Source organism: Haliotis rufescens, unplaced genomic scaffold, assembly GCF_023055435.1.
Source record: "Haliotis rufescens isolate VD_foot unplaced genomic scaffold, xgHalRufe1.0.p SCAF_100, whole genome shotgun sequence".
Classification (NCBI taxonomy): domain Eukaryota; kingdom Metazoa; phylum Mollusca; class Gastropoda; order Lepetellida; family Haliotidae; genus Haliotis; species Haliotis rufescens.
Window position 1 is genome coordinate 2,926 of NW_025963781.1, and position 72,089 is coordinate 75,014.

At 45.6% G+C, this 72,089-nt stretch overlaps 2 protein-coding genes across 4 annotated transcripts; both read right to left on the reverse strand.

Annotated features, from left to right (window-relative positions):
* Window positions 1-26,497: 26,497 nt before the first annotated feature.
* Window positions 26,498-39,207, reverse strand: LOC124126662. The gene is made up of 5 exons (XM_046490160.2): window positions 38,870-39,207; window positions 31,260-31,322; window positions 29,578-29,640; window positions 28,891-29,097; window positions 26,498-26,781 (listed from the first exon to the last, which is right to left on the reverse strand). Exons 1-5 carry the CDS (start codon window positions 39,036-39,038, stop codon window positions 26,498-26,500), a joined length of 786 nt encoding a protein of 261 aa, XP_046346116.2. The 5' UTR covers window positions 39,039-39,207.
* Window positions 39,208-65,491: 26,284 nt separating this feature from the next.
* On the reverse strand, window positions 65,492-70,646 carry LOC124126663 (hepatocyte growth factor-like protein). Of its 3 annotated transcripts, none has more exons than XR_007219838.1 (5): window positions 70,387-70,645; window positions 68,830-68,892; window positions 67,436-67,642; window positions 66,297-66,802; window positions 65,492-66,178 (listed from the first exon to the last, which is right to left on the reverse strand). XR_007219838.1 is itself a non-coding variant. In XM_048391865.1 (5 exons), the coding sequence occupies exons 1-4, from the start codon at window positions 70,550-70,552 to the stop codon at window positions 66,498-66,500; spliced, it is 741 nt and encodes a 246-aa protein (XP_048247822.1). In that variant the 5' UTR covers window positions 70,553-70,646; the 3' UTR covers window positions 65,492-66,178; window positions 66,474-66,497. The 3 variants fall into 3 exon arrangements, 1 of the variants encoding a protein (XP_048247822.1); XR_007219837.1 differs by having other exon boundaries at window positions 66,238-66,802; XM_048391865.1 differs by having other exon boundaries at window positions 66,474-66,802; window positions 70,387-70,646.
* Between the last annotated feature and the right edge of the window lie 1,443 nt (window positions 70,647-72,089).

The following is a 72,089-nucleotide window of genomic DNA, read 5'->3' on the forward strand; positions in this document are numbered from 1 at the left end:
GCGAGTGGTGACGTGCAGGTTACAGAGAGGGGCGATCGGTGATGTACAGGTTACAGAGAGGGGTGGGGGTTGGGGTGGGGGTTGGGGGTGGGGGTGGGGTGCAGGTTACAGAGAGGGGCCAGTGGTGACGTTCAGGTTACAGAGGGGGGTGTTGGGGTGCAGGTTACAGAGAGGGGCTAGTGGTGATGTGCAGGTTACAGAGAGGGGGGTGCAGGTTACGGAGAGGGGCTAGTGGTGATGTGCAGGTTACAGAGAGGGGGGTGGGTGGTGGGATGCAGGTTACAGAGAGGGGTTAGTGGTGACGTGCAGGTTACAGAGAGGGGCGAATGGTGAGGTGCAGGTTACAGAGAGGGGGGTGGGTGGTGGGATGCAGGTTACAGAGAGGGGTTAGTGGTGACGTGCAGGTTACAGAGAGGGGCGAATGGTGAGGTGCAGGTTACAGAGAACTCGTTAGTCGCCTCTTACGACAAGAATAGGTTGCTGCAGACCTATTCTGCCTCGGATCTTCGCAGGTCGTTTCTAGACGTAAATGTTGTTTCATTTCGAAGGTTTCAGTCAAAATGTAAGTCGAAGGATACAACCACACATACTTTTTATATTGGAAATTAATCGTACAGAGACGGGCGAGTGGTGATGTGCAGGTTACAGAGAGGGGCGAGTGGTGATGTGCAGGTTACAGAGACGGGCGAGTGGTGATGTGCAGGTTACAGAGAGGGGAGAGTGGTGACGTGCAGGTTATAGAGTGGGGCGAGTGATGACGTGCAGGTTACAGAGTGGGGCGAGTGATGACGTGCTTGTTATAGAGAGAGCGAGTGGTGAGGTGCAGGTTACAGAGAGGGGCGAGTGGTGAGGTGCAGGTTACAGAGAGGGGCGAGTGGTGAGGTGCACGTTACAGGTAAGGGCGAGTGGTGAGGTGCAGGTTACAGAGAGGGGTGAGTGGTGAGGTGCAGGTTATAGAGATTGCGAGTGGTGACGTGCAGGTTACAGAGAGGGGCGATCGGTGATGTACAGGTTACAGAGAGGGGTGGGGGTTGGGGTGGGGGTTGGGGGTGGGGGTGGGGTGCAGGTTACAGAGAGGGGCCAGTGGTGACGTTCAGGTTACAGAGGGGGGTGTTGGGGTGCAGGTTACAGAGAGGGGGTTGCAGGTTACGGAGAGGGGCTAGTGGTGATGTGCAGGTTACAGAGAGGGGGGTGGGTGGTGGGATGCAGGTTACAGAGAGGGGTTAGTGGTGACGTGCAGGTTACAGAGAGGGTGCGAATGGTGAGGTGCAGGTTACAGAGAGGGGGGTGGGTGGTGGGATGCAGGTTACAGAGAGGGGTTAGTGGTGACGTGCAGGTTACAGAGAGGGGCGAATGGTGAGGTGCAGGTTACAGAGAACTCGTTAGTCGCCTCTTACGACAAGAATAGGTTGCTGCAGACCTATTCTGCCTCGGATCTTCGCAGGTCGTTTCTAGACGTAAATGTTGTTTCATTTCGAAGGTTTCAGTCAAAATGTAAGTCGAAGGATACAACCACACATACTTTTTATATTGGAAATTAATCGTGGCAAGGGGACGTTTCACGAAAGCATCTTAACGTCGTAAAGTCAATGTTACACTACGATGTCGTAAGACCTTACGACAAAAAATAGAACAAAAGTTTGTCAATTATGCTTTAAGTGGCATTTTGCCACGATCATATTATGTTGCTAATTACCTATTCTAACCAGAAATGCTACCTATTCTAACCAGGAATCTTACCTATTCTAAGCAGGAATGTTACCTATTCTAACTAGGAATGTTACTTATTCTAACCAGGAATGTTACCCATTCTAACCAGGAATCTTACCTATTCTAAGCAGGAATCTTACCTATTCTAACCAGGAATCTTACCTATTCTAACCAGGAATCTTACCTATTCTAAGCAGGAATGTTACCTATTCTAACCAGGCATGTTACCTATTCTAACCAGGAATCTTACCTATTCTAACCAGGAATCTTACCTATTCTAACCAGGAATCTTACCTATTCTAAGCAGGAATCTTACCTATTCTAACCAGGAATCTTACCTATTCTAACCAGGAATCTTACCTATTCTAAGCAGGAATCTTACCTATTCTAACCAGGAATCTTACCATTTCTAACCAGGAATCTTACCTATTCTAGCCAGGAATCTTACCTATTCTAACTGGGAATCTTACCTATTCTAACCAGGCATGTTACCTATTCTAACCAGGAATCTTACCTATTCTAACCAGGAATCTTACTTATTCTAACCAGGCATGTTACCTATTCTAACCAGGAATCTTACCTATTCTAACCAGGAATCTTACCTATTCTAACCAGGAATCTTACCTATTCTAACCAGGAATCTTACCTATTCTAACCAGGAATCTTACCTATTCTAACCAGGAATCTTACCTATTCTAACCAGGAATCTTACCTATTCTAACCAGGAATCTTACCTATTCTAAGCAGGAATCTTACCTATTCTAACCAGGAATCTTACCTATTCTAAGCAGGAATCTTACCTATTCTAACCAGGAATCTTACCTATTCTAAGCAGGAATCTTACCTATTCTAACCAGGAATCTTACCTATTCTAAGCAGGAATCTTACCTATTCTAACCAGGAATCTTACCTATTCTAAGCAGGAATCTTACCTATTCTAACCAGGCATGTTACCTATTCTAACCAGGAATCTTACCTATTCTAACCAGGAATCTTACCTATTCTAACCAGGAATCTTACCTATTCTAACCAGGAATCTCACCTATTCTAACCAGGAATCTTACCTATTCTAACCAGGAATCTTACTTATTCTAACCAGGAATCTTACCTATTCTAACCAGGAATCTTACCTATTCTAACCAGGAATCTTACCTATTCTAACCAGGAATCTTACCTATTCTAACCAGGAATCTTACCTATTCTAACCAGGAATCTTACCTATTCTAACTGGGAATTAACGCCGCTGAAAACAATATTCCAGCTATATGACGGCGACCTGGACAACATTCATATTCAACCGATTACTGAGTGTGAGCCATTCCATTCAGAGGACTCTGTTACCCCAAAAAATCCCAAGAGTTACATAGCAATAAATCAATTTCAAGTGACTCTGTGACATTTGATTGGCTAACGAAACACTCTTTTACGTTTATGTTTCCCGCTCACTAAAAGACTCCTGTTTCCTGATTGGTTGATAATAAAATGAATGGGGCCTTTTGTTGAATTGTTATTATGTCCCTGATTGTTTATTATATTACGCTGAATTAATATTTCGAAGAAATTTATCAAGCAATAACCAGTGGCTGATAACACGAACACCGATCCACGCCTTCCGCTTACAGTGACATTCAATCAACAAGTCGACCACTCGAGTATGACCACTCGATTCCCAGTGTCGTCAATAATTATTTTAACCTGCTGTCATCACTGAATTTCAGTGGGCCCTTCACAAAATGTCCCCCGCTTTTTTACATTTTTCACTCAATGGATGGAATCTGTTCCGTCGGGGGGGGGGGGGGGTCGGAAGTGATGCAGGTCTCAGATGTTCACTCAGGAGACAAAAAACAAACACTGTTCTAAAGCTGTCAGTTTATGTAACACTATCGTAATTGGGTGAATGTTGGTAGACGTATGCAATCGGAATATTGGTATTACGAAACCATTCTCAACTGATGCAAACAAGATCCAGGCTGCACTGCCCGTTGATAAAGTTTTGACCTTTCAGAGATTCCTGTTTTATAAACTACAGCGATCTATTGAAATATAATCCCTCAGCGCTCATGCCACCGTGTGCACAGAGTTCTACTTCCTTCGTCGTTTTAACTCACTGGAACAACAACTGTGAAACTAGAAACCAGAGACTGAAAGAGATCAATTCTATAGCAACATCTCACATGGTTAACATCTAGAATTGTAATGATCTGAACTGAATCATCCGAAGTTCAAACAAGCCGGTCATATCGGTGTTCATATCCAACAGTAAAATTTCACTGAATCAATTAATTAAATCAATATAATTCGGGATTCTCTAAGCCAAATATATACAGGGGAAATCGAAACGGTCAGAATTGTTTTACAATTCAGAAAAGAGAAGAAAACAATTTGTGTTTTACTGCTAGTGTTATCTTGTGGGAGGGAAACCGGAAGTGATGCAGGTCTCAGATGTTCACTCAGGAGAAAAAAAAACCTTACAAGATAATTGGATAATTTCTGGTGTTTAATATTTCCTGCTTCGACATCCAAAATGGGGACAATTAACGAACACTATTGTTAGATGTAAATGTGCACCATATATTACACAAAATAACTGCATTTTAAACAAATTACGACTCATTATGTAAACAGAGAAGTGTAACTATATACCACAGACCTTAGAGGAATATGTCACAGGAGAGACTGAAATAAGTGAGTCAGGTTTAACGCTACGTTGACCAGTGAGTGAGTGAGTATGGTATTACGCCGCCTTCAGCAATATTTCAGCAATATCACGGCGGGGGACACCAGAAATGGGCTTCACACATTGTACCCATGTCGGGAATCGAACACGGACCTTCGGCTTTGAATTGTATTTCAGTCACGCCGTGTCTGAAGCCGGAAGTGATGCAGGTCTTAGATGTTCACACTCTGGTGAAGACCCCGAACACTGGTTTTCATTAAGTATCATAATTCGGGTAGACCTAAGCAAGCAGAAAATTGCCTTTATGAGATCATTCTCAATTAAAACGAACAGGATATATCATTCTGGCTGCACTGCCAGTTGATGTAGTTTGGACCCTCATGAATTCTTGTTTTATAAACAACAGCGATATATTAAAATATAATCTCTCAGCGCTAATGCCACCACGTGCACAATGTGTCCTACTTCCTTCGTTGTTTTGACTGACACTCACTGGAACAATGACTGTGAAACTAGAAACAAAAGAAACTGAAACAGATCAATTCTTTAGCAACATCCTACTTGGCTTGTGTGAAAAGGGATTGTTTTCTTGATGGATAGTATCTAATGTTATAATTATCGGAGCTGACTAATCAAAAGTTCTAACAAGCCGGGGGGCGGTCGGGTAGCCTAGTGGTTAAAGCGTTCTCTCGTCACGCCGAAGACCCGGGTTCGATTCCCGACATGGGTACAATGTGTGAGGCCCATTGCTGGTGTCCCCCGCCGTGATATTGCTGGAATATCACTAAAGGCGGCGTAAAACCTCATTCCCTCACTCACTCACCCAAACAAGCCGGTCATTTCGATGTTCATATCCCACAGAAAACTTTTCATTTAATAAATGAATTTGAACACGTTATCTTGGGATTCTCTAAGCCAAATATATACAGGGGACATACAAACGGTCAGAATTATTTTACAATCCAGAATAGAGTAGAAAATATTTTGCATTGAACTACATGTCTTACAATGAACATCCGTTAATCCGGATTACAATATATGTGTTCAAAATTTCCTGTGCCCCTTTGTATGTAAACCAAACCTTAAAATGGTTTTCCGAAAGAGAGGTTTGCGGATAAATGGGGCACCACAAATGACGGTGTTGGTGTAGGAGGATTACTTGTTGGAGCTTCTTGAAATCTGAAAAATTGTGGGACATTAAGAAACATTATTATTTTCTGAGAATGTAACTTAAATGTAACGCATCGGTTTCCTTCTTTGTCAAATTCAGGGAGATTCGATCTTTTACTAATTTAGTGGAGTCTGGTTCGGCCAAACGTTCTTTTCGTGTGTCTGTGTGTACTGCTTGTATGTCCGTGTGTCTGTGTGTAGTGCTTGTATATACATGTCTCTGTGTGTACTGCGTGTATGTACGTGTTTCTGTGTGTACTGCTTGTATGTAAGTGTTTCTGTGTGTACTGCTTGTATGTACGTGTTTCTGTGTGTACTGCTTGTATGTACATGTTTCTGTGTGTACTGCTTGTATGTAAGTGTTTCTGTGTGTACGGCTTGTATGTACGTGTTTCTGTGTGTACTGCTTGTATGTACGTGTTTCTGTGTGTACTGCTTGTATGTACGTGTTTCTGTGTGTACTGCTTGTATGTACGTGTTTCTGTGTGTACTGCGTGTATGTACGTGTTTCTGTGTGTACTGCTTGTATGTACGTGTCTCTGTGTGTACTGCTTGTATGTACATGTTTCTGTGTGTACTGCTTGTATGTATGTGTTTATGTGTGTACTGCTTGTGTGTACGTGTTTATGTGTGTACTGCTTGTGTGTACATGTCTCTGTGTGTACTGCTTGTATGCACGTGTTTCTGTGTGTACTTCTTGTATGTATGTGTTTCTGCGTGTACTTCTTGTATGTACATGTTTCTGTGTGTACTGCTTGTATGTACGTGTTTCTGTGTGTACTGCTTGTATGAACATGTTTATGTGTGTACTGCTTGTATGTACATGTTTCTGTGTGTACTGCTTCTATGTATGTGTCTTTGCGTGTACTGCTTGTGTGTACGTGTTTCCGTGTGTACTGTTTGTGTGTACGTGTTTGTATGTGTACTGCTTGTATGTACGTGTTTCTGTGTGTACTGCTTGCATGTACGTGTTTCTGTGTGTACTTCTTGTATGTACGTGTTTCTGTGTGTACTGCTTGTATGTAAGTGTTTCTGTGTGTACTGCTTGTATGTACGTGTTTCTGTGTGTACTGCTTGTATGTACATGTTTCTGTGTGTACTGCTTGTATGTAAGTGTTTCTGTGTGTACGGCTTGTATGTACGTGTTTCTGTGTGTACTGCTTGTATGTACGTGTTTCTGTGTGTACTGCTTGTATGTACGTGTTTCTGTGTGTACTGCTTGTATGTACGTGTTTCTGTGTGTACTGCGTGTATGTACGTGTTTCTGTGTGTACTGCTTGTATGTACGTGTCTCTGTGTGTACTGCTTGTATGTACATGTTTCTGTGTGTACTGCTTGTATGTATGTGTTTATGTGTGTACTGCTTGTGTGTACGTGTTTATGTGTGTACTGCTTGTGTGTACATGTCTCTGTGTGTACTGCTTGTATGCACGTGTTTCTGTGTGTACTTCTTGTATGTATGTGTTTCTGCGTGTACTTCTTGTATGTACATGTTTCTGTGTGTACTGCTTGTATGTACGTGTTTCTGTGTGTACTGCTTGTATGAACATGTTTATGTGTGTACTGCTTGTATGTACATGTTTCTGTGTGTACTGCTTCTATGTATGTGTCTTTGCGTGTACTGCTTGTGTGTACGTGTTTCCGTGTGTACTGTTTGTGTGTACGTGTTTGTATGTGTACTGCTTGTATGTACGTGTTTCTGTGTGTACTGCTTGTATGTACGTGTTTCTGTGTGTACTGCTTGTATGTACGTGTTTCTGTGTGTAATGCTTGGATATACGTGTTTCTCTGTGTACTGCTTGAATGTACTTGTTTCTGTGTGTACTGCTTCTATGTACGTGTTTCTGTGTGTACTGCTTGTATGTACGTGTTTCTGTGTGTACTGCTTGTATGTACATGTTTCTGTGTGTACTGCTTGTATGTATGTGTTTCTGTGTGTACTGCTTGTAAGTACATGTTTCTGTGTGTACTGATTGTATGTACGTGTTTCCGTGTGTACTGTTTGTGTGTACGTGTTTGTATGTGTACTGCTTGTATGTACGTGTCTCTGTGTGTACTGCTTGTATGTACGTGTCTCTGTGTGTACTGCTTGTATGTACGTGTTTCTGTGTGTACTGCTTGAATGTACGTGTTTCTGTGTGTACTGCTTGTGTGTACGTGTTTCTGTGTGTACTGCTTGTATGTACGTGTTTCTGTGTGTACTGCTTGTATGTACGTATTCTGTGTGTACTGCTTGTATGTACGTGTTTCTCTTAACACGGCTTGTATGTACGTGTGTGTTTGTACTACATTTATGTACGTTTTTCTGTGTGTACTGCTTGTAAGTGTTTCTGTGTGACTGCTTGTAAGTATTTCGGTGTGTACTGCTTGTGTGTACGTGTTTCTGTGTGTACTGCTTATGTGTACTTGTTTCTGTGTGTACTACTTGTATGTACGTGTTTCTGTGTGTACTGCTTGTATGTACGTGTCTCTGTGTGTACTGTTTGTATGTACGTGTTTCTCTTAACACGGCTTGTATGTACGTGTGTCTTTGTGTACTACATGTATGTACGTTTTTCTGTGTGTACTGCTTGTAAGTGTTTCTGTGTGACTGCTTGTAAGTATTTCGGTGTGTACTGCTTGTATGTACGTGTTTATGTGTGTACTATTTGTATGTATGTGTTTCTGTGTGTACTACTTATATGTACATGTTTCTGTGTGCACTGCTTGTATGTACGTGTTTCTGTGTTCCCTGCTTGTATGTACGTGTTTCTGTGTGTACTGATTGTAAGTATTTCTGTGTGTACTGCTTGTATGTACGTGTTTCTGTGTTCCCTGCTTGTATGTAAGTGTTTCTGTGTGTACTTCTTGTAAGTATTTATGTGTGTACTGCTTGTATGTACGTGTTTCTGTGTTCACTGCTTATATGTACATGTTTCTGTGTGTACTGCTTGTATGTAAGTGTTTCTGTGTGTACGGCTTGTATGTACGTGTCTCTGTGTGTACTGCTTGTATGTACATGTTTCTGTGTGTACTGCTTGTATGTGCGTGTTTCTGTGTGTACTGCTTGTATGTACGTGTTTCTGTGTGTACTGCTTGTATGTACGTGTCTCTGTGTGTACTGCTTGTATGTACATGTTTCTGTGTGTACTGCTTGTAAGTGTTTCTGTGTGACTGCTTGTAAGTATTTCGGTGTGTACTGCTTGTGTGTACGTGTTTCTGTGTGTACTGCTTATGTGTACTTGTTTCTGTGTGTACTACTTGTATGTACGTGTTTCTGTGTGTACTGCTTGTATGTACGTGTCTCTGTGTGTACTGTTTGTATGTACGTGTTTCTCTTAACACGGCTTGTATGTACGTGTGTCTTTGTGTACTACATGTATGTACGTTTTTCTGTGTGTACTGCTTGTAAGTATTTCTGTGTGAATGCTTGTAAGTATTTCGGTGTGTACTGCTTGTATGTACGTGTTTATGTGTGTAATATTTGTATGTATGTGTTTCTGTGTGTACTACTTATATGTACATGTTTCTGTGTGCACTGCTTGTATGTACGTGTTTCTGTGTTCCCTGCTTGTATGTACGTGTTTCTGTGTGTACTGATTGTAAGTATTTCTGTGTGTACTGCTTGTATGTACGTGTTTCTGTGTTCCCTGCTTGTATGTAAGTGTTTCTGTGTGTACTTCTTGTAAGTATTTATGTGTGTACTGCTTGTATGTACGTGTTTCTGTGTTCACTGCTTATATGTACATGTTTCTGTGTGTACTGCTTGTATGTAAGTGTTTCTGTGTGTACGGCTTGTATGTACGTGTTTCTGTGTGTACTGCTTGTATGTACATGTTTCTGTTTGTACTGCTTGTATGTACGTGTTTCTGTGTGTACTGCTTGTATGTACGTGTTTCTGTGTGTACTGCTTGTATGTACGTGTTTCTGTGTGTACTGCTTGTATGTACGTGTCTCTGTGTGTACTGCTTGTATGTACATGTTTCTGTGTGTACTGCTTGTATGTATGTGTTTATGTGTGTACTGCTTGTGTGTACGTGTTTATGTGTGTACTGCTTGTGTGTACATGTCTCTGTGTGTACTGCTTGTATGCACGTGTTTCTGTGTGTACTTCTTGTATGTATGTGTTTCTGCGTGTACTTCTTGTATGTACATGTTTCTGTGTGTACTGCTTGTATGTACGTGTTTCTGTGTGTACTGCTTGTATGTACGTGTTTCTGTGTTCCCTGCTTGTATGTAAGTGTTTCTGTGTGTACTTCTTGTAAGTATTTATGTGTGTACTGCTTGTATGTACGTGTTTCTGTGTTCACTGCTTATATGTACATGTTTCTGTGTGTACTGCTTGTATGTAAGTGTTTCTGTGTGTACGGCTTGTATGTACGTGTTTCTGTGTGTACTGCTTGTATGTACATGTTTCTGTTTGTACTGCTTGTGTGTACGTGTTTCTGTGTGTACTGCTTGTATGTACGTGTTTCTGTGTGTACTGCCTGCAAGTGTTTCTGTGTATATTGCCTGTACGTGTTTCTGTGTGTACTCCTTCTACACTTTGTTCGTGGGGGACTACTAAGGGACGGCTGGAGGGCATTTCGGGTACATAGTAACGTTTTTCTCACTAAATATATAATCGTTCAGTATGGATGTTTCAAATGGTCGGGGTCCATCTTCCTACTGATGGTGCTACGATCGAGCCGAGAGATTCTAACCTTGTTCGGCAAGGGTTGAAACTGGACTTTCAGAGTTATTTAACTCCCTTGCCTCGGGAAGATGGTTGGAGTTTCATTCCGTAATAGTTATGAATAAAAGAAAATAAATTTTGTAAGTTGTCTGTTATCTTGTTGGACAGCTGATGAGCAGATCTGTAGTGGAAATAGAAGTAGTCGTACTGTATGTACCCGGAAGGAGTGAAGGAGTATGGTTTTACGCCGCTTTAACCAATTAGCTACCCGACCGCCCCATACTCATTGGAAATGTCACTGCTGATGAAACTGTAAACATTGTGAAACTGTTTGTTACACGGATACAGAGATTATTGACCGAGTGACTTTCTGGATCGTAAATGTTATAATACATTAGGAATATGAAATCATATCATGCCATATGGAAAGAGACGAGGTGTGTTGAGTGAGTGAGAAAGTGAGTGAGTTTAACGCCGCTTTTAACAGTAGTCCAGTTATACCGCTGAAAAACCTAGAAACATAATCGAGGCGAACCGAGATTTGAACCCACAATCATAGGTTTCTGGCATGCCAAAGGGATGCAACTCGGCACAGCGAATCGCGGCGCCTTAGACGACTGGGCCACCCGTGCCTCCCAACAGTGAACTGAGAAAGAAGCCTTTGCATATATGTAATTCCTGCTGTGTGATATCATTTGCATATTTATTCGATTGGTTTATCGCATCAGTAATACTAGCAGTTATACGATAAAGGAAATGTATGTATGTTTTTGGTATATTTGTTACTGTTTATGAAACTGTCAACATTGTGAAGCTGTTCGACATTTGATGGGAACCCTCATGCATTCAAACACACATTTGACTGTTGAGCGTGAAACTATCCACAGTCCATCAGTAAGGTTCCAAACATGGCCCAAACATGGTCCAACAGATTACAATGAACTTTGCCATATCCAGCATGGCATTGATATATGCTGTATTCTATGGTCCACAATTGTTATTGAATCTACTGTAGGTCGTGATTTTAGCATGTCTTTCACAAACTCGAAAATTAGACAATTTTAAATACTGATTTTGCTAAACATACAAGCGTTCCAAAGTATCATTTTGCGACCCTAGGTTACTAAACGCATGTGAGGCAACATAGCTAAGCTCTATTGCGTAAATGACGCCATGTCTTTCACGTCATAATACTTTGGACCGCCTCCGTGGTCTCGTTGATACAGCGTCAACACGGGAGCGGAAAGTCGGTGGTTCGATTCCCCGCCGAGTCATACCAAAAATACGTTATAAATGGTACTTGGTGTTGCCCTGCCTAAAGGAATAAAACAAGGTTTGGTTGGCTCGCAGTCACCATACAGTGTCTGAGTGGGATATTCTTGTTAAACTGCGGCATGGTATCTCAGTGGGCCTGCACTATACGCGGATGAAGCTAGGACTGGTGGGCTCGGAGTCAGTATACTGTGTCTGAGTTGGGTATTCATGTTAAATTGCGGCATGGTGTCTCAGTGGGCCTGCACTATACGCGGATAAAACAAGAACTGGTCGGCTCGGAGTCACTGTACAGTGTTTGAGTGGGATACTAGTATTCATGTTACACTGCGGCACCATATCTCAGTGGGCTGGTCAAAGCCTAACCTTTAGCGCTACTCTGTCACGCACTGTGGCGTCATAATGCTTTGACCTCCTGTGTGTATCATCATAATCCATAGATGATGTAAGGATAGCTTCACTATCGGCGGTGAGGAAGCCTAGTGGTTAAAGCGTTCGCTCGTCACGCCGAAAACCGGGTTCAATTCCCGACATGGGTACAATGTGTGAAGCCCATTTCTGGTGTCCCCCGCCGTGATATTGCTGGAATATTGCTAAAAGTGGCGTAAAGCCAAACTCACTCACTCACTCACTGATACCAGCTGAAAAAAAACAACAAAGGCAAATGAAGAAGCTGTGATCTACGCGTTAGTAAGGTCGGTTGCTGCAGCCACTTCAAACAGTATTTCAGTTATACAATGGCAACTAATTTAATACAGGAGTGATTAAGTGAGTGAGTGAGTTGGGTTAAACGCCCGATGAGATGCAGGTCTAAAACATTTATCACTTCGTTGAAACCCACGAGCACGGGTATGGTGCTGACAAACCTACAAACATAATCGGGATGAACCGGGATTCGAACCAACAATGATAGGTTTCTGGAGTGCCGAAGGGACGCAACTCGGGAAAAGGAAATTGCGGTGCCTTAGACAACTGGGCCACCCGGCCCCCCTTTAATACAAGAGGAAAGACCGAATTACACAGGTTGAAGGCTTTTAACACACTCATACTTGTTTACAATGAAGGGTAGCCAGTACAGTTAACCAAATGTAATTTTTTAACAAGGTTGTACGGGTGTTGGTCTTTGAAACGGAGATAACGTCTCTTGTGTATGTTCCTCATACCATTATGCCCAATTGCGTGGATCGATGCTCATGATATCAATCACTGGATTGTTTGGTCCAGGCTCGATTATTTACAGACCGCTGTTATATAGCGGGAATATTGCTGAATGCGGCGTAAACCAACCAACCAATCAACCAACCAATCATAGGATTATGGTATTGTGATGACGAGGCTCGCCAGGGAGCGGTTGTTGAAACGGCATGATCATTTGTTCTCCCAAAAATCTCTACTGTTAATTCATGAGTGTCACACAAGTATTACTGGCAATATCCCATATAACTAAAAACTAGACCGCCTCCGTGGTCTAGTGGTAGAGCGTCCGCCCGGAGAGCGGAAGGTCCAGGGTTCGATCCCGGGCCGCGTCATACAAAAAGACGTTAAAAGATTGTACTTGTTGTTACCCTGTCTGGCGCTCGGCATTAAAGGGCTAAAACAAGGACTGGTCGGCTCGGAGTCAGTATAGTGTGTCTGAGTGGGGTATTCATGTTAAACTGCGGCATGGTATCTCAGTGAGCTAGCACTATAAATCGGCATCAGTCCGGACTAGTACAAGCAGCCACACACACACATACACGTGCATGCACGTCGCTATATAAGTGCAATAATCTTGGACGCGACGTTAAACCCAATTTCACCTCACCTCACTAAAAACTACATGAATATATCTTCTTATTTCAAGCATTTGATGTGTTCCTGTCTGTAATTAGTCACATCTTCAGAGCTCCAGATAAGCTGCGTATCTGCGTAAAATACGCATCAGAAATGCAGAAAAACGCAGTGAAATAAAATTCAAGCGTATCTAATACGCAACGAACATTACAGATACGCTACAAAAATAAAACTTGTGCGTATCATCAAAATATTGTGAAATAACCTTGCATATATTCGATTAGCAAATCAGCAACTTATTTTGAAATGATATACGGATATTCGGTCAACCTTGCCCAACCCCACGATGACAGTTACATCATGATCATTTGCCATCACACTTTCTTGTGGAAGTATCGCGGTATTTTTGAGTCCTATAAATTTATAGCTCTCGAACCCACACGACACCAGTTTGCACGGACTAGATGAATGGTGTTTTTAAATATTTAACCCACATCTGTAAAAACTAGTGGGTAACAGAAATTTGAATACCCAGATAGAGTTACTGATACCCAATGATTTTAAGATGCATGGGTAAAATACCCACAACACCAAAAGCTTATCTGGAGCTCTGCATCTTTCCTACCCATTAACAAAATCAGCTGTCACAATTGTATCACAACACATTATGCACACATGCACATACTGATTTGCAAAACTTTGAATCTGCCCACTATCTCTTATTATTACCCACGTGGTGAAGATACAGGTGGTAGGATACTAAATCCGTACGTCACACGTGTGTCGTACAAGGTTGACTTTGTTTTATTCGTTTTGATTGGATAACCGTGACCTCTGTCACACCGGGACTACTTTTTTCATTCATAAAAAATCACAGAATTAGTACTGGCCTTTACCAAACAATGTTTCTCGTAAGAGGCGACTGTCCCTTCTGCGGTCGATGCTAATGATTATCAATATCGGGATTGTCTTCTCAGAACTCGACGATTCACAGGCATATAGTTGGAATATGTTGCTGGGTGCAGCATTAAATCACAACCAAACATACGTATGTATTGAGTATAATAAGTCTGTGCATGACTGTTCACGAAGGGACAGTTATTTTCATATATTCCCCATGGACTGAGGTTGCATCTCTGTGTTTGAACGTGTACAAGTCGTGGTAAATACAGACAAACACGCTTGACATTATATCACACTCCCTGTGTCCTGTTTAGTCAGATGTGTCACAGGGCAGTTCTAAGTGGTCATAGTTTCTGAGAGATGCTCAAGAGACTCTTGATAATCCTGGTTGTCGTGACTTGCTTTACTTGGTGCATCAAACCCAACCCTGCTCTACTGTAAGTAGTTACTTGAGCTTCAGACCAGAATGCACTCAATATGTACATATCACGAGTTAGAAACATATGACTCAGGCTGGCTGTATATGTGATAGCTTCATGTACACTCTTCAAAGAAAGAAACGCACAGGTAGATTTTTATTAAATACATTGTACCTAATAAAGTCGATATATTTAATTTAATATCATAGATACAAATACGAAATGTTGAAGCTCGATAGTCACATGGTGTCGTTGTAAAAAGACATTGAAAACTGTTTATTGTCATGTCACATTAGGCCATGTGGTTGCGCTGAACTCAGTATCTCGTGTGACCGCCCCGGGCAGCAATCACGGCTATGCATCTCCTCGGCACAGACTGGATAAGTGTACGAATTCTGTCCTGAGGAATTCTGCGCCATTCTGCTTGTAACGCGTGGACCAGTTGTGGGAGTGCGGCGTGTTCTGACGTTGACGTACAAGTCGATCGAGTTCATTCCAGAGGTGTTCGATTGGGTTGAGATCTGGAGATCACGACGACCAGGGCAAGGCGTTGGTGTTGGCATTATGAAGGTAGTCCACCGTGACAAGAGTTGTGTGCGGTGGAGACTTGTCCTGTTGAAACAGCTCCGTCTGGCGGTCAATGATTGGAAGAAAGTTATGGTTGAAGAATTTGATTTATGTAGCGATTTGTTGTCAAAATTCCCTGATCAACAACCAAGTTAGATCTCGTGGTGTAGGATATGGCCCCCACACCATGACATTACCACCACCGAATTAGTCGATTTCACGTACACAATGTGGGGCAAAACGCTCATTTCGACGTCGATAAACATAATTCCATTTTCGCCGGTGAAAAAGAAATCATGATTCATCGCTAAACCACAGTCGTCTCCAATTTCTCAAATTCCAAGGCTGTAAGGTATGGCACAAACGCAAGCGTCGCTGTCGATTGATCTGTTACAAAACAGGGACGATAAGTGGTCTTCTGCTTTGGATTCCAGCCTCGTGAAGATGGTTCCTGACAGTCTGGTCCGATATCCTCCTCAAACCAGGGATGCGTCCTGCAGTCTCCGTAGCTGTGGCATTGCGGTTACGTAGGTGGAACAGTCGAATGTAGTGATCCTGTGCAGGGGAGGTAACTCTTTGCCTGCCGGTTCTTTGACGGTCTGCAGTGGAATTGAACTGTGTGTATCGGTCCCAAAGGCGGCAAATGGTGCCGTGGTGGACGCTGAAGTGGCGTGAAACAGAAGACTGCGATTCCCCTCTTCGGATACGTCCTATGGCGATGTCCCGATGGGCAGCGCTGAGTCTCGGCATTTTCAAACTTGAAAAATGTTGACAATTGAATGACAAATTTTTGGCTTCTGCTTGCCTTTTTATAGCCACTACCACGAGTTATGAATGCAATAACTCGCACGTGCATTTTGCTTTACTGTTTTCCTCCATGACATTTTTAAACAAGTGTGAAAACAATGCCGTTAAAGACATTGCAAATCTACAAAGCTGCGTTTTGACGCACCGTTTGTCAAATATCACGCCACCAACATTTTCCAATAACATACATAACCAATTTATATACCGGATTTTTTTTATGTGTAGTCAGATTCAATGAACTACAAACTACCTGTGCGTTTCCCTTTTTGAAGAGTGTATGTCTGTAACACACAAACATGATAACACGAGCCTGGCAGTCTGCAGATTAACAATCAGCCATTAAATAAAAATATTCAACAGGTATGACAATTGCCTGGTTACGGTTGCCTGGTTGTAAGTTGTTCTAAATATTGAGTGTGAAGGACAGACCCAGCACAAGTTGTCCTCAGCCTTCGATCGAACTGACAGATAAACAAGCATTTGTACCATGTACACCCCAGCAAACACGAATGTAAAGACTCATAGTATTAATAGTTGGGTTTAATGCCGCTTTTAACAGTATTCCAGTTATATCACGGCGTGTCAGCTTAATGTGGGAGCAAAAGCCCGAAGTGATGCAGTTGAAACGTCGGTGAAAACCACGAGCACGGGTATGGTGCTGACAAATCTAGAAACATAATCGGGTCGAACCGTGATTTGAACCCACAATCATAGGTTTCTGGCTTTCCCAAGAGAGGCAACTCTTCACAGCGAATCGCGGTGCCTTAGACAACTGGGCTACCCGTGCCCCAATTAAGTAATCGATCTAGATGCGTCATTGGCGTCACACTGTGTTCAGCGACATCTGTCGACTTTCCAGAGACTTGGCCAGAGATATCGACCACAGCTGTAGGATGGGCCTCATCTTGATGGTTAACTCACAAGGTGATGTGGTTTTGAGGATATTCGTAGTACCGTTTGCATTTAAGATTTGTCGTCACATTAAATCTCAGCATGATAATGCCTATCATATCACAGCTCGTATGTCAATGGGTGTTATCGTGAATGGACACTTTCAAGTCTTGTCTTGGCCAGTTTAAGTCTTGAATCCAATCTCATTGAACATCTGGGGCGGTCGGGTAGCCTAGTGGTTTAAGCGTTCGCTCGTCACGCCGAAGACCCGGGTTCGATTCCCGACATGGGTACAATGTGTGAAGCCCATTTCTGGTGTCCCCTGCCGTGATATTGCTGGAATATTTTGCTAAGAGCGGCGTTTAACCATAGTCTGAGTTTGTTATATCAGATTCGACCATTTTCCTTGTTCATCGTACAATTCATGTTCAATAGATTGCAGGAGCATCCTGAACGAGTTTCCCGAAGCTGAAGACGGAATTTACCGGATCAAGCCGACAGATGGGAAGGGGTCATTTCTGACCTAGTGTGACTTGACCTAACACGGTGGAGGGTCTGAGATCTACACTCTGGTCGTGGGGGACTACGTATACTCAGGGACGGCTGGTGAGCATGTTACATTTGAGATTCACGTTGAATTTACACATCAAATCTTATCAAAGCATGTTGTGAGGCTTTGTATCGATGTACGGACCGTGAAAGTAGTTCCTGCCAGGTGACATCATACATACTTGCATAATTGTAGCACACACACGCTCCACCACTACGCACACACACGCTCCACCACTACACACACACAAGCTTCACCACTACGCACACACACGCTCCACCACTACGCACACACACGCTCGACCACTACGCACACACACGCTCGACCACTACGCACACATACGCTCCACCACTACGCACACACACGCTCCACCACTACGCACACACACGCTCGACCACTACGCACACACACGCTCCACCACTACGCACACACACGCTCAACTACTACGCACACACACGCTCCACTACTACGCACACACACGCTCCACTACTACGCACACACACGCTCCACCACTACGCACACACACGCTCCACCACTACGCACACACACGCTCCACCACTACACACACATACGCTCCACCACTACACACACACACGCTCGACCACTACGCACACACACGCTCCACCACTACGCACACACACGCTCCACTACTACGCACACACACGCTCCACTACTACGCACACACACGCTCCACCACTACGCACACACACGCTCCACCACTACGCACACACACGCTCCACTACTACGCACACACACGCTCCACTACTACGCACACACACGCTCAACCACTACGCACACACACGCTCGACCACTACGCACACACACGCTCCACCACTACGCACACATACGCTACACCACTACACACACACACGCTCGACCACTACGCACACACACGCTCCACCACTACGCACACACACGCTCCACTACTACGCACACACACGCTCCACCACTACGCACACACACGCTCGACCACTACGCACACACACGCTCCACCACTACGCACACACACGCTCCACCACTACGCACACACACGCTCCACTACTACGCACACACACGCTCCACCACTACGCACACACACCACTCCTGTCAAGAGTAACACCGACACCGAAGATTTGAAAGATGCATTGCTGGAAAGTTGTATGCTGTTAACCACAAACGTTAAGGAATTCAGTGGGTATTGTGTCATAGAAGAAGGCAGACAATGTTGTGACACCATGTTCAGTGACGAATGCTAGTGTCTCCGACCTACGAGTTGACTATAGTCGTCAAACTGAGTCAAAGGTAGAAAACACACGTGATCACAGCCAATATGATGTCATGAACATCGAACCACGCAATTGAGATACGATGATGTGCATCAACCAAGTCAGCGAGCCTGACCACCGGATCCCGCTGGTCGCCTTTTACGGCAAGCATGGGCTGCTAAAGACCTATTCTACACCGCACCTTCACGGGTCGCCAGACATTGTATAAGTTCCCCAACAACTGATGCGTCAAACAGCGATTGTAATTGGTCTTGATATTCCTACGTTGTCGTGACGTGTTGTGCATTGTACATCAAACTCCAACTTGTGTCCCCTCTGAGTGGGTACGTGAGCTTCAGACCAAAATACATACATGATGCACATATCAAAACTTAAATGTGGCAGGACGCCCTTTTGTTCAAATATGATAAGACATCATATACTATTTCTGTGTACTGCATGTATGTAGGTGGTTCTGAGTGTGCTGCTTGTATGTACGTGTTTTTGTGTCCACTGCTTGTGTGTACGTGTTTGTATGACATTGTGTACTGCTTGTGTGTACATGTTTCTGTGTGCACTGCTTGTGTGTACGTGTTTGTATGTGTACTGCTTGTGTGTACGTGTTTTTGTGTGCACTGCTTGTGTGTACGTGTTTGTATGTGTACTGCTTGTGTGTACAGGTTTCTGTGTGTACTGCTTGTATGTACGTGTTTCTATGGTTACTGCTTGTATGTGCGTGTTTCTATGGTTACTGCTTGTATGTACGTGTTTCTATGGTTACTGCTTGTATGTGCGTGTTTCTGTGTGTACTGCTTATATGTACGTGTTTCTGTGTGTACTGCCTGCATGTACGTGTTTCTCTGCCTCCTGCTTGTATGTACGTGTTTCTATGTGTACTGCTTGTATATACGTGTCTCTGTGTGTACTGCTTGTATGTACGTGTTTCTGTGTGTACTGCTTGTATGTACGTGTTTCTGTGTGTACTGCTTCTATGTACGTGTTTCTATGTGTACTGCTTGTATGTACGTGTTTCTGTGTGTACTGCTTGTATGTAGGTGTTTCTGTGTGTACTGCTTGTTTGTACGTGTTTCAGTGTGTACTGCTTGTATGTACGTGTTTCTGTGGGTACTGCTTGTATGTACTTATTTCTGTATGTACTGCTTGTATGGACGTGTTTCTGTGTGTACTGCTTGTTTGTACGTGTTTCAGTGTGTACTGCTTGTATGTACGTGTTTCTGTGTGTACTGCTTGTATGTACGTGTTTCTGTGTGTACTGCTTGTATGTACGTGTTTCTGTGTGTACTGCTTGTATGTACGTGTTTCTGTGTGTACTGCTTGTATGTACGTGTTTCTGTGTGTTCTTCTTGCATGTTTGTGTTTCTGTGTGTACTGCTTGTATGTACGTGTTTCAGTGTGTACTGCTTGTATGTACGTGTTTCAGTGTGTACTGCTTGTATGTACGTGTTTCTGTGTGTATTGCTTGTATGTACGTGTTTCTGTGTGTACTGCTTGTATGTACGTGTTTCTGTGTGTACTGCTTGTATGTACGTGTTTCTGTGTGTACTGCTTGTATGTACGTGTTTCTGTGTGTTCTTCTTGCATGTTTGTGTTTCTGTGTGTACTGCTTGTATGTACGTGTTTCAGTGTGTACTGCTTGTATGTACGTGTTTCTGTGTGTATTGCTTGTATGTACGTGTGTCTGTGTGTACTGCTTGTATGTAAGTGTTTCTGTGTGTACTGTTTGTATGTACGTGTTTCTGTGTGTACTGCTTGTATGTACGTGTTTCTGTGTGTACTGCTTGTATGTACGTGTTTCTGTGTGTTCTTCTTGCATGTTTGTGTTTCTGTGTGTACTGCTTCTTTGTACCGTTTTTATGTGTGTACTGCTTGTATGTATGTGTGTCTCTGTGTACTGCTTGTATGTGCGTGTTTCTGTCTGTACTGCTTGTATGTACGTGTGTCTGTGTGTACTGCTTGTATGTACGTGTCTGTGTGTAGTGTTTGTATGTACGTGTTTCTGTGTGTACTGCTTGTTTGTACGTGTTTCTGTGTGTACTGCTTGTGTGTACGTGTCTCTGTGTGTACTGCTTGTATGTACGTGTGTCTGTGTGTACTGCTTGTATGTAAGTGTTTCTGTGTGTACTGTTTGTATGTACGTGTTTCTGTGTGTACTGCTTGTATGTACGTGTTTCTGTGTGTACTGCTTGTATGTACGTGTTTCTGTGTGTTCTTCTTGCATGTTTGTGTTTCTGTGTGTACTGCTTCTTTGTACCGTTTTTATGTGTGTACTGCTTGTATGTATGTGTGTCTCTGTGTACTGCTTGTATGTGCGTGTTTCTGTCTGTACTGCTTGTATGTACGTGTGTCTGTGTGTACTGCTTGTATGTACGTGTCTGTGTGTAGTGTTTGTATGTACGTGTTTCTGTGTGTACTGCTTGTTTGTACGTGTTTCTGTGTGTACTGCTTGTGTGTACGTGTCTCTGTGTGTACTGCGTGTAAGTACGTGTTTCTGTGTGTACTGCTTGTATGTACGTGTTTCAGTGTGTACTGCTTGTATGTACGTGTTTCAGTGTGTACTGCTTGTATGTACGTGTTTCTGTGTGTACTGCTTGTGTGTACGTGTTTCTGTGTGTACTGCTTGTGTGTACGTGTTTCTGTGTGTACTGCTTGTATGTACGTGTTTCTGTGTGTACTGCTTGTGTGTACGTGTCTCTGTGTGTACTGCGTGTAAGTACGTGTGTCTGTGTGTACTGCTTGTATGTACGTGTTTCTGTGTGTACTGCTTGTATGTACGTGTTTCTGTGTGTACTGCTTGTATGTACGTGTTTCTGTGTGTACTGCTTGTAAGTACGTGTGTTTCTGTGTAGTGCTTGTATGTACGTGTCTGTGTGTGTACTGCTTGTATGTACGTGTTTCTGTGTGTACTGCTTGTATGTACGTGTTTCTGTGTGTACTGCTTGTGTGTACGTGTCTCTGTGTGTACTGCTTGTAAGTACGTGTGTTTCTGTGTAGTGCTTGTATGTACGTGTCTGTGTGTGTACTGCTTGTATGTACGTGTTTCTGTGTGTACTGCTTGTATGTACGTGTCTCTGTGTGTACTGCTTGTATGTACGTGTTTCTGTGAGTACTCCTTGCATGTACGTGTGGCTGTGTGTACTGCTTGTATGTACGTGTGTTTATGTGTAGTGCTTGTATGTACGTGTCTGTGTGTGTACTGCTTGTATGTACGTGTTTCTGTGTGTACTGCTTGTATGTACGTGTCTCTGTGTGTACTGCTTGTATGTACGTGTTTCTGTGAGTACTGCTTGCATGTACGTGTGTCTGTGTGTACTGCTTGTATGTACGTGTCTCTGTGTGTACTGCTTGTGTGTACGTGTTTCTGTGTGTACTGCTTGTGTGTACGTGTCTCTGTGTGTACTGCTTGCATGTACGTGTGTCTGTGAGTACTGCTTGTATGTACGTGTCTCTTTGTGTACTGCTTGTATGTACGTGTCTCTGTGTGTACTGCTTGTATGTACGTGTGTCTGTGTGTAGTGCTTGTATGTACGTGTTTCTGTGTGTACTGCTTGTATGTACGTGTTTCTGTGTGTACTGCTTGTTTGTACGTGCTTCTGTGTGTACTGCTTGTATGTACGTGTTTCTGTGTTTTCTGATTGTATGTATGTGTGTCTGTGTGTACTGCTTGTGTGTAGGTGTCTCTGTGTTTACTGCTTGTAAGTACGTGTGTCTGTGTGTTGTGTTTGTATGTACGTGTTTCTGTGTGTACTGCTTGTTTGTACGTGTTTCTGTGTGTACTGCTTGTGTGTACGTGTCTCTGTGTGTACCGCTTGTATGTACGTGTGTCTCTGTGTAGTGCTTGTATGTACGTGTCTGTGTGTGTACTGCTTGTATGTACGTGTTTCTGTGTGTACTGCTTGTATGTACGTGTCTCTGTGTGTACTGTTTGTATGTACGTGTTTCTGTGAGTACTGCTTGCATGTACGTGTGTCTGTGTGTACTGCTTGTATGTACGTATCTCTGTGGGTACTGCTTGTATGTACGTGTTTCTGTGTGTACTGCTTGTGTGTTCGTGTCTCTGTGTGTACTGCTTGTATGTACGTGTTTCTGTGTGTACTGCTTGTATGTACGTGTCTCTGTGTGTACTGCTTGTGTGTACGTGTCTCTGTGTGTATTGCTTGTATGTACGTGTGTCTCTGTGTAGTGCTTGTATGTACGTGAACATGATGGGTACTTACACAGGGGTGGTTACACAGAATACTGACTGTAATGCTCTGTGTGGCAGCAGTTGGAGAACATGATGGGTACTTACACAGGGGTTGTTACACAAGATACTGACTTTGTTGCTCTGTGTGGCAGCAGTTGGGGAACATGATGGGTACTTACACAGGGGTGGTTACACAAGATACTGACTGTAATGCTCTGTGTGTGGCAGCAGTTGGAGAACATGACGGGTACTTACACAGGGGTGGTTACACAAGATACTGACTGTAATGCTCTGTGTGGCAGCAGTTGAAGAACATTATGGGTACTTACACAGGGGTGGTTACACACGATACTGACCGTAATGCTCTGTGTGGCAGCAGTTGGAGAACATGATGGGTACTTACACAGGGGTGGTTACACAAGATACTGTCTGTAATTCTCTTTGTGGCAGTAGTTGGAGAACATGATGGGTACTTACACAGGGGTGGTTACACAAGATACTGTCTGTAATTCTCTTTGTGGCAGTAGTTGGAGAACATGATGGGTACTTTCACAGGGGTGGTTACACAAGATATTGACTGTAATGCTCTGTGTGGCAGCAGTTGGAGAACATGATGGGTACTTACACAGGGGTGGTTACACAAGATACTGACTGTAATGCTCTCTGTGTGGCAGCAGTTGGACAACATGATGGGTACTTACACAGGGGTGGTTACACAGAATACTGACAGTAATGCACTGTGTGGCAGTAGTTGGAGAACATGATGGGTACTTACACAGGGGTGGTTACACAAGATACTGACTGTAATGCTCTGGGTGTCAGCAGTTGGAGAACATGATGGGTACTTACACAGGGGTGGTTACACAGAATACTGACTGTAATGCTCTGTGTGGCAGCAGTTGGAGAACATGATGGGTACTTACACAGGGCTGGTTACACAAGATACTGACTGTAATGCTCTGTGTGGCAGCAGTTGGGGAACATGATGGGTACTTACACAGGGGTGGTTACACAGAATACTGACTGTAATGCTCTGTGTGGCAGCAGTTGGAGAACATGATGGGTACTTACACAGGGGTTGTTACACAAGATACTGACTTTGTTGCTCTGTGTGGCAGCAGTTGGGGAACATGATGGGTACTTACACAGGGGTGGTTACACAAGATACTGACTGTAATGCTCTCTGTGTGGCAGCAGTTGGACAACATGATGGGTACTTACACAGGGGTGGTTACACAGAATACTGACAGTAATGCACTGTGTGGCAGTAGTTGGAGAACATGATGGGTACTTACACAGGGGTGGTTACACAAGATACTGACTGTAATGCTCTGTGTGGCAGCAGTTGGAGAACATGATGGGTACTTACACAGGGGTGGTTACACACGATACTGACCGTAATGCTCTGGGTGTCAGCAGTTGGAGAACATGATGGGTACTTACACAGGGGTGGTTACACAGAATACTGACTGTAATGCTCTGTGTGGCAGCAGTTGGAGAACATGATGGGTACTTACACAGGGCTGGTTACACAAGATACTGACTGTAATGCTCTGTGTGGCAGCAGTTGGGGAACATGATGGGTACTTACACAGGGGTGGTTACACAGAATACTGACTGTAATGCTCTGTGTGGCAGCAGTTGGAGAACATAATGGGTATTTACACAGGGGTGGTTACACAAGAAACTGACTGTGATGTTCTGTGTTGCAGCAGTTGGAGAACCTGATGGGTACTTACGCAGGGGTGGTTACACACGATACTGACTGTAGTGCTCTCTGTGTGGCAGCAGTTTGGGAACATGACGGGTACTTACACAGGGGTGGTTACACAAGATACTGACTTTAATGCTCTGTGTGTGGCAGCAGTTGGAGAACATGATGGGTACTTACACAGGGGTGGTTACACAGGAAACTGACTGTAATGTTCTGTGTGGCAGCAGTTGGAGAACCTGATGGGTACTTACACAGGGGTAGTTACACACGATACTGACTGTACTGCTCTGGTGTTACTGTGGATATATTAGGGGAGCAGTGACCATCATTCCGACAGACTGGTACCTTTAGACATCTCCGTGGTATGGTGTTACTGTGAGAAGATTAGGGGAGCAGTGACCATCATTCCGACTGACTGGTACCTTCAGATATCTCCATGGGATGGTGTTACTGTGAGAAGATTAGGGGAGCAGTGACCATCATTCCGTCTGATTGGTACCTTTAGACATCTCCATGAATGGTGTTACTGTGAGAAGATTAGGGGAGCAGTGACCATCATTCAATCTGACTGGTACATCTCCACAGTATAGTGCTACTGTCAACACTGGGAGGAGTGGCTGTCATTTTGACATATTTGAGTTTCTCATTTGCGTTGATTGAATTAGAAATCATGTAACAAATATCAAAATCTGACAAAATGAAGTAAGTAGCTGACGACTTGATTGATAAGTCAGGAAATTCAAATGTTTCATCGATGTTCATTGATTGGAATCTGTTTATTGAATACGGGGAAAACATGAAAATCCCTAAACAGCAAAAGGACGCCGACTTCACGATTATTTCACTTAGATAGTGAAGTTCATGGACGTGTGTGGGGGTAGTTGAACTAATCTAGACTGGGTGTATACTGCTAGTATACTGTGATCCCATGCTACAGATTAACACGGAAACCCCACCATGTGGTTGCTTTACATGTACAATCGGAGCCGACCAGTCTTGTTTTTTCCACCGAAGGCCGTGTAACAAAAAGTACCATCATTTTACGTCTTTTGGTTTAATTCGGTCAGGCATTCAAACCACCGACATTCCACTCTCAGGGCAGACTCTCTTTCCACTACACCACGGAGGCGGTCTGAATAAGGGTAGGGGACGGTATCGGTTACATCTTTCTTCTTGACTATACAATCCATTGATCGATATTGTGAGTACGATGGGGTAAGATGAGTTCTCAAACAAACCGAACCGAACCTGACTAAACAATCCATGATGTCCCAATCTCTTGGTCCAACTGACTCTCTATTTGATTTATTTTCTTTGGTATTTGCTTTGGTTGTTGGTACATTTAGTGCGGTAAAGTAAGCATTACCTTTAAAAGAGGGAGTGACTGAGTGAGTTTGGTTCAACGCCGCTTTTAACAGTATTACAATTATATCACGGGGCCGAACCGGGATTCGAACCCACAATCATAGGTTTTTTGGCGTGTCCAATGGACGCAACTCTGCACAACGAATCGCGGCGCCCTAGGCGACTGGGCCCCCCGTGCCCCCACCTTGAAAAGAGGGAGTTGGTGGTAGCACTGCTTTCAACAGTATTTTGGGTGTCAGCTTAATTGGGGGGGGGGGGGGGGGGGGGACCCGAAATGATGCTGGTTTTAGACGGTTACCATTTTGGTGAGGCCCAAGAGTACAGGTGCTGTAGTGTCAAACTCCTAACAAAACAGTGATCGATATGGTGATCAACGCTGTCTGGGTACGATAAACCACCGACGGCAACTCCCGACAGTGTTCTGGTACCTACAATGTTGCAGCCAAGAAGGTTTGAAGCTCTGTGTATTTTGCATCAGATTAGGTTTCTCACATACTTGTAGCGAGAGTGGACCAATATGGCTATTATATGGCTAAAGTATGTGACTCAGCTGATTGTCAACGTATCGCGATGGCGATCAGTTTGGACAAATAGGAACATCACACTTTTCCCAGCGTGCAGCTGGATTCGTAGTGTAACACCACAAGAATCCGTCACGTGCTGGGTCACGGCAGTAGTTAGCAGATCCTGTTACAGTTTGGGGGGTGTAAAAGCCTGGAACAGCGAACTTGGCGTCTTTGGTTTTGTCGTGAGAGTGTGGTTCCTGAGCATCCCACCGCTGGCAGGTCTTCCCGGATCTGGTTGTTGACTGAGTGCCAGTGTATAACACTCTTGGATCAGATACCACCCCACAGCCGGATACTGTCAAAGACAACAGAAATACATTGATACATAAAGTGATGCCAATACTCACATGTCTTCTCTGGTGCATTGGTCTTCTACGGTTACACAGACAAATACCACCAAGAGAAAGAATAGCCAAATATGCAACTGTTCACTGAATGGGCAGTAGTAGTATTCGTAGTGGTAGTAGTAGAACACAAGTAGTAGAAGTGGTAGTGGTAGCAGCAGTATCAGTATCAGTAGTAGTAGTCGTAGTATCAGTAGCCAAAGTGGTAGCAGCAGTAGTAGCAGCAGTAGTAGTAGTAGTAGTAGTAGTAGCAGCATAGTGGGCTAGAGTAGTAGTGTAGCAGAAGTAGTTGTTGTAATAGTAGCAGCAGTAGTAGCAGCAGTAGTAGTAGTAGTAGCAGTAGCAAAGGTAGAGTAGTGGAGTGGAGTGGAGTGGAGCAGTAGTATTTGTTTTAGCATTAGTCGTAGTAGCAGTAGTAGCAGCAGCAGCAGTAGTAGTAGTAGTAGTAGTAGTAGTAGTAGCAGCATAGTAGACTAGAGTAGTAGTGTAGCAGTAGTACTTGTTGGAATAGTAGTAAAGGTAGTAGTAGTAGTAGCAGTAGCAAAGGTAGAGTAGAGTAGATTAGAGTAGTGGTAGTAGTTGTAGTAGTAGAGTGGAGAGGAGTGGAGTGGAGTGGAGTGGAGTGGAGTGGAGTGGAGTGGAGAAGAGTGGAGTGGAGTGGAGTGGAGTGGAGTGGAGTGGAGTGGAGTGGAGTGTAGCAGTAGTAGTTGTTGTAGTATTAGTCGTAGTAGCAGTAGTAGCAGCAGTAGTAGTAGTAGTAGTAGTAGTGGTAGCAGCATAGTAGACTAGAGTAGTAGTGTAGCAGTAGTACTTGTTGGAATAGTAGTAAGAGTAGTAGTAGTAGTAACAGTAGCAGAGGTAGAGTAGAGTAGATAAGAGTAGTGGTAGTAGTTGTAGTAGTAGAGCGGAGAGGATTGGAGTGGGGTGGAATGGAGTGGAGTGGAATGGAGTGGAGTGGAGTGGAGTGGAGTGGAGTGGAGTGGAGTGGAGTTGAGTGGAGTTGAGTGGAGTGGAGTGGAGTGGAGTTGAATGGAGTGAAGTGGAGTGGAGTGGAGTCGAGTCGAGTGGAGAAGAATGGCGTGGAGTGGAGTGGAGTTGAGTAGTAGTAGTAGAGGGGAGTAGTAGTGTAGAGTGGAGTGGAGTGGAGCGGATTGGATTGGAGCGGAGTTGAATGGAGTAGTAGTGGGGTGGAGTGGAGTGGAGTGGAGCGGAGTGGAATGGAATGGAACGGAGTGGAGTGGAGTGGAGTGGAGTGGAGTGGAGTGGAGTGGAGTGGAGTGGAGTGGAGTGGAGTGGAGTGGAATGGAGTGGAGTGGAGTGGAGTGGAGCGGAGTTGAGCGTTGTGGGGTGGAGTGGAGTGGAGTGGAGTGGAGTGGAGTAGTAGCAGTTGTAGACGTTGTAGTAGTAGCTGCATAGTAGACTAGAGTAGTAGTGTAGCAGTAGTAGTTGTTGTGGTAGTAGTAGTAGTAGCAGGGGTAGTAGCAGCAGTAATAGTAGTAGTAGCAGTAGCAATTGTAGAGTAGAGTAGAGTAGAGTGGCGGTAGTAGTAGTAGTAGTAGTAGTAGTAGTAGTGTAGAGTAGAGTAGAGTAGAGTAGGGTAGGGTAGAGTAGAGTAGAGTAGAGTAGAGTAGAGTAGAGTAGAGTAGAGTAGAGTAGAGTAGAGTAAAGTTGAATAGAGTAGAGTAGAGTGGTGGTAGTAGTAGTAGTAGTAGTAGTAGTAGTAGTAGTAGTAGTAGTAGAGTAGAGTAGAGTAGGGTAGGGTAGACTGGAGTAGAATAGAGTAGAGAAGAGTAGAGTAGAGTAGACTAGACTAGACTAGAGTAGACTAGAGTAGAGTAGAGTAGAGTAGTGTAGAGTAGAGTAGAGTAGAGTGGTGGTAGTAGTAGTAGTAGTAGAGTAGAGTAGAGTAGAGTAGAGAAGAAAAGAGAAGAGTAGACTAGACTAGAGTAGAGTAGTAGTAGGCAATTTGCAATCATGATTAACGGGGAATAGTCATACTTCTAGCTTCATCAATGTTTCAGACATTTTCAGACAGACATTCAAGTAGGTTACATCCTTACTGTTGACACACTTCATGATAACCTTCGTCCAGGACCGGTCTTTCTGGCAGACGCTCATCACCGTGTCACGAGGACTGATGTTCAGCAAACCCTTCCTGCATGTGTAGTTTGCGATGGCAAGAAGACCTCTTGACTCGTAGACAACGTCTGTGCCTTCTATAGGAGTCGGCGAGCCACAATCTACACTCAGTTCAGACGTCAGATTGGCTGTAAAGTATATGTTCACATAAACATTACGACGATGCGGGTGGCTTTTCCCAGCGAGGAGCTGGTGAGATTCTCAATGTTTGGGTACAGTGAGTGCACGGGTCCTGCCCAATGCCCAAGCAGGATTACTTCACCAGTTTAGCTCACACACAGATCATTCCGATTTGCAGTTAGTGTGAATCCCTAGCTCATCAATCAGAATATCACATAAGGTCCCAAGGGTATTTAAGAGGATAGTAGATATTAGACAAGAGAAAAAAATAGAGTATATTAACAAACTTTCTGAGATGATTACAGCTTTGATTACACAACCGGACACACCGGAATTCGATCCCTCAAAATCATAGGATTCTGGCATCTCAAGGGAAGCAACTCTGCACAGCGAATTACGGTACCTAAGACGATTGGGTCCCCGGGGTATTTAAGAGGATAGTATGTATTAGATGAGAGAAAAATAGAGTAAATTACAAAAATAATTACCTATTTCTGTCTCCAGGTAACTGAGACGAATCTCTTTGTATTCATTGTCACGTAACAGCTTCACTGGAACAAAAGGGAATATATTACATGCGTGTATGATTGACTGGAACAAAAGGGAATATATTACATGCGTGTATGCTTCACTGGAACAAAAGGGAATATATTACATGCGTGTATGCTTCACTGGAACAAAAGGGAATATATTACATGCGTGTATGATTGACTGGAACAAAAGGGAATATGTTACATGCGTGTATGCTTCACTGGAACAAAAGGGAATATATTACATGCGTGTATGATTGACTGGAACAAAAGGGAATATATTACATGCGTGTATGCTTCACTGGAACAAAAGGGAATATATTACATGCGTGTATGATTGACTGGAACAAAAGGGAATATATTACATGCGTGTATGATTGACTGGAACAAAATGGAATATATAACATGCGTGTATGATTGACTGGAACAAAAGGGAATATATAACATGCGTGTATGATTGACTGGAACAAAACAAACAAACGCTAAAACAACTCTCATAATTTTAGAATATGTGGTGATACCAGGTGTTCGCAAAATGATGATCGTCTTGCAAATCGGTTGCAAACGTCACAAACACATGCAACAGCAAGTCAACTTTTCATCGGAACAATTACGGGAACATATTGTACAAACACAATAAAGAATCAGATAACTTTTTTTTCACTGAAACGTCAAATTTGGATATGTCTTCCAAATGCCTCAAAAACAATTTTCTAAGAACTTAATTGATCTTTGATAACCTAAAACTGATATCCATATTGATGACAATGACTATGGCGTGACAGTGTCATCAATTCGTTATTTATGTAGAGTACTAGTCACACATCAGGACAGATCAGATCATTTTCATGCCGATTCCAAACCATTTAGGGTAAACACTAAAGTTACACCAAGGATTTTCTGTCCGTCTCAAACTAATGTGCAATGGACATATACTAACGGACAAAAATAAGTGTGCTTCATTTGAAGAACAGCTTTATTCTAAAATGACATGGCGCATCTTACAATGCACATTCAAGAAGACATCTTCTCGACTTTATGATTCAAAATTTGCATGTGCATGTTCAAGCACGACGCACAATTTGGAAGTTTGGGTGTTGTTTGGAGCATGACACTCACACATGTGGTTTTTAATGTGAACAAAACACATTGATTGATTACTTATCAGCTGCACAAAAACACACACTTTTGCTTGACTGTAAATAAAGCTTACGGAACCAGTGCGGACGTCGTCGTTCGTAAGTCTAGTCTACTGACACACCATAATAATAATAATAATAGTAATAATAATAATATATGCATTTGTATAGCGCAGCATTCCCTGTGTATAAGTGCTCTGTGCACACCATGTCACAGCTGACCGTGCTTTGTTTTGAAATGGGAATGAACCACCGAATTTACGCTCTATCTACTACACCACTGTACGACGAGACAGTATGAGCGAGTGAGTGAGTTGAGTTTAACGCCCTTCGTTATTCGACGGGAATCGGGATTCGAACCCACAATCATAGATTTCTGGCGTGCCCAAGGGACGCAACTCTACACAGCGAATCGCGGCGCCTTAGACAACTGTGCCACCCGTGCCCCCTGGGCAGTATGAACGAATATAACATAATGCTATTTAAGAAAAGACCAGTTACCGACTTCCTTCTCGAGGTCATTTATACGGTTGTCCACAGCGTCCAGACATGTTTCTTTTCTTTCTGAAAGTAAAATTTGCGAAAGAGTAAATAAACATGATCCTTGGCGGTTACTGCCGCAGGGTATTCTGGAGGAGAATTAGTCACAGATGACTATGCTAACCCTATACAGAGGCAACTATATAGATTGCAACAATTAAGCCTGCACTCCGATATCACGTATAAAATATATACACAAGCCCCTAGATAACATGTCTTAAATATATACACGAACTCATAGATAACAGAGCCGATAACAGGCTCGCTGACTTGGTTAAAGCATGTCATCGTATCCCAATTGCGTGGATCGATGCTCATGCTATCAATCACTGGATTGTCTGGTCCAGCCCCGATTATTTACAGACCGCCGCTATATACCTCCTGGAATATTGCTGAGTGCGGCGTTAAACTGCAAACCGGCAAACAGTATCATAGGTGTATGTGTTAAACGTATACACCAACCCACGGATAACTTAAGTCGATTATATGCACAAGCTCATAGAAAACATTGTGGTGATCACATGATCTGTAGTAGAATGCATGCAACATATCAACAAAAACAATTCTTTCTTTTGGCCTAAAAGGACAGATATTGGTACCGTTATGACACCAGTATCTTGTGTGTCATTCCTGATCCAAAAGGAGGCCAATTCTAGGTGAAATATAGGAAATAATTATGGATTATTTGAGAAGTCCTTCGTGAGTTTCCCAATTTCCCTTTTGAGGTTATTAACAGATCGCTCTTAATGTTTTTAATGTCAAAATATTGTTTACCTGTTCAACAAAAATGTGTTTATTCTGTTTTTGTTTGTGTGTTGACAAATTATTGATTACTGAGAATGTGTTAGGACTATGTACATTTCAATTAGAACTAAATGATCACGCTGTTGCTGAATATGTCGAAACTGTTAATAAATGTTGGTTAACCAGTTGTCTCTATGTACCGCCGTTCGTTATGGAAGGGGTGACTGTTGTCTCTATGTACCGCCGTTCGTTATGGAAGGGTTACAGTTGTCTCAATGTACCGCCGTTATGGAAGGGGTGACAGTTGTCTCTATGTACCGCCGTTCGTAATAGAGGGGGTGACAGTTGTCTTTATGTACCGCCGTTCGTTATGGAAGGGGTGACAGTTGTCTCTATGTACCGCCGTTCGTTATGGAAGGGGTGACAGTTGTCTCTATGTGCCGCCGTTCGTCATGGAAGGGGTGACAGTTGTCTCTATGTACCGCCGTTCGTTATGGAAGGGGTGACAATTGTCTCTATGTACCGCCGTTCGTTATGGAAGGGGTGACAGTTGTCTCCATGGACCGCCGTTCGTTATGGAAGGGGTGACAGTTGTCTCTATGTGCCGCCGTTCGTTATGGAAGGGGTGACAGTTGTCTCCATGGACCGCCGTTCGTTATGGAAGGGGTGACAGTTGTCTCCATGGACCGCCGTTCGTTATGGAAGGGGTGACAGTTGTCTCTATGTACCGCCGTTCGTTATGGAAAGGGTGACAGTTGTCTCTATGTACCGCCGTTCGTTATGGAAGGGGTGACAGTTGTCTCTATGTGCCGCCGTTCGTTCTGGAAGGGGGTGACAGTCGTCTCTATGTGCCGCCGTTGGTTATGGAAGGGATGACAGCTGTCTCTATGTGCCGCCGTTCGTTATGGAAGGGATGACAGTTGTCTCTATGAACCGCCGTTTATTATGGGAGGGATGACAGTTGTCTCTATGTGCCCCCTTTCGTTATGGAAGGGGTGACAGTTGTCTCTATGTACCGCCGTTCGTTATGGAAGGGGTGACAGTTGTCTCTATGTACCGCCGTTACGGAAGGGGTGACAGTTGTCTCTATGTGCCGCCGTTCGTTATGGAAGGTGTGACAGTTGTCTCTATGTGCCGCCGTTCGTTATGGAAGGGGTGACAGTTGTCTCTATGTGCCGCCGTTCGTTATGGAAGGGGTGACAGTTGTCTCTATGTACCGCCGTTCGTTATGGAAGGGGTGACAGTTGTCTCTATGTGCCGCCGTTCGTTCTGGAAGGGATGACAGTTGTCTCTATGTGCCGCCGTTCGTTATGGAAGGGGGTGACAGTCGTCTCTATGTGCCGCCGTTGGTTATGGAAGGGATGACAGCTGTCTCTATGTGCCGCCGTTCGTTATGGAAGGGATGACAGTTGTCTCTATGAACCGCCGTTTATTATGGAAGGGATGACAGTTGTCTCTATGTGACCCCATTCGTTATGGAAGGGGTGACAGTTGTCTCTATGTACCGCCGTTCGTTATGGAAAGGGTGACAGTTGTCTCTATGTGCCGCCGTTCGTTATGGAAGGGGTGACAGTTGTCTCCATGGACCGCCGTTCGTTATGGAAGGGGAGACAGTTGTCTCTATGTACCGCCGTTCGTTATGGAAGGGGTGACACTTGTCTCTATGTACCGCCGTTATTGAAGGGGTGACAGTTGTCTCTATGTACCGCCGTTCGTAATAGAGGGGGTGACAGTTGTCTCTATGTACCGCCGTTCGTTATGGAAGGGGTGACAGTTGTCTCTATGTACCGCCGTTCGTTATGGAAGGGGTGACAGTTGTCTCTATGTACCGCCGTTCGTTATGGAAGGGGTGACAATTGTCTCGATGTACCGCCGTTCGTTATGGAAGGGGTGACAGTTGTCTCCATGGACCGCCGTTCGTTATGGAAGGGGTGACAGTTGTCTCTATGTGCCGCCGTTCGTTATGGAAGGGGTGACAGTTGTCTCTATGTGCCGCCGTTTGTTCTCGAAGGGGTGACCGTTGCCTCTATGTCCCGCCGTTCGTTATGGAAGGGGTGACAGTTGTCCCTATGTACCGCCGTTCGTTATGGAAGGGTTACAGTTGTCTCTATGTGCCGCCGTTCGTTATGGAAGGGGGTGACAGTTGTCTCTATGTCCCACCGTTCGTTATGAAAGGGGTGACAGTTGTCTCTATGTACCGCCGTTCGTTATGGAAGGGGTGACAGTTGTCACTAAAACAAATATTATTACCCCTCAAACATATTTCAGTTTTCCTACCCCTTGCAAATTATACACTAATTGTCACATATACGAGCTCACAGATAACGTGTATTAGATATATACACGACCTCACAGATATAATTTTCATTTTGGTATTCACGACATGTTGCTACTTTCACTAGATGTACAAAATACTGGTTTAAAATCCTTAATATGTCTCAAGAAGAGTGTTACGATATGTTAGTCGAGCTAGATGCAGTCAGTCGGAATATAAACATGGGTTTAACATATCAAGAATATATTATATTATTTTGGTTATGGTTTCGTTTGGAAACATCAGGGTGTTGGTGACACTGAATAGTTGTAAAATAAATTGATCAAAGATTAAAGTGTTAAAGATTGTCAAACACAACATGGTGAAGAGTTTGTTAACATCGGAGCCCTTCTTGTTAAGTATGCTATTAACAGAACATGGACGTATGCTTACTTTATAAAGGATTGGCGAACTGGAAATTATGTATGGTATAGAGAGGAGAGCAAACATCGAAAAGACGCTGCACTTTTATCCTTTTGCACATTATGTTACTAACATGTGATTAAAAATGAATTCACTGATATGCTCCATTCGTTCAAAATATTTCCCATTTCACAATGTTCAAACTAATGCTGATCCAAGGGAGAGTTTGATAACAATCCTGCAGTCCTCGGATGTAAGCGTGCTAATATTACAGGAAGCGTGCAAATTACAGGAAATATCCCATAAGTCTCCCATGTACACAATATTATATGTTCACAAGATGTAGGCCTACATACATCATATATATATGAAGTACGTAGGCCTACATCTTGAAGATAATAATTCAGAAGTTAAAACTTCATTCCTTAAGGAGTGAGCTAGTTGATGAACAGTAAACTACGTTTATAATGAACACGCTTATAACGAACTGACGGATATCTCATCTATATTGTTTTGTATGGCAGAATAACCTTTTTTATATTTAGTATGTTTAGATGGAATGTATCAAGGATATGTTTCTCTATTCATCGTGTGTACATTAAATCAGACACGTAACTCATCTTTCTCTTTTCAGATTGTAACTGTTTTCGCCCATATATAACAGATGTCCATAACTGTTACAGACTAATATCACATGAACACGCTTATAACGAACTGACGGAGATATCGAAATGTGTTATGATCCTGTTCATGTGCTGTACATTTGATGTATATATGCTTATAACGAACTACGGTTATAACGAACTAAAAATAGTGGTCCCTTTGAAAGCGTTATAACCGTAGTTTACTGTAATCGGATAACAAACCTGTGCATACTAAGAACTCGCACATGGCACTGTAGCTCACCTGGTTATGTAGCCCACAGTTTTGCAAGTGAACAAAGACAGACACTTCAGAGAAGCTGTTGTCAAATATTCCAATATTGTGTGTGTGTGTGTGTGTGTGTGTGTGTGTGTGTGTGTGTGTGTGTGTGTGTGTGTGTGTGTGTGTGTGTGTGTGTGTGTGTGTGTGTGTGTGTGTGTGTGTGTGCATCAGTAGAGGACATCATTAGTAACAAATATGAAACAGGTAACCAACTTTCCTCAATAGTTCTAAATCTGCAATAAGGAAATATAATCATTTCAACACACAATGGCTAACATAGTGATGATATGTAACCATGTCAAACCACATCACCTAGTTAATTGAGATGACACATCCCTCTGCTATGCAGATTACAGTTACTTATTTCAAACAGTGATCGTGGGTTCGAACCCCGGTTGGCCCCTATTGTGTTTCTAGGTTTGTCAGCACCACACCCGTGCTCGTTGGTTTCATCGAAGTGGTAAACGTCTGAGACCTGCACCAGTTCGGGTTTTCCTCCCACATTAAACTGACACACCGTGTCAAATGTATAACTGGCATACTGTTCAACTCACTCACGGTATTGGACAATCGGCTGTGTAGTGTATGACTATAACAGCATATGACAGTCTTCCTTAGAGCTTGATGTGATACATGCGAACAGCATCAGGACACCCGGAAATGAACATCGCAATAACCGGGTAGGCGTTTTACATCTTTAAATTACGTATGGTATGCTGAAAATACTCAGCATTCTAAATCTCAAGATTTTCAATAGTTTATTTACCTAAAAATGAAAATATCTCGAGTTAAAAACGTATCAGCCAAATTTCGGCCCACAAACAGATCTCTATAAATCGAATAGAACACCTTCTGGAAATTTACAAAGAGAAAGTAAAACCTTCTCTTTTATTTCGACAGATATTTCCTACCAGGACCTAATTATTTTCTGACGTAGAGGAGTGATATAAATTATAGATATGGCAAAATAATAACAATATACTGTTGTTATTGGGATTTCATTGCAATGACAATTCATCCGAATATTAAAGATGTCGTTGCAACTTTTACCTGAGAATCCCCAGTTGAGGCCAGTTTAATAAGTTAAACCTTAGTCAGTTGTATTCTTTTGACTGGAAAGTGATGGTAAAATAACTTAAGGTTGCTAAAATCAAAACGTATTCCAAATTATAATGGGTACAAAATCACTATATTTCAAATAGATTTCGTGAAACTTGGGGATAAAGAAATATTTCTCGTCTCTAGGATAACTGTTTACATTTTAAAAGGAGTATTCTTACGGCTCATATTTTGTCTAAAGCTTAAAAAAAAAAGTATTTAAAAACGTTCCAGGAATAATTGATTTAATTGCCATAAATCTATCTAATCTCTCGCGTCACAGTTATGAAAGAGTGAGTGAGTGAGTGAGTTGGATTTAACGCCGCTTTTAACAGTATTCCAGTTTATCATGGCGTGTGAGCTTAATGTGGGAAGAAACCCCGAAGTAATGCAGGTCTCAGACATTTACCACTTCGGTGAAACCCACGAGCAGGGTGCTGACTAACCTAGAAACATATTCGGGGATTCGAACCCAAAATCATAGGTTTCTGGCGTGCCCAAGGGGCGCAACTCGGCACGACGAATCCCGGCGCCTTAGACGACTGGGCCACCCGTGCCCCCTGTTACCAAAGAATTAATCGCATAACATCCATATTTTAACTGTGTTTGTTTTCATAAACAAGACATTATACACAAAAACAATGACTTCATGAGTTTTGTACATATATGTTATTGGATTGATCTTATCTATTTATTTATTCATTTATTTTATTCTGCACGGAATGCTAAAACTAAAATTAAATAATGACACCAAATATATACTTCTTAATATAATCTATGTTGAGATGGGGGCGGTCGGGTAGCCTAGTGGTTAAAGCATTCGTTCGTCACGCCGAAGACCCGGGTTCGATTCCCGACATGGGTACAATGTGTAAAGCCCATTTCTGGTGTCCCCCGCCGTGATATTGCTAAAAGCGGCGTAAAACCATACTCACTCACTATGTTGAGATGAAACATAATAAATGAAGATTGATCAGCTACATTTTGCGGATACATTGAACAATTTTTAGTGTCTTTATACATAATTATCTTGGAAAATATATAAAAAAAACTGAAATGTTAACACTTGTAAACAGTTGAAAATATCTAAGCATTTACAAATGTATCATCAGTTCACAACCATGGCGGTATTTTAAGTTAAGGAATAAATCTATAAATGTTATTGGAAATTTATATAATTTATTTACAGCTTGATATATTTTAATATGAATTATTTATTAAAGCAAAAATCTTTCAAATATCCAAAACGTAATGTGTGGGAGTAATACCGAAAATGTTTATAATTATATCAATATATAATATTTAGTAAAGGTGATCAACAATATCTAAAGACGTTTTCTTTGGTTGTTTGCAATATTCTACGTGTATAACGGCGGTCTGTAAATATTCGAGTCTGGACCAGACAGTCCAGTGATTCATATCATGAGCATCGATCCACGCACTTGGGATGCGATGACATGCATCAACGATGTCTGAGCATGACCACCCGATCCTGTGTAAAGATGTACGGCTTCATTCACAATAATCAATCACAAGAGAGTCATAAGCCTATATCCACCAGCATAATGTTTCATACACCTCAATATTAAACGTAAAAGCACATTGTGATCCTTAACATAACTTTAAATAAAAGCTACCGCGAAACCTCATGTGGCGTTTTGTAAAATCTTCCACTGTTTCCGGGTCACGAGAGTATACAAGGTCAAACGGATTTAAAAATATGCCAATAATACCGTCAAAGTCACATTAAAATGTCATATTAGTTGTGATTACTGATACTATGTGTTGATTTGTGTATAGTCTGCATGTGGCAGGCGAAATATTTCAAAATGTTCTGTTATTTTTTTGTAACGACAAATTATCAGTAGACCTCTCCTGTCTGGGACATAACATCCGGTGACCTTTGCACTTAATACAACTTTTGGTGTTGTAGGTGTTGTAGGGTGTTATCAAACTCACTCAGAAAGGATAAATACTGCCGTACAATATTTAGGGTTACATTTTGGAGGCGGGTAAATAAGTTTGGACCAGACAAACCAACGATTGACAAGCAGGAACATCCAGGAGACAAAACTAACACGGTAAGAAAGCCGTGTGGGTGGCTAGGTAATGGCTTCAATATACTCACCACTGCGCACGTCCGAGTTTCCACAGGTTTCATCCCTGGAAGCCAGAAAGTTGTCCACGGATGTCTTAAAGGTGTCGTAGTTGACCAGAACCTTACAGTAGTCAGTGGATTTGGTAGCATATCCACAAGCATACAACAAGACTACACAGAGACAAAGTCGGAACACCATGCTGTTGACAGGGTCGTTTCCTTTAGGGACTGAATGTCATCCGAGTGAATGTGTGCTTGATTGAGGAGTACTTTATCTTTATAGGCAGACTTAGCTGTCCGTCAAAATACTCTGCACATGTAATATGAATAAGAGTGACGTGATGGTAACTCTAGTGCTATGAACATGCTGCATTACATGCGTATTTGTACTTGTACATTGAACTGACAAACAATCCCAAGTCAAGTGAGTTTCCGCTGTAACTGAAGTAGTCATTAGCCCCTTCCTCTCCAGCGTTCTTCTCCTCATGACGCACGCACTTGTCTCCCCTCTGTCTACCACTTATCCAGCGCTTATCTACCCTCTGTCTATCCTCTTGCTACCACTTGGCCAGCACTTGTCTAACCTTTGTCTACTCTCTGTCTACCCTCTGCCTACCACTTGTCCAGCACTTGTCTACCCTCTGTCTACCCTCTGTCTACCACTTGTCCAGCACTTGTCTCCCCTCTGTCTACCACTTGTCCAGCGCTTCTCTACCCTCTGTCTACCACTTGTCCAGCACTTGTCTCCCCTCTTTCTACCACTTGTCCAGCACTTGTCTACCCTCTGTCTACCCTCTGTCTAACACTTGTCCAGCACTTCTCTCCCCTCTTTCTACCACTTGTCCAGCACTTGTCTACCCTCTGTCTACCACTTGTCCAGCACTTGTCTACCCTCTGTCTACCCTCTGTCTAACACTTGTCCAGCACTTCTCTCCTCTCTGTCTACCACTTGTCCAGCGCTTCTCTACCCTCTATCTACCACTTGTCCAGCACTTGTCTCCCCTCTGTTTACCACTTGTCAAGCACTTGTCTCCCCTCTGTCTACCACTTGTTCAGCACTTGTCTCCCCTCTGTCTACCACTTGTCCAGCACTTGTCTCCCCTCTGTCTACCACTTGTCCAGCACTTTTCTCCCCTCTGTCTACCACTTGGTTCAGCACTTGACTCCCCTCTGTCTACCACTTGTCCAGCGCTTGTCTCCCCTCTGTCTACCACTTGTCCAGCACTTGTCTCCTCTCTGTCTATCCTCTGTCTACCACTTATTCAGCACTTTTCTCCCCTCTGTCTACCACTTGTCCAGCACTTGTCTCCCCTCTGTCTACCACTTGTCCAGCACTTGTCTCCCCTCTATCTACCACTTGTCCAGCATTTGTCTCCTCTCTGTCTATCCTCTGTCTACCACTTGTCCAGCATTTGTCTCCCCTCTGTCTACTACTTGTCCAGCACTTGTCTACCCTCTGTCTACCACTTGTCCAGCACTTGTCTCCTCTCTGTCTATCCTCTGTCTACCACTTGTTCAGCACTTTTCTCCCCTCTGTCTACCACTTGTCAAGCACTTGTCTCCCCTCTGTCTACCACTTGTCCAGCACTTGTATCCCCTCTGTCTACCACTTGTCCAGCACTTGTCTCCTCTCTGTCTATCCTCTGTCTACCACTTGTTCAGCACTTTTCTCCCCTCTGTCTACCACTTGTCCAGCACTTGTCTCCCCTCTGTCTATTTCTTGTCCAGCACTTGTCTCCTCTCTGTCTACCACTTGTCCAGCACTTGTCTCCTCTCTGTCTATCCTCTGTCTACCACTTGTCCAGCATTTATCTCCCCTCTGTCTACTACTTGTCCAGCACTTGTCTCCCCTCTGTCTACTACTTGTCCAGCACTTGTCTCCCCTCTGTCTACCACTTGTCCAGCACTTGTCTCCTCTCTGTCTACCACTTGTCCAGCACTAGTCTCCCCTCTGACTACCGCTTTTTCAGCACTTGTCTCCCCTCTGTCTACCACTTGTCCAGCACTTGTCTACCCTCTTTCTACCACTTGTTCAGCACTTGTCTCCCCTCTGTCTACCACTTGTCCAGCGCTTGTCTCCCCTCTGTCTACCACTTGTCCAGCACTTGTCTCCTCTCTGTCTATCCTCTGTCTACCACTTGTTCAGCACTTTTCTCCCCTCTGTCTACCACTTGTCCAGCACTTGTCTCCCCAATGTCTACCACTTGTCCAGCACTTGTCTCCTCTCTGTCTACCACTTGTCCAGCACTTGTCTCCTCTCTGTCTATCCTCTGTCTACCACTTGTCCAGCATTTGTCTCCCCTCTGTCTACTACTTGTCCAGCACTTGTCTCCCCTCTGTCTACCACTTGTCCAGCACTTGTCTCCTCTCTGTCTATCCTCTGTCTACCACTTGTTCAGCACTTTTCTCCCCTCTGTCTACCACTTGTCCAGCACTTGTCTCCCCTCTGTCTACCACTTGTCCAGCACTTGTCTCCCCTCTGTCTACCACTTGTCCAGCGCTTCTCTCCCCTCTGTCCACCACTTGTCCAGCACTTGTCTCCCCTCTGTCTACCACTTGTCCAGCACTTGTCTCCTCTCTGTCTATCCTCTGTCTACCACTTGTTCAGCACTTTTCTCCCCTCTGTCTACCACTTGTCCAGCACTTGTCTCCCCTCTGTCTACCACTTGTCCAGCACTTGTCTCCCCTCTGTCTACCACTTGTCCAGCGCTTCTCTCCCCTCTGTCTACCACTTGCCCAGCACTTGTCTCCTCTCTGTCTACCACTTGTCCAGCACTTGTCTCTCCCCTGTCTACCACTTGTCCAGCACTTGTCTCCCCTCTGTCTACCGTTTGTCCAGCACTTGTCTCCTCTCTGTCTACCTCTTGTGCAGCACTTGTCTCCTCTCTGCCTATCCTCTGTCTACCACTTGTCCAGCATTTGTCTCCCCTCTGTCTACTACTTGTCCAGCACTTATCTCCCCTCTGTCTACTACTTGTCCAGCACTTGTCTCCCCTCTGTCTACCACTTGTCCAGCACTTGTCTCCTCTCTGTCTACCACTTGTCCAGCACTAGTCTCCCCTCTGACTACCGCTTTTTCAGCACTTGTCTCCCCTCTGTCTATTTCTTGTCCAGCACTTGTCTCCTCTCTGTCTACCACTTGTCCAGCACTTGTCTCCTCTCTGTCTATCCTCTGTCTACCACTTGTTCAGCACTTTTCTCCCCTCTGTCTACCACTTGTCCAGCACTTGTCTCCCCTCTGTCTATTTCTTGTCCAGCACTTGTCTCCTCTCTGTCTACCACTTGTCCAGCACTTGTCTCCTCTCTGTCTATCCTCTGTCTACCACTTGTCCAGCATTTATCTCCCCTCTGTCTACTACTTGTCCAGCACTTGTCTCCCCTCTGTCTACTACTTGTCCAGCACTTGTCTCCCCTCTGTCTACCACTTGTCCAGCACTTGTCTCCTCTCTGTCTACCACTTGTCCAGCACTAGTCTCCCCTCTGACTACCGCTTTTTCAGCACTTGTCTCCCCTCTGTCTACCACTTGTCCAGCACTTGTCTACCCTCTTTCTACCACTTGTTCAGCACTTGTCTCCCCTCTGTCTACCACTTGTCCAGCGCTTGTCTCCCCTCTGTCTACCACTTGTCCAGCACTTGTCTCCTCTCTGTCTATCCTCTGTCTACCACTTGTTCAGCACTTTTCTCCCCTCTGTCTACCACTTGTCCAGCACTTGTCTCCCCAATGTCTTCCACTTGTCCAGCACTTGTCTCCTCTCTGTCTACCACTTGTCCAGCACTTGTCTCCTCTCTGTCTATCCTCTGTCTACCACTTGTCCAGCATTTGTCTCCCCTCTGTCTACTACTTGTCCAGCACTTGTCTCCCCTCTGTCTACCACTTGTCCAGCACTTGTCTCCTCTCTGTCTATCCTCTGTCTACCACTTGTTCAGCACTTTTCTCCCCTCTGTCTACCACTTGTCCAGCACTTGTCTCCCCTCTGTCTACCACTTGTCCAGCACTTGTCTCCCCTCTGTCTACCACTTGTCCAGCGCTTCTCTCCCCTCTGTCCACCACTTGTCCAGCACTTGTCTCCCCTCTGTCTACCACTTGTCCAGCACTTGTCTCCTCTCTGTCTATCCTCTGTCTACCACTTGTTCAGCACTTTTCTCCCCTCTGTCTACCACTTGTCCAGCACTTGTCTCCCCTCTGTCTACCACTTGTCCAGCACTTGTCTCCCCTCTGTCTACCACTTGTCCAGCGCTTCTCTCCCCTCTGTCTACCACTTGCCCAGCACTTGTCTCCTCTCTGTCTACCACTTGTCCAGCACTTGTCTCTCCCCTGTCTACCACTTGTCCAGCACTTGTCTCCCCTCTGTCTACCACTTGTCCAGCACTTGTCTCCTCTCTGTCTACCTCTTGTGCAGCACTTGTCTCCTCTCTGCCTATCCTCTGTCTACCACTTGTCCAGCATTTGTCTCCCCTCTGTCTACTACTTGTCCAGCACTTATCTCCCCTCTGTCTACTACTTGTCCAGCACTTGTCTCCCCTCTGTCTACCACTTGTCCAGCACTTGTCTCCTCTCTGTCTACCACTTGTCCAGCACTAGTCTCCCCTCTGACTACCGCTTTTTCAGCACTTGTCTCCCCTCTGTCTACCCTCTGTCTAACACTTGTCCAGCACTTCTCTCCCCTCTTTCTACCACTTGTCCAGCACTTGTCTACCCTCTGTCTACCACTTGTCCAGCACTTGTCTACCCTCTGTCTACCCTCTGTCTAACACTTGTCCAGCACTTGTCTCCTCTCTGTCTACCACTTGTCCAACGCTTCTCTATCCTCTGTCTACCACTTGTCCAGCACTTGTCTCCCCTCTGTCTACCACTTGTTCAGCACTTGTCTCCCCTCTGTCTACCACTTGTTCAGCACTTGTCTCCCCTCTGTCTACCACTTGTCCAGCACTTGTCTCCCCTCGGTCTACCACTTGTCCAGCACTTTTCTCCCCTCTGTCTACCACTTGGTTCAGCACTTGACTCCCCTCTGTCTACCACTTGTCCAGCGCTTGTCTCCCCTCTGTCTACCACTTGTCCAGCACTTGTCTCCTCTCTGTCTATCCTCTGTCTACCACTTGTTCAGCACTTTTCTTACCTCTGTCTACCACTTGTCAAGCATTTGTCTCCCCTCTGTCTACCACTTGTCCAGCACTTGTCTCCCCTCTGTCTAACACTTGTCCAGCACTTGTCTCCTCTCTGTCTGTCCTCTGTCTACCACTTGTTCAGCACTTTTCTCCCCTCTGTCTACCACTTGTCCAGCACTTGTCTCCCCTCTGTCTACCACTTGTCCAGCACTTGTCTCCTCTCTGTCTACCACTTGTCCAGCACTTGTCTCCTCTCTGTCTATCCTCTGTCTACCACTTGTCCAGCATTTATCTCCCCTCTGTCTACTACTTGTCCAGCACTTGTCTCCCCTCTGTCTACTACTTGTCCAGCACTTGTCTCCCCTCTGTCTACCACTTGTCCAGCACTTGTCTCCTCTCTGTCTACCACTTGTCCAGCACTAGTCTCCCCTCTGACTACCGCTTTTTCAGCACTTGTCTCCCCTCTGTCTACCACTTGTCCAGCACTTGTCTACCCTCTTTCTACCACTTGTTCAGCACTTGTCTCCCCTCTGTCTACCACTTGTCCAGCGCTTGTCTCCCCTCTGTCTACCACTTGTCCAGCACTTGTCTCCCCTCTGTCTACTACTTGTCCAGCACTTGTCTCCCCTTTGTCTCCCCTCTGTCCTCCACATGTCCAGCACTTGTCTTCCCTCTGTCTACCGCTTGTCCAGAACCTGTCTATCCTCTGTCTACCACTTGTTCAGCACTTTTCTCCCCTCTGTCTACCACTTGTCCAGCACTTGTATCCACTCTGTCTATCCTCTGTCTACCACTTGTCCAGCACTCGTCTCCCCCCTGTCTACCACATGTCCAGCACTTGTCTCCCCTCTGTCTACCGCTTGTCCAGAACCTGCCTCCCCTCTGTCTACCACTTGTCCAGCCCTTGTCTCCCCTCTGTCTACCACTTGTCAAGCACTTGTCTCCCCTCTGTCTACTACTTGTCCAGCACTTGTCTACCCTTTGTCTCCCCTCTGTCTACCACATGTCTACCCTTTGTCTCCCCTCTGTCTACCACATGTCCAGCACTTGTCTTCCCTCTCTATACCGCTTGTCCAGAACCTGTCTCCCCTCTGTCTACCACTTGTCCAGCACTTGTCTCCCCTCTGTCTACCACTTGTCCAGCAATTGTCTACCCTTTGTCTCCCCTCTGTCTACCACATGTCCAGCACTTGTCTCCCCTCTGTCTACCGCTTGTCCAGCACTTGTCTCCCCTCTGTCTACCCCCTGTCTACCCTCTGTCTACCACTTGTCCAGCACTTGTATCCACTCTGTCTATCCTCTGTCTACCACTTGTCCAGCACTCGTCTCCCCCCTGTCTACCACATGTCCAGCACTTGTCTCCCCTCTGTCTACCACTTATCCCGCACTTGTCTCCCCTCTGTCTTCCACTTGTCCAGCACTTGTCTACCCTTTGTCTCCCCTCTGTCTACCACATGTCCAGCACATGTCTCCCCTCTCTCTACCACTTGACCAGCACTTGTCTGCCCCTCTGTCTACCACATGTCCAGCACTTGTCTCCCCTCTGTCTACCACTTGTTCAGCACTTGTCTCCCCTCTGTCTTCCACTTGTCCAGCACTTGTCTCCCCTCTGTCCACCACTTGTCAAGCACTTGTCGCCCCTCTGTCTACCACTTGTTCCGCACTTGTCTCCCCTCTGTCAACCACTTGTCCAGCACTTGTCTCCCCTCTGTCTACCCTCTGTCTACCCTCTGTCTACCACTTGTCCAGCACTTTTCTCCCCTCTGTGTACCACTTGTCCAGCACTTGTATCCACTCTGTCTACCACTTGTTCAGCACTTGTCTCCCCTCTGTCTAAAACTTGTCCAGCACTTGTCTCCCCTCTGTCTACCACTTGTCCAGCACTTGTCTCCCCTCTGTCTAAAACTTGTCCAGCACTTGTCTCCCCTCTGTCTACCACTTGTTCAACACTTTTCTCCCATCTATCTACCACTTGTTCAGCGCTTGTCTCCCCTCTGTCTTCCACTTGTCCAGCACTTGTCTCCCCTAAGTCTACCACATGTCCAGCACTTGTCTCCCCTCTGTCTACCACTTGTCCAGCGCTTGTCTCCCCTCTGTCTCTCCTCTGTCTACCACTTGTTCGGCACATGTCACCCCTCTGTCTACCAATTGAAAAGCACTTCTATAAACTCTGTCTACCACTTGTTCAGCAAATGACTCCCCTCTGTCTACCACTTGTACAGCACTTGTCTCCCCTCTGTCTACCCTCTGTCTACCACTTGTCCCGCACTTGTCTACCCTTTGTCTACCACTTGTCCAGCACTTGTCTACCCTCTGTCTACCACTTGTTCAGCACTTGTCTCCACTCTGTCTACCACTTGTCCAGCCCTTGTCTACCCTCTGTCTCCCCTCTGTCTACCATTTGTTGAGCACTTGTCTCCCCTCTGTCTACCTCTTGTTTCGCACTTGTCTACCCTCTGTCTACCACTTGTCCAGCACTTGTCTCCTCTCTGTCTACCCTCTGTCTACCCTCTGTCTAACACTTGTCCAGCACTTGTCTACCCTTTGTCTCCCCTCTGTCTACCACATGTCCAGCACATGTCTCCCCTCTGTCTACCACTTGTCCAGCACTTATCTCCCCTCTGTCTACCACTTGTTCAGCACTTGTCTCCCCTCTGTCTACCACTTGTGAAGCACTTGTCTCCCCTCTGTCTACTACTTGTCCAGCACTTGTCTACCCTTTGTCTCCCCTCTGTCTACCACATGTCTACCCTTTGTCTCCCCTCTGTCTACCACATGTCCAGCACTTGTCTTCCCTCTCTCTACCGCTTGTCCAGAACCTGTCTCCCCTCTGTCTACCACTTGTCCAGCACTTGTCTCCCCTCTGTCTACCACTTGTCCAGCAATTGTCTACCCTTTGTCTCCCCTCTGTCTACCACATGTCCAGCACTTGTCTCCCCTCTGTCTACCGCTTGTCCAGCACTTGTCTCCCCTCTGTCTACCCCCTGTCTACCCTCTGTCTACCACTTGTCCAGCACTTGTATCCACTCTGTCTATCCTCTGTCTACCACTTGTCCAGCACTCGTCTCCCCCCTGTCTACCACATGTCCAGCACTTGTCTCCCCTCTCTCTACCACATGTTCAGCACTTGTCTCCCCTCTGTCTACCACTTATCCCGCACTTGTCTCCCCTCTGTCTCCCCTCTGTCTTCCACTTGTCCAGCACTTGTCTACCCTTTGTCTCCCCTCTGTCTACCACATGTCCAGCACATGTCTCCCCTCTCTCTACCACTTGACCAGCACTTGTCTGCCCCTCTGTCTACCACATGTCCAGCACTTGTCTCCCCTCTGTCTACCACTTGTTCAGCACTTGTCTCCCCTCTGTCTTCCACTTGTCCAGCACTTGTCTCCCCTCTGTCCACCACTTGTCAAGCACTTGTCGCCCCTCTGTCTACCACTTGTTCCGCACTTGTCTCCCCTCTGTCAACCACTTGTCCAGCACTTGTCTCCCCTCTGTCTACCCTCTGTCTACCCTCTGTCTACCACTTGTCCAGCACTTTTCTCCCCTCTGTGTACCACTTGTCCAGCACTTGTATCCACTCTGTCTACCACTTGTTCAGCACTTGTCTGCCCTCTGTCTACCACATGTCCAGCACTTGTCTCCCCTCTGTCTACCACTTGTCCAGCACTTGTCTCCCCTCTGTCTAAAACTTGTCCAGCACTTGTCTCCCCTCTGTCTACCACTTGTTCAACACTTTTCTCCCATCTATCTACCACTTGTTCAGCGCTTGTCTCCCCTCTGTCTTCCACTTGTCCAGCACTTGTCTCCCCTAAGTCTACCACATGTCCAGCACTTGTCTCCCCTCTGTCTACCACTTGTCCAGCGCTTGTCTCCCCTCTGTCTCTCCTCTGTCTACCACTTGTTCGGCACTTGTCACCCCTCTGTCTACCAATTGCAAAGCACTTCTATACCCTCTGTCTACCACTTGTTCAGCAAATGACTCCCCTCTGTCTACCACTTGTACAGCACTTGTCTCCCCTCTGTCTACCCTCTGTCTACCACTTGTCCCGCACTTGTCTACCCTTTGTCTACCACTTGTCCAGCACTTGTCTACCCTCTGTCTACCACTTGTTCAGCACTTGTCTCCACTCTGTCTACCACTTGTCCAGCCCTTGTCTACCCTCTGTCTCCCCTCTGTCTACCATTTGTTGAGCACTTGTCTCCCCTCTGTCTACCTCTTGTTTCGCACTTGTCTACCCTCTGTCTACCACTTGTCCAGCACTTGTCTCCTCTCTGTCTACCCTCTGTCTACCCTCTGTCTAACACTTGTCCAGCACTTGTCTACCCTTTGTCTCCCCTCTGTCTACCACATGTCCAGCACATGTCTCCCCTCTGTCTACCACTTGTCCAGCACTTATCTCCCCTCTGTCTACCACTTGTTCAGCACTTGTCTCCCCTCTGTCTACCACTTGTGAAGCACTTGTCTCCCCTCTGTCTACCACTTGTCCGGTACTTGTCTCCCCTCTGTCTCCCCTCTGTCTACCACTTGTCCAGCACTTGTCTCTCCCCTGTCTACCACTTGTCCAGCACTTGTCTCCCCTTTGTCTACCACTTGTTCAGCACTTGTCTCCCCTCTGTCTACCTCTTGTCCAGCACTTGTCTCCCCTCTTTCTACCACTTCTTCAGCACTTTTCCCTCATCTGTCTCCCACTTGTTCAGCACTTGTCTCCCCTCTGTCTTCCACTTGTCCAGCACTTGTCTCCCCTATGTCTACCACATGTCCAGCACTTGTCTCCCCTCTGTCTACCACTTGTCAAGCACTTGTCTCCCCTCTGTCTACCACTTGTCCAGTACTTGTCTCTCCTCTGTCTCCCCTCTGTCTACCACTTGTCCAGCACTTGTCTCTCCCCTGTCTACCACTTGTCCAGCACTTGTCTCCCCTTTGTCTACCACTTGTTCAGCACTTGTCTCCCCTCTGTCTACCACTTGTCCAGCACTTGTCTCCCCTCTGTCTACCACTTGTTCAACACTTTTCCCTCATCTGTCTCCCACTTGTTCAGCACTTTTCTCCCCTCTGTCTACCACTTATCCAGCACTTGTCTCCCCTCTGTCTACCACTTATCCAGCACTTGTCTCCCCTTTGTCTACCACTTGTTCAGCACTTGTCTCCCCTGTGTCTACCATTTGTCAAGCACTTGTCTCCCCTCTGTCTACCACTTGTCCAGCACTTGTCTCCCCTCTGTCTACCACTTGTCCAGCACTTGTCTCCCCTCTGTCTACCACTTGTTCAGCACTTTTCTTCCATCTGTCTCCCACTTGTTCAGCACTTTTCCCCCATCTGTCTACCACTTGTTCAGCACTTTTCTTCCATCTGTCTACCACTTGTTCAGCACGTTTCTCCCCTCTGTCTACAACTTGGCCAGCACTTGTCTCCCCTCTGTCTACGTTCTGTCTACCCTCTGTCTACCCTCTGTCTACCACATGTCCAGCACTTTTCCCCCATCTGTCTCCCACTTGTTCAGCACTTTTCCCCCATCAGTCTACCACTTGTTGAGCACTTTTCTCCCATCTGTCTACCACTTGGCCAGCACTTGTCCCCCCTCTGTCTACGTTCTGTCTACCCTCTGTCTACCCTCTGTCTACCACATGTCCAGCACTTGTCTCCCCTCTGTCTTCCACTTGTCCAGCACTTATCTCCCCTATGTCTACCACATGTCCAGCAGTTGTCTCCCCTCTGTCTACCACTTGTCAAGCACTTGTCTCCCCTCTGTCTAACACTTGTCCAGTACTTGTCTCCCCTCTGTCTCCCCTCTGTCTACCACTTGTCCAGCACTTGTCTCCCCCCTGTCTACCACTTGTCCAGCACTTGTCTCCCCTTTGTCTACCACTTGTTCAGCACTTGTCTCCCCTCTGTCTACCACTTGTCCAGCACTTGTCTCCCCTCTGTCTACCACTTGTTCAGCACTTTTCCCTCATCTGTCTCCCACTTGTTCAGCACTTGTCTCCCCTCTGTCTTCCACTTGTCCAGCACTTGTCTCCCCTCTGTCTACCACATGTCCAGCACTCGTCTCCCCTCTGTCTACCACTTGTCAAGCACTTGTCTCCCCTCTGTCTACCACTTGTCCAGTACTTGTCTCCCCTCTGTCTCCCCTCTGTCTACCACTTGTCCAGCACTTGTCTCTCCCCTGTCTACCACTTGTCCAGCACTTGTCTCCCCTCTGTCTACCACTTGTTCAGCACTTGTCTCCCCTCTGTCTACCACTTGTCCAGCACTTGTCTCCCCTCTGTCTACCACTTGTTCAGCACTTTTCCCTCATCTGTCTCCCACTTGTTCAGCACTTTTCTCCCCTCTGTCTACCACTTGTCCAGCACTTGTCTCCCCTCTGTCTACCACTTATCCAGCACTTGTCTCCCCTTTGTCTACCACTTGTTCAGCACTTGTCTCCCCTGTGTCTACCATTTGTCAAGCACTTGTCTCCCCTCTGTCTACCACTTGTCCAGCACTTGTCTCCCCTCTGTCTACCACTTTTCCAGCACTTGTCTCCCCTTTGTCTACCACTTGTTCAGCACTTGTCTCCCCTGTGTCTACCATTTGTCAAGCACTTGTCTCCCCTCTGTCTACCACTTGTCCAGCACTTGTCTCCCCTCTGTCTACCACTTGTCCAGCACTTGTCTCCCCTCTGTCTACCACTTGTTCAGCACTTTTCCCCCATCTGTCTCCCACTTGTTCAGCACTTTTCCCCCATCTGTCTACCACTTCTTCAGCACTTTTCTTCCATCTGTCTACCACTTGTTCAGCACGTTTCTCCCCTCTGTCTACCACTTGGCCAGCACTTGTCTCCCCTCTGTCTGCGTTCTGTCTACCCTCTGTCTACCCTCTGTCTACCACATGTCCAGCACTTTTCCCCCATTTGTCTCCCACTTGTTCAGCACTTTTCCCCCATCAGTCTACCACTTGTTGAGCACTTTTCTCCCATCTGTCTACCATTTGGCCAGCACTTGTCCCCCCTCTGTCTACGTTCTGTCTACCCTCTGTCTACCCTCTGTCTACCACTTGTCCAGCACTTGTCTCCCCTCTGTCTACCACTTGTCCAGCACCTGTCTCCCCTCTGTCTACCACTTGTTCAGCACATGTCTCCCCTCTGTCTACCACTTGTCCAGCACTTGTCTCCCCTCTGTCTACCACTTGTCCAGCACTTGTCTACCCTTTGTCTCCGCTCTGTCTACCACTTGTCAAGCACTTGTCTCCCCTCTGTCTAACACTTGTCCAGTACTTGTCTCCCCTCTGTCTCCCCTCTGTCTACCACTTGTCCAGCACTTGTCTCCCCCCTGTCTACCACTTGTCCAGCACTTGTCTCCCCTTTGTCTACCACTTGTTCAGCACTTGTCTCCCCTCTGTCTACCACTTGTCCAGCACTTGTCTCCCCTCTGTCTACCACTTGTTCAGCACTTTTCCCTCATCTGTCTCCCACTTGTTCAGCACTTGTCTCCCCTCTGTCTTCCACTTGTCCAGCACTTGTCTCCCCTCTGTCTACCACATGTCCAGCACTCGTCTCCCCTCTGTCTACCACTTGTCAAGCACTTGTCTCCCCTCTGTCTACCACTTGTCCAGTACTTGTCTCCCCTCTGTCTCCCCTCTGTCTACCACTTGTCCAGCACTTGTCTCTCCCCTGTCTACCACTTGTCCAGCACTTGTCTCCCCTCTGTCTACCACTTGTTCAGCACTTGTCTCCCCTCTGTCTACCACTTGTCCAGCACTTGTCTCCCCTCTGTCTACCACTTGTTCAGCACTTTTCCCTCATCTGTCTCCCACTTGTTCAGCACTTTTCTCCCCTCTGTCTACCACTTGTCCAGCACTTGTCTCCCCTCTGTCTACCACTTATCCAGCACTTGTCTCCCCTTTGTCTACCACTTGTTCAGCACTTGTCTCCCCTGTGTCTACCATTTGTCAAGCACTTGTCTCCCCTCTGTCTACCACTTGTCCAGCACTTGTCTCCCCTCTGTCTACCACTTTTCCAGCACTTGTCTCCCCTTTGTCTACCACTTGTTCAGCACTTGTCTCCCCTGTGTCTACCATTTGTCAAGCACTTGTCTCCCCTCTGTCTACCACTTGTCCAGCACTTGTCTCCCCTCTGTCTACCACTTGTCCAGCACTTGTCTCCCCTCTGTCTACCACTTGTTCAGCACTTTTCCCCCATCTGTCTCCCACTTGTTCAGCACTTTTCCCCCATCTGTCTACCACTTCTTCAGCACTTTTCTTCCATCTGTCTACCACTTGTTCAGCACGTTTCTCCCCTCTGTCTACCACTTGGCCAGCACTTGTCTCCCCTCTGTCTGCGTTCTGTCTACCCTCTGTCTACCCTCTGTCTACCACATGTCCAGCACTTTTCCCCCATTTGTCTCCCACTTGTTCAGCACTTTTCCCCCATCAGTCTACCACTTGTTGAGCACTTTTCTCCCATCTGTCTACCATTTGGCCAGCACTTGTCCCCCCTCTGTCTACGTTCTGTCTACCCTCTGTCTACCCTCTGTCTACCACTTGTCCAGCACTTGTCTCCCCTCTGTCTACCACTTGTCCAGCACCTGTCTCCCCTCTGTCTACCACTTGTTCAGCACTTGTCTCCCCTCTGTCTACCACTTGTTCAGCACATGTCTCCCCTCTGTCTACCACTTGTCCAGCACTTGTCTCCCCTCTGTCTACCACTTGTCCAGCACTTGTCTACCCTTTGTCTCCGCTCTGTCTACCACATGTCCAGCACTTGTCTCCCCTCTGTCTACCGCTTGTCCAGAACGTGTCTCCCCTCTGTCTACCATCTGTCTACCACTTGGCCAGCACTCGGCCTCCCTCTGTCTACGTTCTGTCTACCCTCTGTCTGCCCTCTGTCTACCACATGTCCAGCACTTGTCTCCCCTATGTCTACCACATGTCCAGCACTTGTCTCCCCTCTGTCTACCACTTGTCAAGCACTTGTATCCCCTCTGTCTACCACTTGTCCAGTACTTGTCTCCCCTCTGTCTCCCCTCTGTCTACCACTTGTCCAGCACTTGTCTCTCCCCTGTCTACCACTTGTCCAGCACTTGTCTCCCCTTTGTCTACCACTTGTTCAGCACTTGTCTCCCCTCTGTCTACCACTTGTCCAGCACTTGTCTCCCCTCTGTCTACCACTTGTTCAGCACTTTTCCCTCATCTGTCTCCCACTTGTTCAGCACTTTTCTCCCCTCTGTCTACCACTTGTCCAGCACTTGTCTCCCCTCTGTCTACCACTTGTCCAGCACTTGTCTCCCCTTTGTCTACCACTTGTTCAGCATTTGTCTCCCCTGTGTCTACCATTTGTCCAGCACTTGTCTCCCCTCTGTCTACCACTTGTCCAGCACTTGTCTCCCCTCTGTCTACCACTTGTCCAGCACTTGTCTACCCTCTGTCTACCACTTGTTCAGCACTTTTCCCCCATCTGTCTCCCACTTGTTCAGCACTTTTCCCCCATCTGTCTACCACTTGTTCAGCACTTTTCTTCCATCTGTCTACCACTTGTTCAGCACTTGTCTCCCCTCTGTCTACCACTTGTTCAGCACTTGTCTCCCCTCTGTCTTCCACTTGTCCATCACTTGTCTCCCCTCTGACTAACACTTGTCCAGCACTTGTCTCCCCTCTGTCTACCACTTGTTGAGCACTTTTCTCCCATCTTTCTACCACTTGTTCAGCACTTCTCTCCCCTCTGTCTACCACTTGTCCAGCGCTTGTCTCCCCTCTGTCTCTCCTCTGTCTACCACTTGTTCGGCACTTGTCACCCCTATGTCTACCAATTGCCCAGCACTTCTATACCCTCTGTCTACCACTTGTTCAGCAAATGACTCCCCTCTGTCTACCACTTGTACAGCAATTGTCTCCCCTCTGTCTACCCTTTGTCTACCACTTGTCCAGCACTTGTCTACCCTCTGTCTACCACTTGTCCAGCCCTTGTCTACCCTCTGTCTCCCCTCTGTCTACCATTTGTTGAGCACTTGTCTCCCCTCTGTCTACCTCTTGTTTCGCACTTGTCTACCCTCTGTCTACCACTTGTCCAGCACTTGTCTCCTCTCTGTCTACCCTCTGTCTACTCTCTGTCTAACACTTGTCCAGCACTTGTCTACCCTTTGTCTCCCCTCTGTCTACCACATGTCCAGCACATGTCTCCCCTCTGTCTACCACTTGTCCAGCACTTATCTCCCCTCTGTCTACCACTTGTTCAGCACTTGTCTCCCCTCTGTCTTCCACTTGTCCAGCACTTGTCTCCCCTATGTCTACCACATGTCCAGCACTTGTCTCCCCTCTGTCTATTACTTGTCAAGCACTTGTCTCCCCTCTGTCTACCACTTGTTCAGCACTTGTCTCCCCTCTGTCTACCACTTGTCCAGCACTTGTCTCCCCTCTGTCTACCACTTGTTCAGCACTTTTCCCTCACCTGTCTCCCACTTGTTCAGCACTTGTCTCCCCTCTGTCTTCCACTTGTCCAGCACTTGTCTCCCCTATGTCTACCACATGTCCAGCACTTGTCTCCCCTCTGTCTACCACTTGTCAAGCACTTGTCTCCCCTCTGTCTACCACTTGTCCAGTACTTGTCTCCCCTCTGTCTCCCCTCTGTCTACCACTTGTCCAGCACTTGTCTCCCCTTTGTCTACCACTTGTTCAGCACTTGTCTCCCCTCTGTCTACCACTTGTCCAGCACTTGTCTCCCCTCTGTCTACCACTTGTTCAGCACTTTTCCCTCATCTGTCTCCCACTTGTTCAGCACTTTTCTCCCCTCTGTCTACCACTTGTCCAGCACTTGTCTCCCCTCTGTCTACCACTTATCCAGCACTTGTCTCCCCTTTGTCTACCACTTGTTCAGCACTTTTTCTCCCCTGTGTCTACCATTTGTCAAGCACTTGTCTCCCCTCTGTCTACCACTTGTCCAGCACTTGTCTCCCCTCTGTCTACCACTTGTCCAGCACTTTTCCTCCATCTGTCTCCCACTTGTTCAGCACTTTTCCCCCATCTGTCTACCACTTCTTCACCACTTTTCTTCCATCTGTCTACCACTTCTTCACCACGTTTCTCCCCTCTGTCTACCACTTGGCCAGCACTTGTTTCCCCTCTGTCTACGTTCTGTCTACCCTCTGTCTACCCTCTGTCTACCACATGTCCAGCACTTTTCCCCCATCTGTCTCCCACTTGTTCAGCACTTTTCCCCCATCAGTCTACCTCTTGTTGAGCACTTTTCTCCCATCTGTCTACCACTTGGCCAGCACTTGTCCCCCCTCTGTCTACGTTCTGTCTACACTCTGTCTACCCTCTGTCTACCACATGTCCAGCATTTGTCTCCCCTCTGTCTTCCACTTGTCCAGCACTTGTCTCCCCTATGTCTACCACATGTCCAGCACTTGTCTCCCCTCTGTCTACCACTTGTCAAACACTTGTCTCCCCTCTGTCTACCACTTGTCCAGTACTTGAATGCCCTCTGTCTCCCCTCTGTCTACCACTTGTCCAGCACTTGTCTCTCCCCTGTCTACCACTTGTCCAGCACTTGTCTCCCCTTTGTCTACCACTTGTTCAGCACTTGTCTCCCCTCTGTCTACCACTTGTCCAGCACATGTCTCCCCTCTGTCTACCACTTGTTCAGCACTTTTCCCTCATCTCTCTCCCACTTGTTCAGCACTTGTCTCCCCTCTGTCTTCCACTTGTCCAGCACTTGTCTCCCCTATGTCTACCACATGTCCAGCACTCGTCTCCCCTCTGTCTACCACTTGTCAAGCACTTGTCTCCCCTCTGTCTACCACTTGTCCAGTACTTGTCTCCCCTCTGTCTCCCCTCTGTCTACCACTTGTCCAGCACTTGTCTCTCCCCTGTCTACCACTTGTCCAGCACTTGTCTCCCCTTTGTCTACCACTTGTTCAGCACTTGTCTCCCCTCTGTCTACCACTTGTCCAGCACTTGTCTCCCCTCTGTCTACCACTTGTTCAGCACTTTTCCCTCATCTGTCTCCCACTTGTTCAGCACTTTTCTCCCTTCTGTCTACCACTTGTCCAGCACTTATCTCCCCTCTGTCTACCACTTGTCCAGCACTTGTCTCCCCTCTGTCTACGTTCTGTCTACCCTCTGTCTACCCTCTGTCTACCACATGTCCAGCACTTTTCCCCCATCTGTCTCCCACTTGTTCAGCACTTTTCCCCCATCAGTCTACCACTTGTTGAGCACTTTTCTCCCATCTGTCTACCACTTGGCCAGCACTTGTCCCCCCTCTGTCTACGTTCTGTCTACACTCTGTCTACCCTCTGTCTACCACATGTCCAGCATTTGTCTCCCCTCTGTCTTCCACTTGTCCAGCACTTGTCTCCCCTATGTCTACCACATGTCCAGCACTTGTCTCCCCTCTGTCTACCACTTGTCAAACACTTGTCTCCCCTCTGTCTACCACTTGTCCAGTACTTGTCTCCCCTCTGTCTCCCCTCTGTCTACCACTTGTCCAGCACTTGTCTCTCCCCTGTCTACCACTTGTCCAGCACTTGTCTCCCCTTTGTCTACCACTTGTTCAGCACTTGTCTCCCCTCTGTCTACCACTTGTCCAGCACATGTCTCCCCTCTGTCTACCACTTGTTCAGCACTTTTCCCTCATCTCTCTCCCACTTGTTCAGCACTTGTCTCCCCTCTGTCTTCCACTTGTCCAGCACTTGTCTCCCCTATGTCTACCACATGTCCAGCACTCGTCTCCCCTCTGTCTACCACTTGTCAAGCACTTGTCTCCCCTCTGTCTACCACTTGTCCAGTACTTGTCTCCCCTCTGTCTCCCCTCTGTCTACCACTTGTCCAGCACTTGTCTCTCCCCTGTCTACCACTTGTCCAGCACTTGTCTCCCCTTTGTCTACCACTTGTTCAGCACTTGTCTCCCCTCTGTCTACCACTTGTCCAGCACTTGTCTCCCCTCTGTCTACCACTTGTTCAGCACTTTTCCCTCATCTGTCTCCCACTTGTTCAGCACTTTTCTCCCCTCTGTCTACCACTTGTCCAGCACTTATCTCCCCTCTGTCTACCACTTGTCCAGCACTTGTCTCCCCTCTGTCTGCCACTTGTTCAGCACTTTTCCCCCATCTGTCTCCCTCTTGTTCAGCACTTTTCCCCCATCTGTCTACCACTTGTTCAGCACTTTTCTTCGATCTGTCTACCACTTGTTCAGCACGTTTCTCCCCTCTGTCTACCACTTGGCCAGCACTTGTCTCCCGTCTGTCTGCGTTCTGTCTACCCTCTGTCTACCCTCTGTCTACCCTCTGTCTACCACATGTCCAGCACTTTTCCCCCATTTGTCTCCCACTTGTTCAGCACTTTTCCCATATCAGTCTACCACTTGTTGAGCACTTTTCTCCCATCTGTCTACCACTTGGCCAGCACTTGTCCCCCCTCTGTCTACGTTCTGTCTACCCTCTGTCTACCCTCTGTCTACCACATGTCCAGCACTTGTCTCCCCTCTGTCTACCACTTGTCCAGCACTTGTCTCCCCTCTGTCTACCACTTGTTCAGCACTTTTCCCCCATCTGTCTACCACTTGTTCAGCACTTTTCTTCCATCTGTCTACCACTTGTTCAGCACGTTTCTCCCCTCTGTCTACCACTTGGCCAGCACTTGTCTCCCCTCTGTCTACGTTCTGTCTACCCTCTGTCTACCCTCTGTCTACCACATGTCCAGCACTTTTCCCCCATCTGTCTCCCACTTGTCCAGCACTTTTCCCCCATCAGTCTACCACTTGTTGAGCACTTTTCTCCCATCTGTCTACCACTTGGCCAGCACTTGTCCCCCCTCTGTCTACGTTCTGTCTACACTCTGTCTACCCTCTGTCTACCACATGTCCAGCATTTGTCTCCCCTCTGTCTTCCACTTGTCCAGCACTTGTCTCCCCTATGTCAAACACATGTCCAGCACTTGTCTCCCCTCTGTCTACCACTTGTTCAGCACTTGTCTCCCCTCTGTCTACCACTTGTCCAGCACTTGTCTCCCCTCTGTCTACCACTTGTCCAGCACTTGTCTACCCTTTGTCTCCGCTCTGTCTACCACATGTCCAGCACTTGTCTCCCCTCTGTCTAACGCTTGTCCAGAACGTGTCTCCCCTCTGTCTACCATCTGTCTACCACTTGGCCAGCACTTGGCCCCCCTCTGTCTACGTTCTGTCTACCCTCTGTCTGCCCTCTGTCTACCACTTGTCCAGCACTTGTCTCTGCTCTATCTACCACTTGTTCAGCACTTTTCCCTCATCTGTCTCCCACTTGTTCAGCACTTTTCTCCCCTCTGTCTACCACTTGTCCAGCACTTGTCTCCCCTCTGTCTACCACTTATCCAGCACTTGTCTCCCCTTTGTCTACCACTTGTTCAGCACTTGTTTCCCCTGTGTCTACCATTTGTCAAGCACTTGTCTCCCCTCTGTCTACCACTTGTCCAGAATTGTCTCCCCTCTGTCTACCACTTGTCCAGCACTTGTCTCCCCTCTGTCTACCACTTGTTCAGCACTTTTCCCCCATCTGTCTCCCTCTTGTTCAGCACTTTTCCCCCATCTGTCTACCACTTGTTCAGCACTTTTCTTCCATCTGTCTACCACTTGTTCAGCACGTTTCTCCCCTCTGTCTACCACTTGGCCAGCACTTGTCTCCCGTCTGTCTGCGTTCTGTCTACCCTCTGTCTACCCTCTGTCTACCACATGTCCAGCACTTTTCCCCCATTTGTCTCCCACTTGTTCAGCACTTTTCCCCCATCAGCCTACCACTTGTTGAGCACTTTTCTACCATCTGTCTACCACTTGGCCAGCACTTGTCCCCCCTCTGTCTACGTTCTGTCTACCCTCTGTCTACCCTCTGTCTACCACATGTCCAGCACTTGTCTCCCCTCTGTCTACCACTTGTCCAGCACCTGTCACCCCTCTGTCTACCACTTGTTCAGCACTTGTCTCCCCTCTGTCTACCACTTGTTCAGCACATGTCTCCCCTCTGTCTACCACTTGTCCAGCACTTGTCTCCCCTCTGTCTACCACTTGTCCAGCACTTGTCTACCCTTTGTCTCCGCTCTGTCTACCACATGTCCAGCACTTGTCTCCCCTCTGTCTACCGCTTGTCCAGAACGTGTCTCCCCTCTGTCTACCATCTGTCTACCACTTGGCCAGCACTTGTCCCCCCTCTGTCTACGTTCTGTCTACCCTCTGTCTGCCCTCTGTCTACCACATGTCCAGCACTTGTCTCCCCTATGTCTACCACATGTCCAGCACCTGTCTCCCCTCTGTCTACCACTTGTCAAGCACTTGTCTCCCCTCTGTCTACCACTTGTCCAGTACTTGTCTCCCCTCTGTCTCCCCTCTGTCTACCACTTGTCCAGCACTTGTCTCTCCCCTGTCTACCACTTGTCCAGCACTTGTCTCCCCTTTGTCTACCACTTGTTCAGCACTTGTCTCCCCTCTGTCTACCACTTGTCCAGCACTTGTCTCCCCTCTGTCTACCACTTGTTCCGCACTTTTCCCTCATCTGTCTCCCACTTGTTCAGCACTTTTCTCCCCTCTGTCTACCACTTGTCCAGCACTTGTCTCCCCTCTGTCTACCACTTCTCCAGCACTTGTCTCCCCTTTGTCTACCACTTGTTCAGCACTTGTCTCCCCTGTGTCTACCATTTGTCCAGCACTTGTCTCCCCTCTGTCTACCACTTGTCCAGCACTTGTCTCCCCTCTGTCTACCACTTGTCCAGCACTTGTCTCCCCTCTGTCTACCACTTGTTCAGCACTTTTCCCCCATCTGTCTCCCACTTGTTCAGCACTTTTCCCCCATCTGTCTACCACTTGTTCAGCACTTTTCTTCCATCTGTCTACCACTTGTTCAGCACGTTTCTCCCCTCTGTCTAACACTTGTCCAGCACTTGTCTCCCCTCTGTCTAACACTTGTCCAGCACTTGTCTCCCCTCTGTCGCTCCTCTGTCTACCACTTGTTCAGCACTTGTCTCCCCTCTGTCTACCACTTGTTCAGCACTTGTCTCCCCTCTGTCTTCCACTTGTCCAGCACTTGTCTCCCCTCTGACTAACACTTGTCCAGCACTTGTCTCCCCTCTGTCTACCACTTGTTGAGCACTTTTCTCCCATCTTTCTACCACTTGTTCAGCACTTGTCTCCCCTTTGTCTACCACTTGTCCAGCGCTTGTCTCCCCTCTGTCTCTCCTCTGTCTACCAATTGTTCGGCACTTGTCACCCCTCTGTCTACCAATTGCCCAGCACTTCTATACCCTCTGTCTACCACTTGTTCAGCAAATGACTCCCCTCTGTCTACCACTTGTACAGCAATTGTCTCCCCTCTGTCTACCCTCTGTCTACCACTTGTCCCGCACTTGTCTACCCTTTGTCTACCACTTGTCCAACACTTGTCTACCCTCTGTCTACCACTTGTTCAGCACTTGTCTCCACTCTGTCTACCACTTGTCCAGCCCTTGTCTACCCTCTATCTCCCCTCTGTCTACCATTTGTTGAGCACTTGTCTCCCCTCTGTCTACCTCTTGTTTCGCACTTGTCTACCCTCTGTCTACCACTTGTCCAGCACTTGTCTCCTCTCTGTCTACCCTCTGTCTACTCTCTGTCTAACACTTGTCCAGCACTTGTCTACCCTTTCTCTCCCCTCTGTCTACCACATGTCCAGCACATGTCTCCCCTCTGTCTACCACTTGTCCAGCACTTATCTCCCCTCTGTCTACCACTTGTTCAGCACTTGTCTCCCCTCTGTCTTCCACTTGTCCAGCACTTGTCTCCCCTATGTCTACCACATGTCCAGCACTTGTCTCCCCTCTGTCTACCACTTGTCCAGTACTTGTCTCCCCTCTGTCTCCCCTCTGTCTACCACTTGTCCAGCACTTGTCTCTCCCCTGTCTACCACTTGTCCAGCACTTGTCTCCCCTTTGTCTACCACTTGTTCAGCACTTGTCTCCCCTCTGTCTACCACTTGTCCAGCACTTGTCTCCCCTCTGTCTACCACTTGTTCAGCACTTTTCCCTCATCTGTCTCCCACTTGTTCAGCACTTGTCTCCCCTCTGTCTTCCACTTGTCCAGCACTTGTCTCCCCTCTGTCTACCACATGTCCAGCACTTGTCTCCCCTCTGTCTACCACTTGTACAGCAATTGTCTCCCCTCTGTCTACCCTCTGTCTACCACTTGTCCCGCACTTGTCTACCCTTTGTCTACCACTTGTCCAACACTTGTCTACCCTCTGTCTACCACTTGTTCAGCACTTGTCTCCACTCTGTCTACCACTTGTCCAGCCCTTGTCTACCCTCTATCTCCCCTCTGTCTACCATTTGTTGAGCACTTGTCTCCCCTCTGTCTACCTCTTGTTTCGCACTTGTCTACCCTCTGTCTACCACTTGTCCAGCACTTGTCTCCTCTCTGTCTACCCTCTGTCTACTCTCTGTCTAACACTTGTCCAGCACTTGTCTACCCTTTCTCTCCCCTCTGTCTACCACATGTCCAGCACATGTCTCCCCTCTGTCTACCACTTGTCCAGCACTTATCTCCCCTCTGTCTACCACTTGTTCAGCACTTGTCTCCCCTCTGTCTTCCACTTGTCCAGCACTTGTCTCCCCTATGTCTACCACATGTCCAGCACTTGTCTCCCCTCTGTCTACCACTTGTCCAGTACTTGTCTCCCCTCTGTCTCCCCTCTGTCTACCACTTGTCCAGCACTTGTCTCTCCCCTGTCTACCACTTGTCCAGCACTTGTCTCCCCTTTGTCTACCACTTGTTCAGCACTTGTCTCCCCTCTGTCTACCACTTGTCCAGCACTTGTCTCCCCTCTGTCTACCACTTGTTCAGCACTTTTCCCTCATCTGTCTCCCACTTGTTCAGCACTTGTCTCCCCTCTGTCTTCCACTTGTCCAGCACTTGTCTCCCCTCTGTCTACCACATGTCCAGCACTTGTCTCCCCTCTGTCTACCACTTGCGAAGCACTTGTCTCCCCTCTGTCTACCACTTGTCCAGGACTTGTCTCCCCTCTGTCTCCCCTCTGTCTACCACTTGTCCAGCACTTGTCTCTCCCCTGTCTACCACTTGTCCAGCACTTGTCTCCCCTTTGTCTACCACTTGTTCAGCACTTGTCTCCCCTCTGTCTACCACTTGTCCAGCACTTGTCTCCCCTCTGTCTACCACTTGTTCAGCACTCTACCCTCATCTGTCTCCCACTTGTTCAGCACTTTTCTCCCCTCTGTCTACCACTTGTCCAGCACTTGTCTCCCCTCTGTCTACCACTTATCCAGCACTTGTCTCCCCTTTGTCTACCACTTGTTCAGCACTTGTCTCCCCTGTGTCTACCATTTGTCAAGCACTTGTCTCCCCTCTGTCTACCACTTGTCCAGCACTTGTCTCCCCTCTGTCTACCACTTGTCCAGCACTTGTCTCCCCTCTGTCTACCACTTGTTCAGCACTTTTCCCCCATCTGTCTCCCACTTGTTCAGCACTTTTCCCCCATCTGTCTACCACTTGTTCAACACTTTTCTTCCATCTGTCTACCACTTGGCCAGCACTTGTCTCCCCTCTGTCTACGTTCTGTCTACCCTCTGTCTACCCTCTGTCTACCACATGTCCAGCACTTTTCCCCCATCTGTCTCCCACTTGTTCAGCACTTTTCCCCCATCAGTCTACCACTTGTTGAGCACTTTTCTCCCATCTGTCTACCACTTGGCCAGCACTTGTCCCCCCTCTGTCTACGTTCTGTCTACCCTCTGTCTACCCTCTGTCTACCACATGTCCAGCACTTGTCTCCCCTCTGTCTACCACTTGTCCAGCACCTGTCTCCCCTCTGTCTACCACATGTCCAGCACTTGTCTCCCCTCTGTCTACCACTTGTCCAGCACTTGTCTCCCCTCTGTCTACCACTTGTTCAGCACTTGTCTCCCCTCTGTCTACCACTTGTTCAGCAAATGTCTCCCCTCTGTCTACCACTTGTCCAGCACTTGTCTCCTCTCTGTCTACCACTTGTCCAGCACTTGTCTACCCTTTGTCTCCGCTCTGTCTACCACATGTCCAGCACTTGTCTCCCCTCTGTCTACCGCTTGTCCAGAACGTGTCTCCCCTCTGTCTACCCTCTGTCTACCACTTGTTCAGCACTTGTCTCCCCTCTGTCTACCACTTGTTGTAGCACACTGTTATGTTAACATATTGCACCAATACTGCACCTCAAGTTATTCTCGAGATTAACACATTGGCAAGACACACTGGACGTGGATGATATTCTGGATACTCAGCGTCACACTGTAAACGGTTATGACGCACGCATAACTGTTATTGGTTTGTTGTTATTTTGTTGACAGCTGTCATTTCAATTATGAAAGGATCTTTTACTCATGATTTCTTAGTTAAAAAAAGAAAAAAAACATGGTGTATGTTTAAGCGTTGCTCATGCCATTTGTGAGTATTGTTTCATCAAAAATGACATACTCCTTCCTTTCATGCTTTGACCTTTTTCGTTTTTAAGCCCTGGTCTCAAAATTAGATAAAATGTAATTCCATTATGATAGGTGAAATCCGGGCTTTAAAACGAGCAGTTCCGGTATAGTCATGGTCTTACGTTTGAAGGAAACGCCATCTCAATTAAAGGTCACTTGTCCTAATTTACAGGCCATCCTAGAGCAGATGAAAACTAACATAACCTTTCTACTAATATGTGTTTTACACCCTGCTATGCTAAACACCCACAGAGTTACTAGTTCCAGAGTTCCTAGTTTACAGGCCATCATAGAGTGGATGAAAACTAGCATAACCTATCTACTAATGTGTGTTTAACACCCTGCTAGGCTAAACAAACACAGAGGTACTAGTTCCAGAGACGCCACGTTCAATTCTTTACAACAGCTTAATTTGGGGAGCTTCATTACCAAGTTTTAAACACGATTCTAGAGTCATCCCCTGGAACATGATACAAACTTATCACTAGAAATAAAATATTTCACACTTTTGTTTTTCTCTCGAATAATTATGTCGGACAAATCTATGAGTGAGTATGGTTTTACGCCGCTTTTAGCAATATTCCAGCAATATCACAGCGTTGGACACCAGAAATGGGCTCCACACATTGTTGGGAACCCGGGTCTTCGGCGTGACGAGCGAACGCTTGAACCACAAGGCTACCCGACCGTCCGACACATCTAAGAGCATTTACATGTGAGAAGTATCGAGCATACACATTCGCCTCTATCTAACATGTCAGGTGTAACTGTTAGAAACTGATGAAATAGTTTCAAACTGGCAGCAAGACTATGGTGTATGTAGACACAGTTGAAGCCAACACAGCACCCGGTACACGTAGTAAATGTATTAGAATGCCTTTTATAATACCCTGTGAACCGGTTACAACGATACCAGAAGGTAATAACAAGACTACTGTAAACTAGTGATAATTGTTATGTCCACATCGTGTGTACAGAGTCGGAAACCAACCAACATAAACAATCTTTCCTGTGTAGCTGTAATAGTGCAGAATGTACTGTCAACTGTTATTTATTACGATGGTATTGCTCCCATTTTGAAACCTGTTAATGTAATTGTTACGAGCAAGAAGTAAGCATCCCCAATAGACCTAATTGCGCTTCCTTCTTGTTGATCTATTTCTTCATGCAAATAAATCGGAATTTCAGCTTGGTTATTCACAAAAAGGTAATGTAGCCAAAGGTTTAAAAAAAGTTTCATGTTTACATTCATCGTTGATCTGATATCATTAAAAAAATATCAAATAGTCACTATGATGCCACTGATTTACACACGTAAAATGAAACAGAAGAGACCAATGAGACTACCTCGCCTGTTTCATAATGAGGTTTGTACGGTAAAAGAGTGAGTGAGTGAGTTGGGTTTAACGCCGCTTTTAAGAGTATTACAGTTATATCAGGGCGTGTCAGCTTAATGTGGGAGGAAAGCCTGAAGTGATGCAGGTCTCAGACGTTTACCACTTCGGTGAAACCCACGAGCACGGGTATGGTGCTGACAAACCTAGAAACATAATCAGGGCGAACCAGGATTCGAACCCACAATCATAGGTTTCTGGCGTGCCCAAGGGACGCAAGTCTGCACAGCGAATCGCGGCGCCTTAGACGACTGGGCCACCCGTGCCCCCTTAAGGTAAAAGAACAATTTCCAAAAGACTGTATGACAAGATTGATGACCTCAACTATCCAATAGTCCACTCCATCTTTGTGTCGAGCAATTTTCCAGAAGCTCCACAATTCACAACTTTTGAGTCCAACGAGTATGCTATAAAAATGTCTGCCATTTGTATTACTTTGTTGTAATGTGTTTTTTAGAAGAATCTAGTCTAGACAATCCAGTGATGAGCACCAATCCGCGCAATTGATATACGATGACAAGCATTCGCCAAAGTCGCCGATCCATTTAGTCGCCTCTTAGGCCAAACATATTCTTACCCGGAATTGCCACAAGGCAGTGAGTCAAAGAGAAAGTTTAACTTTTGATGTTCTTGTCTTCTCAAATTACAACTCATATGTAATTGGCAACGCACATTGACACTTCATCACATATCGTCATAAACAACACATTGCATGCGGTATTCGAATTTGAAGTTTAATTTGTTTTAATTATCACTATTACAAATAAAACACCAGGACGTTTTTCAATCTTCAAAGGAAAAAAGGTTCATTTATTAGTAATGTAGTTTGAAGTATAGCATAGAACCTAGAACAGGCAATACTGCTTCCGTTAGTAGGAAGGCGGACGAGAGGGGTCCATTGTGTCAGTTATGTACTTGCACAAACAAATCAATTTGGCATGGAACACATAGGGACATCGCACTTTTCTCAACGTGCCTTTTGATTCGAGGTTTAACACAACAACTATCCCGCGATATGCCAAGGAGAGGCACGGGCCGCTGAGCCGTGGATGCCCGTGCCTATAATAAAAACAGAAGATGAGATTGGGTTAAATGGCCGAGGATGTGCAGGTACCGGTGGGCCACTAAGCTGCTAGTTGTGTATACCAAAATGCTACCGTTGCCATGGCCAATGTCGTGGCCAACGGCGTTTCACAGCTGGCTCTGCTGGCCTGAGACTGCTACCGCTGTCCGGCCCCCATGGTAGCATATTTAAACGCTACCATTGCTTGGCAACTACCACGCTGCCAAAAGCAGCTACCGCTCCAGGCCTAAGTCAGACCAAAACCAGGACGCGTTTTCAATCTTCGAAGGAAAAAGGTTCATTTATTAGTAATGTAGTTTGAAGTATAGCATAGAACCTAGAACAGGCAATACTGCTTCCGTTAGTAGGAGGGTGGAGGAGAGGGGATCACAGAACCTAGAACAGGCAATACTGCTTCCGTTAGCAGGAGGGTGGAGGAGAGGGGAGCACAGAACCTAGAACAGGCAATACTGCTTCCGTTAGTAGGAGGGTGGAGGAGAGGGGAGCACAGAACCTAGAACAGGCAATACTGCTTCCGTTAGTAGGAGGGTGGAGGAGAGGGGAGCACAGAACCTAGAACAGGCAATACTGCTTCCGTTAGTAGGAGGGTGGAGGAGAGGGGAGCACAGAACCTAGAACAGGCAATACTGCTTCCGTTAGTGGGAGGGTGGAGGAGAGGGGAGCATCGAACACATGGGGACATCACACTTTTCCCAACGCTTCTTTGGATTCGAGGTGTAACACCACAAATACCCGCTGCGTGATGGGTCACGGCAGTAGTTGGCAGATTCCTTAACAGTTTGGAGCGAGTCAAAGCCTGAGATAATGAACTGCCCGTCTTCGTAGCCGTGAGAGTGTGGCTCCTGAGCATCCCACCGCTGGCAGGTCTTGCCGGATCTGGTTCTTGACTGAGTGCCAGTATATAACACTCTTGAACCAGATATCATCCAGCAACCGGATACTGTCAAAGACAATAGAAATATATTGATAAATTAAGTTATGCCACCTTCGGAATTTCTTGTGGGTGTACTGTTCTTCTATGGTTATGCAGATAAATACCACTGAAACAGTGGTAGCCAAATACACCTCTTTTCACCCATCAGTGAATGTAAAATAGTGGTATTAGTAGTGGTAGTAGTGGTAGTAGTGATAGTTGTAATAGTAGAAGTGGTCGTACTTTGTTTGTTTATTTGTTGTTTAACGCCGCACTCAGCAATATTCCAGCTATATGACGGCATTCTATAAAATAATCGAGTCTGGACCAGACAATCCAGTGATTGACATCAGGAGCATCTATCCACGCAGTTCGGAACCATGACATTGTCGCCTTTTACGGCAAGTATGGGTTGCTGAAGACCTATTCTACCCCGGAATCTTCACGGGTCGGTAGTAGTAGTAGTAGTAGTAGTAGTAGTAGTAGTAGTAGTAGCAGTCAGAGCGGTCAAGTACTATCATAATAATCATTATTATCATTACAATGTTTGCTGTTATCATAAATCGGACTTTGCATTCGTGATTATGGGGGTAAATACTCCTCCTCAATTTTAAAAAAAGTACAAGACATTTTCAGACAGACATTGAAGTAGTTCCTTACCGTTGACACACGTCGTGCTGACCATCGTCCAGTACCCGTCCTTCAGACAGAAGCTCATCATCTGGTCACCAGGACTCTTGTTCAGCAAACCCTTCTTGCATCTGTACTTTGCGACAGAATGAAGACCTGTTGAACTGTAGACAACGTCTGTGCCTTCTATAGGAGTCGGTGGGCCACAATCTACACCTAGCTCAGCCGTCAGATTGGCTGTAAAGTAAATATACATACAAACATTACGAACTTATTTTCAATATAGGTACAATGTGTAAACATCGATTACTGCTTCCCAGCGCGCACGCACGCACACACATACACACACACACACAATGTGAGAATGCTGGAATGTTGGTAAATGTGGCGTAAATCAAAGTTGACCATACTTCAAGACTCACTACACTCAGTCCTTTCACGGCACCTAAAATGAACGTGACACTGGCATTATTTCAGCCATATAGCAACCAGAACAAGTTGTAGCAGTTGAGGCATCTCATATAATTACATCAAAGTCATATCTGAAAGCAGTTTTATTTAGTATTTACGACTGTGTGAAACACGGGTTATAAGCCACAGCAACCACATCTGGGCTCAGTGGGAAGCATGAGGACTTACGGTGCCTCAGGATCCTGCCCGATGCGACAAAGAAAACTACAAGAAGCCAATGACATGAGGGGACACCAGCTGGCCATGAACCGCGACCAGGGAACCTGTCTGCCCAGTGCTTGGGATTTATTGCTTTGATCATTGTCACTGCTAATCATCGATCTGGCTTCCATTTGTATATTGCTATTCCCATTCTATTACCTATCATTTTTATTACCCTTGCCCATTGTCCATTACCAATCAGTGATAATTTAAGTCCTGGCTTCCTGTTGTCCATCGCTATCAACTATCAGCGCTAATTTACTGTAAAGTGTTGGCTTCTATTTGTCCATTGCTAATCACCTATCAGCGCCAATTATCTATTGGCTTCCCCTGCTAAGTTTTCACGTCTGCTATCTTATTACTTTTGTTGTTCTTACAGGTACATATATACGTTATCTGCCATATAGCATTTATAACCTCATGAAGAAGTAAGTATATACTCCGAAACGTTGTGTTCCTCATAATAAATAAGTTGACATCCATAGATCCTCTTCCTTATGTGAATCACTTCTAAATGCCTTTAAAAGACAAGTCCACTGCATTCATATTTCGACGTGCATGTACGTGTGTGTGTGGCTACTTGTAATAGACTGGACGTTGTCGTTTTAAGTGCTAGCCCACTGGGATACCATGCCGCAATTTAAGGTTCATTGGTATGAAATGGCCAGGGAACAGAACCACCGAACGTCCACTCTATCCACGGACAGTACGAAGGAATAAAACGTAATGCTATATGAGAAAAGACCAATCACCGACTTTCTTCTCGAGGTCATTTATACGGTTGTCCATAGTCTGTAGGTGTGTTGCCTTGCTTTCTGAAAATAAAATTTGCGATGCAGTAAAATAACATGAATCCTGACAAGTACTACCGATTCCGAATTGCAATTGGTCCCAGGCTTGCCATAAACAGTGGCAAATAAATACATGGCACACAGATAACATGCAGATATCAGGACAGTTGCACACGAGATGTGCTAAATCTGTACACGAGCTCACAAATAACATGTATCAACTATATACACGAGCTCACAGGTAAATTATATCAAATATATATAGGAGCTCACAAATAACACGTATCAAATCTATACCCGAGCTCACAGGTAAATTATATTAAATATGTACACGAGCTCACAAATAACATGTATGAAATATATACAGGCGCTCACAGATAAATTATTTCAAATATATATATAGGAGCTCGCAAATCACATGTATCAAATATATACAGGAGCTCACAGGTATATTATATCAAATATATACAGGATGTCACAAATAACATGTTTCAAATATATACACGAGTTCACAGATAAATTATATGAAATATATACACGAGTTGACAGATAAATTATATGAAATATATACACGAGTTCACAGATAAATTATATCAAATATATACATCAGTTCACAGATAAATTATATCAAATATATACAGTAGTTCACAGATAGATTATATCAAATATATACAGTAGTTCACAGATAGATTATATCAAATATATACACGAGTTCACAGATAAACTATATCAAATATATACACGAGCTCACAGATAAGTTATATCAAATATATATACGAGATCTGTAGAAGTATGGCACTTTAGCTCACGTGGACATGGAGCCGACACTATAACATGTCAGCAAAGGACACCTGACAAAAGCTGTCAACATTGCCATTCAAATATGTTCCTGATAAATACTGAGGACAAAATTATTAACAAATATGAAACAAGTAAATACATTTTCTCAATGTTTCTAAAGTTACAAGAAGATCTTCGCTGTTGTATATTATTGTGTTAACACACACTGTCAACAACAATTATGTTTGTGTGAAGTTTCAGCATATTTGGACCCGTAGGTTTGGAGTGCACAACATCCCCAGACACGAAACCGTCGGTTCTTGCTGTATATGTGCACAGGGCGGGCAAAACGACGGAAACACAAAACAATTTATTAGTTGGTGCGCGTCTAGATTGCGTCTGAAATGCGTCGATTATTTCAAGGAGAAAAAGGAGAAATATCGAAGCCTTGTACAAAAGTTAATAACATGGCGTGAATCCCCCGACTGACGTTAGGCATAGGATGCGGTTGATCTTTACCTGTAGGTTTCATATTTCTGGACGCGGCCAGGTGCCTTACCGTTATTTCTAAATGCTCCGCTCGTCATTCGTGCAGCGAGAATGGCTGATACGTCAGTTTTAGGATTGATATCCTGTTAGTGGAATTCGAGTAAGAACATTAACTTAACCAGAAGACAAAACTCACAAGGCACGAATGCCGTGTGTGGGATGGCAAAGTGACGGCTGCTAGTTACTCACCACTGCGCATGTCCGTGTTCCCACATGTTTTATCCATGGCAGCCAGAAAGTAGTCCACGGATTTTATAAAGGTGTCGTAGTTGTCACGAATTTGACAGTCACTGGATTCGGTAACATATCCGCAAGCACACAGCAAGATCACACAAAGTCCAAGTCGGAACACCATGCTGTTGACAGGGTCGTTTCCTTTAAGGATTGAATGTCATCCTAGTGAATGTGTGCTTGAGTGAGAAGTACTTTATCTCACAGCAGACTTAGCTGTCAATCAAAATATTCTTGACGTGTAATATGAATATGAGTCACGTGACTGTAACCCTTGTGATATTAATATGCTGCATTACATGCGTATTGGTACTTGTACATTGAACTGACAAACAATACCAAGTGAAGTGAGTTTCAGCTGTAACTGAAGTAGGTCATTAGCCCGGTCCTCTCTAGCATCCTTCTCCTCCCAATGCAGGCACTTGTCTATCAATTGTCCACCACTTGTCTACATATCGTCTACCACTTTGTTAACAATTGTATAATCACTGTCCAACATTTGAACAAAATAAAAATCAACACAGTTAAAGGTCGGTTGTCTCAATTTACATGTCAACATTTAAGTAATATCTGAACATTGTGATGAGAAATAACTATCATATATAACAACCCACTGTTTGTTTGTTTCTTTTGTGGCAAACTTCCTTGTCCTGTGAGTGGGAGCGCGCGTGTGCGGTGTGTGGGGGTTGGGGGTTGCGGTGGGAGGTGGGTGGTTGGGTGGTTGGGTGGTTGGGTGGTGTTTATGTATATGTGTGTGCATATATGTACATACGTGTGCGTGCGTATGTGTGTGTGTGTGTGTGTGTGTGTGTGTTTATGTAAATGTGTGTGCATGTATATACATACGTGTGCGTGCGTGTGTGTGTGTGTTGGGGGGTATGTATATGTGTGTGCATATATGTACCTACGTGTGCCTGCCTATGTGTGTGTGTGTGTGTGGTGTGTGTGTGTGTTTATGTATATGTGTGTGCATATATGTACATACGTGTGCGTGCGTATGTGTGTGTGTGTGTGTTTATGTATATACATACGTGTGCGTGGTATGTGTGTGTGTGTTTATCTCAATGTGTGTGCATATATATACATACGTTTGCTTGCATGTGCCACTTTCATCACAAAGACTATCTGGGGAGCTTTATTGTCAAGTCGCGTGATTTTAATACGCTTCTATAGTCATTCTGAGGAACATTATGTACAAAACATACAACCTTTTCTCACTTGTCGTTGTACACAATGTTATATTTCATTTCTCTCGACTAATTATGAGACACACCTGTGAGTAATTACCTGTCGTGAAGCATTGAGGATACGCATTTGTCTTTATCCAAAAACTAAGGTGTAAGTGTTAAAATCTGATGAAATAGTATGAAGCTAATAGTAAGACTGTTACGTGCCGACTCCCAAATTGAAAGAATATGTCAACCCAGAAATCTGTGTGAAAACCAACAAACAACCAACAGGTATACCACAAATATATTACAAAATTCACCAGGTTCCCAAATCAATGCAAATTACTGAATTACAATGGCGGTACACAATAGAATGTCAGTACACTATTCAATTGCAGTAAATAATATGATCACAGTGGTCACTATCAAATGCAAAAATGCATATGATAGATAAGTCAGTGATAATAATAACATTATAGTGAGTGAGTGAGT

Coding starts and splice junctions, on each gene's coding strand:
- LOC124126662 (XM_046490160.2), bottom strand. CDS start 39,038: ATGGTGTTCCGACTTTGTCTCTGTGTAGTCTTGTTGTATGCTTGTGGA. Junction 31,323..38,869: donor AAACTCGGACGTGCGCAGTG/GTGAGTATATTG, acceptor TTTTACTTTCAG/AAAGAAAAGAAACATGTCTG. Junction 29,098..29,577: donor TTACCTGGAGACAGAAATAG/GTAATTATTTTT, acceptor TATACTTTACAG/CCAATCTGACGTCTGAACTG.
- LOC124126663 (XM_048391865.1), bottom strand. CDS start 70,552: ATGGTGTTCCGACTTGGACTTTGTGTGATCTTGCTGTGTGCTTGCGGA. Junction 67,643..68,829: donor TGACCTCGAGAAGAAAGTCG/GTGATTGGTCTT, acceptor TTTACTTTACAG/CCAATCTGACGGCTGAGCTA. Junction 66,803..67,435: donor CAGCACGACGTGTGTCAACG/GTAAGGAACTAC, acceptor TGTCTTTGACAG/TATCCGGTTGCTGGATGATA.